The sequence below is a fragment of the Hemitrygon akajei genome, chromosome 1 (genome assembly GCF_048418815.1).
Source record: "Hemitrygon akajei chromosome 1, sHemAka1.3, whole genome shotgun sequence".
Taxonomy (NCBI): Eukaryota; Metazoa; Chordata; class Chondrichthyes; order Myliobatiformes; family Dasyatidae; genus Hemitrygon; species Hemitrygon akajei.
In genome coordinates, this window is record NC_133124.1 from 212112523 (window position 1) to 212182929 (window position 70407).

Sequence of the window (70407 nt, forward strand, 5' to 3'; positions counted from 1 at the left end):
TTCTGGTGCATCTGGGGGCCGTCTTTACAACCCCTCTTTTATCTGAACTCACGGGGTCTCAGATGTCAATCAGGTTGGGATAATGCAATCTCTCTCCGTCTCTCCACCCACGTTGCCCTGAGGGTATACACGTAGTACAGTTCCCAATTCACAAAGGTGTCTCCACGAGACAATGACCACAGTCGCCAGCTTTGCCTCGCCGTGAAACGAGAGACACCGCACGTATCTCTCTCTTCTCTTGGGTCACTGACCCCGCCCTTCACTAGGGCTCTTGCGATTCTCACAAAGGAGGGGGCTGGGATCATAACACAAATCAGTGATTTTAAAAAAACCTGATTCTGATTTGTATCATAACTTCCTTGCCTGTGTAACCACCTATTTGTGTTAATGCTTTCAAGGATCATTGGACACATACACCAAGGTTGTTCTATCCTGCAGTACTTCCTAAGGTCCTCCCATTCAAATGCCAATATGCATTGCAGTTTATGAATATGGTGCAGATTAGACATTTGGGACTTAACGGCCTTTTCTTTGACACCCCTGCCCCACCCAATAAACACAAGTGATTCTGCTGATGCTGGAAATCTTGAGCAACTTCCCATTCTCATTCTGAGAAGTCTGGCCATGGGCTCCTCTGCAGAAATGACGAGGCCAAACTCAGGCTGAAGGAACACCACCTTGTATTCTGTCTGAGTAGCCTCCAACCTGATGCCATGATCATCGATTTCTCCCCCCTTGTCTCATTTTCCTTCTCCCATTCTGGTTACACCTTTTATTCTCCTCACCTGCCCATCACCTCTCTCTCAATCTACTCCCACACTGTCGTTTTGCTTTTGTTCATCCTGCTGGTGTTGTAGGCTGTAACAATACATTTTCGGTGTTTCTTTCTCCACTAAGCTTGCTTCAGTAATTGCCACGAGCATCAGAAATTGTTTGGTTGCAGCACGCACTACAAGAGATTTGAGACAAGGAAGAAAACAGCACAGCAGAAGCGCACAGCTCAACAATATAATACTGACAGTTATTGCTATTTTAGTCAGCTATGCTCCCCACCCTCCGAGTCTACTTTCCAACCAATCAAAGAACTGATGTTCAAATCCTGCATTCTGTTTGACCTCTGTCCGCAGATTCTTTAACTTATTCATTGCTCTGGTGAAAGACCCTTCTGGGCTAGTATTGTTCGGTATGAAAGTGCAGCATTGTTCTCCAAACATTACACACACACCCCCTTTCTTTGCCAAAAGCCAATCTAGTACCTGTCTGTTTTGCCACGCCACCCTGCTAGTTGCATCTAGCTGTTGCCCAAAGGCCTCCAGTGCATCATCGGTGTAGTTGATGAACCTCTGCTGATTATAGTATATATATTTTATCCATTCAACATTTTTGCTTACCCCTATCACAGGTATGATAGCTTTCCAGCCTGCATCTCATGCGGTGTCAGGCATGTCACTCGATTAGTTTGCATGCGGTAACTCATCAATGCTAACGGTAAAGCATCGACCCAATTAAGTTTAGTGTCTGCACAAATTTTGTTTAGTTTGGCTTTCAGGGTTCCATTAATGCCCTGCGACTGAGGGTGGTATACACATCCAAACCTTTGCTTTATCCTCAGCACTTGTAGTACCAGTTTGACCACTTTCTGGATAAAAGTTGAACCATTGTCTGAACTAACTTCTGTAAGGTATTCCAAACCTTGGGATCACTTCATTTGTCAGAAATTTTACCACTGTCTTTGTCATGTCTACGTAATCAATCACTAAATGTTTAAATGGTCCTTCAGGTACAGGAATGTGACCTATTGGGGTTGTAATTCCCTTCCGAACATTATTTTGTGTGCATACCTCGCACTGTGACAAAACAAAGTCCACTGAAGCCTGTAAATAAAGGTAACCAAAAATCATCCTTCTTTATTTTCCATATCACTTCCCCCCTTGCACAATGGTCCATCCCATGCGCTTCTGAAATCAGAAACGTCAGTAGAGGGGTGGGCGCTACCAACAAACCGTCTTCCATGCTCCACAAGCCTTCCGGGTTCTGCTTGGCCCCCCTTTTTCTCCACATTGTCTGTTCTGCCAAAGTTGCCTTACCTTGTATTTCAATTAGGTCCTCCACGTCAGGTTCTGGAGTTAGGCTTACCTGGGGGGCAATGACAGCTGATGTACATCCAGACGCTTTTCCAGCTTCCTCGTCTGCAGCTTGATTTCCCTTTGTTATTACATCGTTTCCCCTTTTATGTGCCTGGCATTTTACTATAGCCAATGCTTTAGGTTTCATTATGGCTTTTATTAAGTCTAGAATTTGCTGACAATGTTGTATGGGATCTCCGCTACTTTTTTTTAAAAAAACCTCTCTGCGTCCACACTGCCCCGAACAAATGGCATACTCCGTGAGCATATGCTGAATCAGTATAAATGTTTACTTTCTCACCTTCCATCATTTCACACGCAGCTGTCAGGGCTTTGAGTTCTGGCTAGTTGGGCGGAACACGGTTGGGGACAGGACTCCATCCTAATAATCTTATAGCTCGACTGATCCTGCTGCACCACTGAGAATCCTGTGTGATTTCCATCATAATCCCTATAACAAGAGCCATCTACGAACAGAACCTTTTTATCTATATCCTCTAGTGGTTCTGACCGTAAATCTGCTCTCAATTTGGCAAATGCCATCGTCTTCCCTACACAATCATGGGGTTCTCCTTCATAGTCTAAAGGGACAAAATCGGCTATATTACTGGTAGTGCATCTCTGTATAAAGCTATCTCCGCCTCTCCATTCCACTGTAAGCCGTTCTTCAAATTTGTATGTCCTGCTTCTTTCATTATCTTTCTTAAAGGTGCCACAATCTCAGCATATTCTCCTATCCAATCTGAGCTGTACCCTGCCATTCCCAAAAATGTCACCATCTGCCCTACAGTCTGGGGTTTTGGGGCCTTAGCTATTGCCTCAATCTGATCTGGTGCTATCGCCTTCACTCCCTTGGATATTACCCTGCCTAAGTACTCCACTTGCTGCATGCAGAATTGCAGTTTCTTTTTGGATACTTTATGTCCTCCGTGCGCTAGCTTCTCTAACAGAGTTATAGTGTCCTGCTTACACTGTTCTTCGCTGTGGGAGCAAATCAACAGGTCATCCACATATTGTAACAATGTACTTTCCAATGGCATGCCCTCTAGGTCTGCCTTCAATACCTGATTAAAAATGTGTGGTGAATCTTTAAATCCTTGCGGCATTCTGGTATAGGTATACTGAGCACCTCTGTAAGTAAATGCAAACAAATACTGACACTGCTCGGCCAGAGGAATGCTGAAGAAAGCCGAACACAAATCGATCACTGAAAAGTAACTTGCTTCTGGTGGAACATTAGTCAAAAGTGTGTGTGGGTTGGGGACTACCGCTGGCCAGTCCTCTACCACATCGTTTACCGCTCGCAAATCATGCACCGACCTCCACTTAGATTTATCTGCTTTTAAGACCGGCAACAACGGGGTATTTATTGCATGGACTGTTTGTTCTTTCAAGCACTCCTATTTCAAGCAACCCCTGCACTGTCGATGCTATTCCCTCTTCCGCCCCCGGTCCCAGAGGGCACCGTGATCTCCTGGGTGCAACCGCTCCCCTTTTTAGCCTTATTTCCACCGGACTCGCTGTTTTTATTTTCCCTACGTCCGTGTCATGCTGTGACCACAGAATAGACGGCAACTCATCTAACCTTTTATCTTTCTGCTGGCCTCTTTCCTTTCCCAGCAAGGGCAGGTGTGGGTGGGGAGTTATTTTGACCTCTCTCACTGCCCCTACCATATCTGCACTTAACATTATTTTAACACAATTGTTGTCTTCTGATATCCACACCTCTGGCGTGATTTTCCTCCACACTGTTACGGTTTCAGCACTCTTAACTAAAGGTCCTAAGTCTTTAGACTGATATCCCTTATTTACCAACAACATTACGTGGGGCGCCGCCTCCGGTATCCTGTACCATTTTTCTAAAAAGGCGTTCCACTTGTAAAGCTGCCCCTTGCTTTCCAATTATCACAGCCTCCCCCTTCCAGGTGCTGTTGGGTACATGCCTCCAGGTGCCATTTCTAACTCTAACTCCCTGTTCTGAGTCTTTTCAAAAATCACTGTACAATGTAGCTCAGATTTGGGCATTACAGCCCTGGGTAATATAGCCTGCACGCCCTTTTTCCATTTTTCCCCAGGTTTCCTGAATCTGATCTGCGATGTCTCCTATCCAAAAGACATTAGCTTTCTTGTCTTCTTGCACTATCAATTGAGCCCCTGCTCTTTTCACACTCAGCCCATTTCTGGTGCATTCTAATTTTAATTCCAGTTTCAATAAGGCATCTCTGCCTAACAAATTAATCGGAGTTCCTTTAAATACTAGCACCGGCAAAACAATTCCTTTATTTCCCATTCTCAACTGCACTGGAGCCGTGCACTGTGTCAACTGTGTTTTCCCCGAGAACCCTACCGCCTTAATAAACTTTCCTGACATGGGAAGGTGAAGGGCATACTGTGGCTGTACGCAAGTGTACGTGGCTCCAGTATCTATCATCATTGGTGTCAGTTGCCCTTCTAACATGACCTGAACAATGGGTTCCTCATCTGCCTCCCCTTTGCCCATAGCTCCTCTGTCCCCCTCCTTGGGACTTCCAGTCCTGTCTGGGCTGTTTGAATTTAGTCTGTTCCTGATAGGGCATTTGTGGGAATGCTCCCTCAAAGACAATTATTGGCATGGGGTTTTCCAGCCCTTGTCTTACAGCATGATCGGTCCCTCCATATAGCAGTGCTTTGTCCAGCTCGATGGCTGTACTCGAACCGGTGGTTGTTGGCAGCATCTTTTTGTTTTTCTCTTTTTCCTTCTTTTTGAGTTCTTCGAGCTGCATTTGTATTAACTTTCTTTGCACCTCTTCCTGCTGCTCAGCCAACCTTTGTTTGTCTTTCCGGTATTTCTCAACCGCATGGACTACGTGGTCTCTAAATTCTTGTGGGGTCTTTGACGTTAGCCCAACCACCTCCTCCAGTTTGGATTTTACTTGTGGTGGCATTGCATCCAAAATGCTATGTCAGAACAGTGAGGTCATAAATAAACTATTCTCCACCTCTTGCTCAGTCTCCAGTCTCCACCTTTTCAACTGGTTTTCTACGTAGGCTGCTGGGTTTTCTGTGTCTCCCAGTGGATCCCCTTTTAAGGCTTTGGGGTCCACTTTGGGTGGATAAAGCTTTCTGAGGGCCTGCCATACTCTCTGCCTCACTCTGTCAAACCCATCTCCATCAGTTCTTGGGTCGTTCGAGTTTACTATGCCAGCCATTTCCATTAGTTTGTTAAATTTGGAGGTTCCCATCAACCTTATCAACAGTGCCTTCAAATCTCCCATAGCCAATAATCGTCCCGCTGTTTCTTCTTCAAAGGCTCTAATCCATTTCCCTGCTCCTTCATGTAAATTGGGCAGAGTGTTTTTCAGCCCTTCTAGGTCCTGGGATCCCCAAGGGATATACTGCACTTGTCCTGATCCTTTTACTAACAACGGCATCATTCTTCTTCCTCCTTCCCACCTGCCCTGGCTTTCCTCCTCACCTGACTCCCCATCTGTCTCAGGGTATGTCTTTACTGCCTCCCACACAAATGTCTCCGGGGTTCTGCTCTTCCCTCGGTCTCCCTCTGGAGTCCTTCCTTTCTGTCTTGATTCAATACTTGGTTGGCCCCTAGAATATTTTTCGCATCTCTCCTGGCAATCCCCTTTTAGTAACTTATCTGGCTCTCTCTCTACTTCCGCAAGTCGCTCCCCTACTGCCTCCTTCTTTCCTTCTAGGCTTCTGCCTCCTACCTCTTCCCCACAAATTCTCACATCCTCTCTCTCTCCCCACTTAACTCTTGCTCCTCCAATGAGTCACCTTTTCTAGTCTGTTTATTTCTATGGTATAATCGATACTCCTCATATTCCTTTTCCTCTCTCAAGTATTTCATCCGTTCAATCCCTTCTTGCATTTCTCTCTGTACCTGTTCTATCTTTATCCTTTCTGCCTGTATCTCCTGCCATATCACCGCTTTTTCCTTCTCGTATTGTTTTTTTTTCCTCCTCATTATCCCAAACCTGTACTTCTCCCTGCATGTTTACTGTTCCCGTCAGCAGGTGGCAATGCTTAGGGGTTCCTTCCTCATTATAGGGAGGGGGTTTTTCTGTTTCTTTCGCATCCGGGTACGGAGCTGAAGCCAGCTTCTCATCATACCCTTCTTTCTCTTTAACAGGCTGTTTCTCCAGCACCTTAGTATCTTCCTTGCTTGTAATCAATATTCTACCTGTCCTCCTCAGCCTTTCTCCCTCCGTTCTGAAGAGTTTTAGCACTTCCATTTCTCGTTCTTTTTTTTTGCTCTCTTTTCTTAGATTTATCTTTTGATTTGTAATTTTTAATTAGTCCCTCCATTTCTTCGCACAAACTTACATCAAATGTTCCTTCTTTTGGCCACTTTGTGACCAGGTTTTTGGTTCTTTTTTCCCATTTTTCTGAAGTTTTTGTGATCTCATTTTGAACTAATGGGAATTTTTTGCTCAGAATCTCTACTGCTGTTCCTTTACCTGTCATGTTATTCTCTCTTTTTAAGGTATTTCAGAGATTCAGTTTGTTTACTGGATAATATTATTTACTCTAATTCTACACCTAGTCCTAGTCTAACACCACGTGGACTTTTTCTTCCTATAACTTACTCTAATTCTACACCTAGTCTAACACCTCGCCCGTGCAGACCCTTATCTCTTAAGGCGGTATCCAAGAGGACTTTCTACTCTAATTCTATTCTACTTTCCCTGCCCGTTCAGCCCTTCGTTTCATATGAAGCGGTACTCACAGGGATTTACCAACACCACGTGGACATTTTCTTAACGTATTAACTTATTTGTACTTACCCTCACTGCAGTGTCCTTGAGCAATCCTCTGAGCCTCCTCTGTTAACCCCCAATTCTGCCAGATTCTTTGGACCGGAGAGACCCTTTGACAGCGGTTCTGTAAGATTCAAAATTAAGATGTGCGTTTCTGAAAGAGGTCTGATTTAAAGTCAAAGGACAAATGTGGGTTAAAGTCAAAGAACAAATGTGATTTAATTATGTCTAGGGACAAATGTGATTTAATTATGTCTGATGTTACGTACCCGTGACACGTGACAGTGGTACCCTTGTCACGTGACTGGGGTTGAAGTTATACTGGACATGAGGTAATGGTTTTGTGATGGTGGAGTGATGTCATTTTCCCGCCAGTAGAGGTCATGTGACAGGTTTTTTCTACAGGGTATAAAAGGGAGACCCACCCTGTCAGGTGGGGCAGTTCGTGGCTAGATTTGCCAAGATGACTTCATGTTACTGTGTGATTTAATGTGATGACGCAGTTTAGTTAAAAATGAAGTTTTATATAATGCCTAAAGTTTAAAAGGTCAGAGCCAACGGTTTCTTTGCTAAGGGAGAGTGAAGTTTGGAAAATGGAGATCGAGAAAAATCGATTTTCGATGGATTGACTTCGATCTTGTGTGATCCTCATTCGGAAGGATTTCGTTTACTATTCCCATGATAGTCTCCGCTGGAAAAAGCGGGAGATTGAGAATATTGTGGAAGGAAGGTCAGTCACTTTAAGTTGTTATATTTAATAAAATTCGACGTGGGAGTTCGACGCTGGGAATCGAAGGACATCGACGTGGAAGAGAATTTACATCGCTTTAAAAAGTCTCTCCTTTTAAAAGTACCGTGAGCTTTTGAACTGTCGGCATATCGTTTTAAAGTACTGTTTTCTTTCGGCATATCTCGTTAAAGAACTGAGTTCTTTTCAATACCGCTTTGAAGACTGTTTGGGACTGCAACGCTATTAAGGACTGTTTGAGCAGCTGAGCTCGGATCATTGTTTGGGTTTGTTTACATTTGAAGGGGGTTTGTTATCAGTGTTTAATAAACGTGTTATTTGTTATAAAACCCTTCGTCTAACTCATCTATAATTATTGTTGCCTGAATACGTAACACTGATAAGCAGGAATGCAGAAGCCCTGCCGAGATTACTTGCTTGTGGAATCATTGAAGTCCTGAGATATGGACTATTGTTTTACAGAAATGTGTAAAAAAAAACTCCAAATATGGAATGGGATAAGACTATGTACCTCCTGAGTCAGGGAGGAGGGGTGGTAAGGAAGAAGGATAAAACCTGCTGCCCTGTAAGGTTCAGGGTTCCCTTCTCTGTGGGGGCCCAGCTCTGCAGACCTGTTAATAAACTTTGTTTCCTTGAATTTGTCTTGAAGCCATTATTCGGGAACGTGGCTCGTTTCTGACAACTTGGGGTGCTCGTCCGGGATCCACACTCCAGCCGTGAGGGGGGCAAGGAAGGACATCGAAGAAGGTGCACCCTGCCGAGTTCGGCAGTCCCTGATTCCTTGCTTGTCGCCCCGCGCGGCTTGAGCGAGTGATATCCGGCGGACTCAAGGAAACAAAGAGGGGTTGTCGAGGCAGTTGAGACAGTGAGCGATCGAGTAATTTCTGTGCACAGGACCCAGGTAAGGAATTGAATTCCTGTAGAGACGTAGTACACAAGAATCGTGGAACTGTGGGGTTCCTGCAGGTGATTTCTCCTGTAGAGACGTAGTACACGAGAATTGTGGAACTGCGGGGTTCCTGCAGGTGATTTCTCCTGTAGAGACGTAGTACACGAGAATTGTGGAACTGCGGGGTTCCTGCAGGTGATTCTTCCTGTAGAGACGTAGTACACGAGAATTGTGGAACTGCGGGGTGCCTGCAGGTGAATTCCTGGGCGATCGCGGGAATACAGGTTCCGGAATTGGACAGGAGTGACCGAGCTAGGTGGGCCACATTCAAATTAAATTCCTGCAGAGACGTAGTGCACGAGAATTGTGGAATTACGGGGTGCCTGCGGGTGGATTGGAACCGAGCAAGTCCTCGAGATGGGGAATAAGGGGTCTAAGAGAGAAAAGGGTAAAGGAAATCCAGGCGCCAATGATGAAAAATACCCCGGGGTACCCCCTGATAGTCCGTTGGGACGGATGTTAGAAAATTGGGATTATGGGAGGCGAAAAGGGAAGTCAAAGAAAAAATGATACAGTACTGTGAATTCTGGTCCCGCCAGCCGATCCAAGGGTCGACTGTGTGATGGCCTAAGTTCGGGTCTAGCGAGGGTTGGGTACAACAAGCCCTTAATCTGTACGTGAATTCAAAACCTAACGTTAAACCCGAAGAAAGTGATTATGCCCTATGCTGGTTACCAACGACAAATAGTTATAAATTGAAAACGATAAATGAAGGGGGACAGAAAAAGAATACATGGGAGGTGCTCAACCACCTGCCGCCCCATATGTGCCCCCTACCGCTCCGCAAATCGAAGACCCTGAGACGGAGGTTGGCCAACAGCTGATTCGTGTTGAATTTGTATCGAAAGCATGGCCAGATATAAGAAAAAACTGGAAAAACTAGAAGATTGGAATACTAAACCCTTAAGTGAACTACTTAGGGAGGCACAGAAAGTGTTTGTAAGAAGGGATGAAGAGAAACAAAAGAAGACGGCAAGGATAATGGTCCAGACAGTGCGACAAGTAACCGCAGATAGTAGAGAGAGAGACAGGGACCATGGTTGGATCGAGGTAGTAGCCAGGAGCAAGGAGGAGGGCTAAAGAAGGCTTTAAGATGTTTTCACTGCAACGAAGAGGGACACTTCAGGTGCGAGTGCCCCAGATACCGACGGGAAGTGCGCTCGTACGCTATGATGGAAGATGAAGACTAGGGAGGTCGGGGGTTCCACCCCTTGGGGATGAATTATCGGCAGGAACCCCTGGTAAATTTAAAAGTAGGTCCCCAAGGGTCAGATACAACTTTTATGGTAGATTCAGGTGCCGAAAGATCTAGCGTAATCCAGATACCCCCTGGCGCCCGGACAGGAACAAAAGTAATGGGGGTATCCGGTATCGGAGGAAAGACAATACAAGTGCCCATTGTGGACAACGTGGAAGTCGGATATGAAGATAGGGCAACAAGGCAAGACCTTCTCCTGCTACCCTCGGCGGGGTTTAACCTATTAGGAAGGGATCTGCAAGTTCAATTGGGTATTGGAACCGTGCCAAGCAATGGAGAAATAATAGTAAAATTATTCGCATTAAAAGAAGAGGACGATCAGAAAATAGAGCCCGAGGTATGGTATAGAGAGGGAAACAGGGGAGGATTGAACATCAGCCCTTTACAGATCACCTTGCTACCGGATGGTCGCCCAGTGAGGAGGAAGCAGTATCCCATCGCGATGGAGGGAAGAAAAGGGCTGCAGCCGGTGTTTGAAGGACTGATCGCTGACGGACTACTGGAGGAATGTATGTCACCGTATAATACCCCAATACTCCCGGTGCGCAAGCCAGATGGGACTTATCGGATGGTACAAGACCTGCGGGGTCTAAATGCAGTTGTCCAGACCCGATACCCGGTAGTGCCCAACCCTTACACACTGATGAGTAAGATCTCCCCTGACCATGAATGGTTCAGTGTAATAGATCTAAAAGATGCCTTCTGGAGTTGCACGCTAGAAGAGAGCAGTCGTGACATGTTTGCGTTCGAATGGGAAAATCCTACGACGGGGCGGAAAAGACAACTCCGGTGGACGGTCCTGCCACAGGGGTTCACCGAATCACCTAACCTATTTGGGCAGGTCTTGGAGCAAGTACTAGCAGAATTCCAATGTGCTCCAGAGAGCCAACTGCTACAGTATGTGGACGATCTATTACTATCCGGGCCAACACAGGAAGGGGTGCAGGAAGACACCATCAGACTACTGAACTTCCTGGGGAAGCAGGGGCTGCGGGTCTCAAAGAAAAAGTTGCAATTTGTAGAAAAGGAAGTAAGGTATCTGGGACACCGGGTCAGTAAAGGACAGCGATGCATTACCCCAGAAAGGATAGCTGGAATAACGGGAATGTCACTACCACGTACCAAGAAGGAGATACAACAGTTCCTAGGGTTAGTGGGGTATTGTCGAATCTGGATTGAGAATTATACTCCCCTGGTGAAATTTCTGTACGATAAGCTGGGACAGGATGAGCAAGCGGTAAAATGGACTAAGGAGGAAGAACAAAAGTTCAACCACATTAAGGGGCAATTGATCCGTGCTCCGGTGTTAGCCTTACCAGCCCTGGAAAAACCATTCCAACTGTATGTCAACAATGCCGAAGGAATGGCCCTAGGGGTACTCACCCAACTAAAAGGAGGAAAGCGGCAACCCGTGGCCTTCCTGTCAAAAATGTTAGACCCGGTATCGTGTGGATGGCCCACCTGTATCCAAGCAGTGGCAGCGACAGCGGTATTGGTAGAGGAAGCCCGGAAACTAACCTTTGGAGGGAAGATCACAGTGCATTCTCCACACTCGGTCAGCACCTTACTGGCCCAGAAGGCACACCGGTGGCTGACTGACTCTCGCATTTTAAAGTACGAGACTATCCTGATGACCGGAGAAGACCTGAACTTCGCAAAAGATTCCAGTTGCAACCCAGCCCAGTTCCTATATGGAGGACTGGAGGAAGAGGAGTCAGAGCATGACTGCATTGAACTTCTGGACTTGCAAACGAAAAGTCGGGAAGACTTACAGGAAGCTCCTCTGGGAGAAGGGCAAGAGCTATATATAGATGGATCGTCTCGATGTATTGATGGGATACGGCATAGCGGATATGCCATCATCGACGGAGAAACGGAAAGAATAGTGGAGTCCGGGAGATTACCGGGAAATTGGTCGGCCCAGTCGTGCGAACTATACGCACTCCAGAGGGCTCTGAGGATATTGGAGAAGAGAATCGGAACCATATACACTGACTCTAAGTACGCCTATGGGATAGTACATACCCTTGGGAAGATATGGAAAGAAAGAGGACTGATAACGGCCAGGGGAAAGGGACTGGCACATGAACAAATGATAAGTACGACACTGGAAGCCCTGGCCTTACCAACTGAGATTGCAGTAGTACATGTACCCAGACACCAAAAAGGGTCAACACCTGAAGTGGTGGGGAACCGTCTAGCAGACGGGGAGGCCAAACGAGCAGCAGTTGAAGAACCGATACAGCTCCTGACCTTGATACCAGTGAGGGAAGGACTTACTAAACAACCTGTGTTTACTCGAATGGAGATTGATAGCATGAACCAACTAGGAGCCCGAAAAGACACTGATGGTAAATGGACGGTCCCTGATGGGAGACAGGTACTAAATAAGGAAGTAACCCGCAACATCCTCCAACAGTTGCACCATCAAACCCACTGGGGAGTACAGGCCATGTGTGATACAATTCTGAGGGACTATGTATGCAAAGGAATATACACACTGGCCCAGCAAGAGGTAACTGGATGTCCGACATGCCAGCGGTTAAACAAGAAAGTGATGCGATCTACTCCAAAAGGTGGCCAGCCACTGGCCATGAGACCGTTCCATAGAGTCCAAATCGACTTTACCGAACTACCCCCAGTGCAGAGATGGAAGTACCTGTTAGTAATAGTGGATCACTTTACCCACTGGGTGGAAGCATATCCGACTACCAAAGCTGATGCGCCTACGGTAGCCCGAATACTACTTGAGAACATAATCCCCAGATATGGGATCATGGGGTCCATAGACTCGGACAGAGGGACACACTTTGCCTCCAAGAGGCACCAGTTAATTTGTGATGCACTGAGTATCCAATGGAAATACCATACCCTGTGGCATCCCCAGAGTTCGGGACGAGTAGAAAGAATGAACAGCACCCTAAAGGCACAACTGACCAAGTTGATGTTAGAAACCAAACTACCATGGACTAAGTGTCTCCCTATTGCCCTTTTAAGAATACGAACAGCGCCCCGCAAGGACATAGGAATATCCCCATATGAGATGTTGTTCGGACTCCCGTATTGGAATAAGGTGGAAGGGTACCCCACGCTACAAGGGGGTGATATCTTTGTAAGGGACTATTTACTGGCACTATCTCGTTCCTTTGCAGAACTACGGAAAAAGGGTCTCTTGGCCCAGACTCCGCTGCTCGATTTTGCTTTACATCAGATCGTGCCTGGAGATTGGGTTCTGGTAAGGACCTGGAAGCCGGAGAAGTTACAGCCACAGTGGGAAGGCCCTTTCCAGGTCCTGCTAACAACAGAGGCGGCTGTACGGACAAAAGAAAAAGGGTGGACACACGCATCCAGGGTAAAAGGACCGGTGAAGCCCGAAAGCCGCACTGAGTGGACTTGTGTTCCCGGTGAAGAACCGTTGGTGGTGAGGCTAAAAAGGCAGCAAAAATGAACTCTATGTGGACTGTAACATTATTGACTGTAATATATTTGATTCTATATGTCGGGGAAATTGAAGGGAAATGTGACAAGTGCAGAACCGTGGTACGAGTGGGGCAGAGGGTGTTCCCAGGATCATTTGTATCCCACTCGCATGTGAATGATCGATGCTATGATCTAAGCAAGAGAGAAACATGTTGGGAGAATAGTAAACCTTATTACCAAGTCTATAATAAAGGATACATGGGACAGCGGTCCTGCCGCGGTCGCCAATTATGTCGTGGTTTTTTGTGCCTTACAAATGACCAGGAGACGCACAAGATTCTTCAAGAAGGGTTAAACTTTAATTTGCAAATCAAAGCTGAGACAGTCATTGAGCTAGTCGCTGATTGCCCACCGATCCTCGGACACAGCAGCTTTTGAAGCAATCTCTAGTTGCATTTTACACGTGCTGCACGTACATTGTGCATAGCAAATAATAAACTCAGAACTGAGCAATGTTCTAATTTACATTTCTTTAGCTCTTTAGCTACCTCTCATTAACACACCATTGTCATCTTAAGACTGCAGTCTCCTACCAAATTGGGTACATGCATAGCAAATAGGAAACTCGGAACTGAGCAATGTTCTAATCTACATTCCTTTAGCTCTTTAGCTACCTCTACGTTCCTAAGATTTCATTCTACTAAATTGAGTACATGCATAAGCTCAGAACTGACTTAATAGTTTTGGTAAATTGATACTTTTATACTCCAATATGCTCTGCTATCATATTCCTTCTACTCCAAGCTTTTACCTCTTCCATGGCTCCCACTACCCATTCATCTACCCACCAACCCTCTTCACCCCTACCCAGCTGGTTTCACCTATGACCTGCCCGCTTGTAATCCTCTTCTTCCACCACCCCACTCCTGTTATTTGTTGCCTCCTTCCCCTCCCTTTCCGGTTCTGATGCAACACCACGGCCCAAAACCTGGGTGCCACTAAGCTGACTCAGCGAGCAGCTCCGATGGAAATCATCATTCCTTTTCTAGACGCCCAGCAACCAGGACATGCCCTCTTTTCGTTGCTACCACCAGGAAGGAGGTACAGAAGCCCAAAGGCGCACACTCTACGATTCAGGAACAGCTTCTCACCCTCTGCCATCCAATTTCTGATTAGGATTAGGATTAGGATTAGGTTGGGAGACTGTAGGTCTGACACGGTGGTCAGCAGCACAGGGGCACCGCAGGGAACCGTACTCTCTCCGGTCCTGTTCACCCTGTACACATCAGACTTCCAATATAACTCGGTCGCTGATGACAAGGCCATAGTGGGGTGTGTCAGGAATGGACAGGAGGAGGAGTATAGGAAACTGATACAGGACTTTGTGATATGGTGCAACTCAAACTACCTGCGTCTCAATATCACCAAGACCAAGGAGATGGTGGTGGACTTTAGGAGATCTAGGCCTCATATGGAGCCAGTGATCATTAATGGAGAATGTGTGGAGCAGGTTAAGACCTACAAGTATCTGGGAGTACAGTTAGACGAGAAGCTAGACTGGACTGCCAACACAGATGCCTTGTGCAGGAAGGCACAGAGTCGACTGTACTTCCTAAGAAGGTTGGCGTCATTCAATGTCTGTAGTGAGATGCTGAAGATGTTCTATAGGTCAGTTGTGGAGAGCGCCCTCTTCTTTGTGGTGGCGTGTTGGGGAGGAAGAATTAAGAAGAGGGACGCCTCACGTCTTAATAAGCTGGTAAGGAAGGCGGGCTCTGTCGTGGGCAAAGTACTGGAGGGTTTAACATCGGTAGCTGAGCGAAGGGCGCTGAGTAGGCTACGGTCAATTATGGATAACTCTGAACATCCTCTACATAGCACCATCCAGAGACAGAGAAGCAGTTTCAGCGACAGGTTACTATCGATGCAATGCTCCTCAGACAGGATGAAGAGGTCAATACTCCCCAATGCCATTAGGCTTTACAATTCTACCGCCAGGACTTAAGAACTTTTTAAAAGCTATTATTAATGCTTTTTGAGATAGTGATTTAGATGCATATCATATTTTTTACTGAGTTAAGTATTGTATGTAATTAGTTTTGCTTCAACAAGTGTATGGGACATTGGAAAAAAGTTGAATTTCCCCATGGGGATGAATAAAGTATCTATCTATCTATCTATCTAGACCCTGAATCCATGAACACATTACTTTTTTGCACTACTTTATGCTACTTGTTTCCAATGTTGGGGAAGTCCAGAACGAGGGGTCACAGTTTAAGGATAAAGGGGTAGCCTTTTAGGACCGGGATGAGGAAAAACTTCTTCACACAGAGAGTGGTGAATCGGTGGAATTCTCTGCCACAGGAAACAGTTGAGGCCGGTTCATTGGCTATATTTAAGAGGAAGTTAGATATGGCCCTTGTGGCTAAAGGGATCAGAGGGTATGGAGAGAAAGCAGGTACAGGGTTCTGAGTTGGATGATCAGCCATGATCATACTGAATGGCGGTGCAGGCTCGAAGGGCCGAATGGCCTACTCCTGCACCTATTTTCTATGTTTTTTTTTACTTATTTAACTATTATATATTTCTTACTGTAATTCAGTCTTTATGTACTGCTGTACAAATTTTACGACATGCCCGTGCTATAACTGATTCTGAAACGTCGATTCTTTGTTCCACCCCACCCCGCACAGATGCTACCCGACCCAGGGAGTTTCTCCAGCAGTCTGTGTGAGCTCATTTCGCCGTGACGTCAACTCGTAGCGCGGCAACCGCTGATTGACAGCCATTTGGCCAATCGCCAGTTAAAGAGGTCTGTTACTGGATCCCCGGGCAGCCAATGGAAGAAGAAAGAGGGTGCCCGGCCCCCGGCTGACTGTAAAAGGCAGGTACAGACGGCCGCGCGGCCTCGCTTTCCGCAGGGTTCATCGGCGTCGGCGGCATGGTTCCCGGTTTTGGTAACTCGCTCCGCATCGTCAGCGCCGGTCTAGTCAGTGTCTGTCGCCTGCACACCAGCGCCCCGAGGTAGGACAACCGGGGGAAGGGGGGAGAGCCTGGAGTGAGCGATGGGGGTCTTCAGCCCATCTCCCCTTTAGTCAGACTCGGTTTATTTCCCAGATAGTCCCACTTGTCTCCTCATTCACCCTTATTCTCTCTTTCCCTTTATTCCTCTTCACCTCCCTTCCCTTCTTCAAGCCCCATTTCCCCTTCCACGTTTTCCCTCATTTATTTCCCATTCCCCACCCCAATTTCCCCTTCCTCTTTGTATTTCTCCTTCCCTATTCCCATTTCCCCTTCCCTATTCCCATTTCCCCTTCCTCCTTTCCCTCTTAACTGCCCTGCACCTCCTCCCCTTCTTCAATCTACCTCATCTTCCTTTCTTTCCTCCCCCCTACCTAATTTCTCTATTCTCTCATTTCTCCCTTTCTCTCCTCTCTGCCGGGTCGTGTGCGACGCGGACCCGTAGCCCCGGCTGGGAGTCTGATGAAATATCTGGCGCCGCTTACGTGACAGGGAAACCTGCTCATTGTCTGTTGTTGCTAAGCAGGGTCCTCTGTAGTGCAAACAGCGACGAAATGAAAAGCTTCCGATGACACTAATGTGGTTAACCGAGAGCTGAAATTTCAGTTAACTGCGATTAAATTGCCCGACTGAAATTTCCATCTCGCTTCATTTCTCATTCCAGTTATCAGCTGCGTTTTAAAATGCATTTAACTCAGTGAGTGGAGTGGTATCTTTCCTGATTCTGTTTCTCTCTGGTTTCGCGCCAGACTTGCAGCCAGTTTTCATATAATCGTGTGTTCCATCTGCTCTGAAGTAACTTGCCGCAGGAGTTTGTAATTAAAGTTGTAGTGTTGTGTCCGTTCGCGCCTTTATCTCGATTGTTCGCTAAGCAGCCCTACTGGTTTTGGCTGCGAGACTTGGGTGTCTTCAAGGATTGAGCTCGGTTTCCATTCCAAGTTGGCTAGCTGAGGCCTTACTCTAGCAGAATGATGCAACAATCCGCCCCGCTAGCCCAGCGGGTGAAATGTTGGACAGTAGACTTTAAGGAGTTATTTTAATGACTGTAAAGGTTAGTCAGTTGTATTCGATTGCCTCGAATCAAAACATGCTGTAAAAGATGTAAGATTGAAAGAATGCAGAGAAAATTTAAAAGGATTTTGCTAGGACTTGAGAACCTGAGTTATAGGGAAAGGTTGAAAAGGTTAGGACTTTATTCTCTAGAATGTGAGGGGTATAGATAAGGTAAGTGCAGGCTTTTTCCACTGAGGTTGGGTGATATTACAATCAGAGGTCATGGGTTAAGGGTGAACGGTGAAATGTTTAAGGAGACGATGAGGGGGACCTTCTTCACTCAGAGAGTGGTGAGAGTGTGGAACAAGCTATCAGTGCAAGTGGTGGATGCAGGTTTGATTTCAGCCTCGAAGAGAAACTTGGATAAGTACATAGGTGGAAAGAGTATGGAGGGCTGTGGTCCAGATGCAGGTCGATGGGAGTAGGCAGATCGATGGTTCCACACAGACTAGATAGACCGAAGGGCTTGTTGCTGTGCTATAGTGTTATATGATGGAGGTTGGAAACCAGAGGATGGTCATGACAGTGGGGGAGAAGAGAAGGGAGTGCCAGAGGGCCAGCAGAATAGGGCAAACAAGAAACGGGGGGGGGGGGGGGGGAGAGATAGTTGGAAGTGGTAACCAGAAATTAGAGACATCAGTGTTCACGCCCACTTATTTTACCTTGATGCAATGTTTTAAAGAATTGGTCTCTATGATAGATGTGCAGGAACAGATTTTCACTCTTATCTCAGTAACTATGACAACATTAATCCCCCTAATGAAGTTCATTTGAAGAGGAAGTTCATTTGAAGAGGATGTGCAAGCCACATACAAACAGCACCAGACGTCAACCCAGGTCACTTCAGTCATCCCATTCAGGCATTCTAACCACACTGGAAATAATGTCATTGAAACAGATATCTATAAACATCAAAAACAAGGGAAAATATGCAGATGTTGGAAATCCTCTCTCACTGTTCCCCCTCTGATCTCTGCTGCCCTTCAACTCTTCCTCCCCTCCCCCCACCTTCTTACTCCGACTCATCTATTTTTCTTCAGTCCCGATGCGGGGTCTCAGCCTAAAACATTGAATGTTTTCTCTTTGCCCTGCTGAGTTCCTCCAGCATTTTGTGCAGGTTGTTATCCATAAACATTCTAGTTATATGCACACAACAGCCAACACACCCATCCGTCACTATCACTTCCTTCCATCTTAGGCTGTAAACCATTAAATTTCTAAGTAAATTTATTATCAAGGTATATGTCAGCACGTACAACCCTGGGATTCATTTTCTTGTAGGCATTCGTGAGCAGCCCGCAAAATGTTGCCATGTGTCGGCAGCGCCAACTTGTTTCCCTTTATCGCTTTTCATTTTATTCAGCACTTTTTCCTCTGACAATTTTTCTTACATATTTATTGAGAGACTGCACGGAACAGGGCCTTTGAACTGTGTCGCCCAGCAATCCTCTGATTTAATCCTAGCCTAACCATGGGCCAATTTACAATGACCAATTAACCACATGACGGTGAGGACAATGAGTGAGGTTGATGTTCTGGAGTATGATGATATTAAGGGAGAGGAGGCGTTGGGAGTTGTTAAAATACATTAGGATGAATAAGTCCCCAGGGCCTAATGGAATATTCCCCGGGCTGCTCCACGAGGCGAGGGAAGAGATTGCTGCTGAGCCTCTGGCTAGAGTTTTTATGTCCTTGTTGTCTACGAGAATGGTACCAGAGGATTGGAGGGAGGCGAATGTTGTCCCCCTTGTTCAAAAAGGTAGTAGGGATAGTCTGGGTAACTGTAGACCAGTGAGCCTTACGGCTGTGGTAGGAAAACTGTTGGAAAAGATTCTTAGGGCATTCTTATCTATGGGCATTTAGAAAATCATGGTCTGATCAGGGATCAACTCTAACAAGCCTGCTAGAGTTCTTCGAGGAGGATACTAGGATATAGATGAGGATGTGATCTACATGGATTTTTAGTAAGGCATTTGATAATATTCAGGAAGTCAGAAGGCATGGGATCCAGGGAAGTTTGGCCAGGTGGATTCAGAATTGGCTTGCCTGCAGAAAGCAGAGGGTCATGGTGGAGGGAGTACATATGGAGTGGAGGGTTGTGACTAGTGGTGTCCCACAAGGATCATTTCTGGGACCTCTACTTTTCATGATTTTTATTAACGATCTGGATGTGGGGGTAGAAGGGTGGGTTGGCAAGTTTGCAGACGATGCAAAGGTTGTGGACAGTGTAGAGGATTGTCAAAGATTGCAGAGAGACATTGATAGGATGCAGAAGTGGGCTGAGAAGTGGCAGATGGAGTTCAACCTGGAGAAGTGTGAGGTGGTACACGTTGGAAAGATAAACTCCAAGGCAGAGTATAAAATAAATGGCAGGATACTTGATAGTGTGGAGGAGCAGAGGGATCTGGGGGTACATGTCCACAGATCCCTGAAAGTTGCCTCACAGGTAGATAGGGTAGTTAAGAAAGCTTATGGGGTGTTAGCTTTCATAACTCGAGGGATAGAGTTTAAGAGTTGCGGGGTGATGATGCAGCTCTACAAAACTCTGGTTAGGCTACACTTGGAGTACTGTGTCCAGTTCTGGTCGCCTTACTATAGGAAGGATTGGAAAGGGTACAGAGGGGATTTACCAGGATGCTGCCTGGTTTAGAGAGTATGGATTATGATCAGAGATTAAGGGAGCTAGGGCTTTACTCTTAGGAGAGAAGGAGGATGAAAGGAGATATGATAGAGGTATACAAGATATTAAGAGGAATAGATAGAGTGGACAGCAGTGCCTCTTCCCCAGGGCACCACTGTTCAATACAAAAGGACATAGTTTTAATGTATGGGGTGGGAAGTTCAAGGGGGATATTAGAAGAAGGTTTTTTACCCAAGGAGGTGGTTGGTGCATGGATCCACTTCCTGAGTCAGTGGTGGAGGCAGATACACTAGTGAAATTTAGAAACTACTGGACAGGTATATGGAGGAATTTAAGGTGGGGGTTTATATGGGAGGCGGGGTTTAAGGGTCGGCACAACTATGTTCTATGTATGTCCTTTGGACTGTGGGAGGAAGCTGGAGCACCCGGAGGAAATGGCATTTGGTCACAGGGAGAACGTACAAATTCCTCACAGGCAGCAGGTGGGGATTGAACCAGGTTGCTGGTACTGTAAAGTGTGTTGTGCTAACTGCCACGCTACTGTGCCGCCTCATTAAGATTGTCCTTCAAGTCTCTTTATACTAAGATGTTTTTTATTGTCTTCCGTTATGAAGACTGAGTTTAGAAAATCATTTGGAGTCTCTTACCATTTCTCTGTCCCATTACCAATTCCCCAGTCTAGTCCCTAAAGAGAGCAATCTTAGTTTTGATATTGTTTACTGCTTGTTTTTATGTTGTTATGCTTATTCAATCTTGTACTCTGTTTTCTCCTTCTTTACATGTAGTCACCCGTGACTGCTTCCTTTCTTTAAAAAAAAACAAACTCAGTCCTCGGACCTGCCTATGTCTTTCTAAACCTTCTGTCTTCTCTCTAACTCTGAAATAGACACACAACACTGGAAATATTCTGAGATTCAGAAGACTAATGCTGGTTTTAAGTTCACGACTTTTCAGCAGACTTGGAAAAATTGGATTTCACACCTTTGTTAGTGGGGAGGGGGGTGTGGGTGGAGACCAAACCCAGCTTGAATACCACACTTGGCTGTGGTGCTGACGCAGAGGTGGCGGAGTCTGGTTAATCACAGCGGATCTGAGAGGAGCAAAGCAGGGGAAGCAAAGGTTGGAAATACTCAGCAGGTCAGGTAGCATCCTTGGATCCCTAAAACACCTGTGTATCAATTTCCTGTAGTCCTTGATGAAGGGTTTCAGGTCAAAACATCGATTGTTTATCCCCCTCCATAGATTGCTGGCTGGCTCACTGGGATCACTCATCCGTCACTGAAATGTTCCTGCAGCATATTGGTCTCACTTTCTAGGACTCTCCAGAGTCAGAATCAAGTTTAATATCAGCATATGTCGTGAAATTTATTGCCTTTGCAGTACCAGTACAATGCAATACATAATGATAGAAAAAACTGTATGAATTACAGTAGGTAAATGTATTAAGTAATAAATAAGTAGTGCAAAATCAGAAATACAAAAGTAGTGAGGTAATGTTCGTGGGTTCAGTGTCTATTCAGAAATCAGATGGCAGAGGGAAGAAGCCTTTCCTGAATTGCTGTGAGTGTGCCTTTAGGCTTCCTGTACCTCCTTCCTGATGATAGCAATGATAAGAGGCATGTGATGGGGGTCCTTAATGACAGACGACTGCCTTTTTGAGACACCGCTCCTTGAAGATGCCCAGATACTACAGAGGCTAGTGCCCATGATGGAGCTAAGTTTACAACTCCCTCACGTTCTCAATGTTTATTGCTTAGAAACATAGAAAAAAAGGTGCGGGAGTAGGCCATTTGGCCCTTCGAGCCTGCACCGCCATTCAGTATGATCATGGCTGATCATCCAACTCAGAACCCTGTACCTGCTTTCTCTCCATACCCCCTGATCCCTTTAGCCCAAGGGCCATATCGAACTTCCTCTTAAATATAGCCAATGAACCCGGCCTCCAACTGTCTCCTGTGGCAGAGAATTCCACAGATTTACCACTCTCTGTGTGAAGAAGTTTTTTCCTCATCTCGGTCCTAAAAGGCTTCCCCATTATCCTTAAACTGTGACCCCTCATTCTGGACTTCCCCAACATTGGAAAACTTTTAATTTTTTTTCTTTTATATTTGCACAGTTTTGTTGTCTTTCCCACATTGGTTATTTATTTGTACAGTTGGGTGTGCTCTTTATTTGATTCTATTGTGCTTCTTGATTTACTGTTGTATGCCTGCAAGTAAACCAATTTCAAGATTGTACATGGTGACATATATGTACTTTGATAATAAATTTAATTTGAATATTGATGTTATCAGTTCTGAGTGGAAGTGAGCAAAGCTGAAGGCTAATTCAGTGAAAGAAGATGGTAATTCTCCTTTAACAGTGAACAAATACCACACATTTAAAACCGTTCTGATTGGTAATTTGCTTTGATCTATTGCAGTCCAGTGTGTCTTCGCTGGACATTTCCTCTTCTAGCTCCTCCTTTTGCACTTCCGAAAGGCTTCAGTTCATGGTAAAATACACAGAAACCTAGATGCAATGTTTTTTGGGGCTGTTCAACCCATAGCGTCTGTTCCGCCATTCAGCATGGCTGATCTATTATTCCTTTCAACCCCTTTCTCCAGCTTCTCCCTGTAACCTTTGACACTCTGAGTAATAAAGAACCTATCATCTCTGTTTTGAATATACCCAATGACTTGGCCTCCACAGATATCGGGGCAATGAATTCCAAGATTTAACCCTCTGGTTAAAAAAAAATTCTCCTCACCTCTTTAAAAGGACATCCTTGTATTCTGAGGCTGTGCCCTCTGATCCTAGACTCCCCCAATTTGGGAAACATACTCTCCATATCCACTCTATCTAGCCCTTTTCAATATTCGATGGGTTGCAATGAGATCCTTCTTCATTCTTCTAAACTCCAGGAGCCATCAAATGGTCCCCAGATATTCGCCCTTTCATTTCTTGGATCATTCTTGTGAATCTCCTCCGGTCCCTTTCCAACGCCAGCACATCCTTTCTTATATAAGAAACCCAAAACCGCTCACTATATTCCAAGTGTGGTCTGAAGAATGCCTTATAAAGCCTCAGTTTCACCTTAAAAAATGCATTGCCCATATTATATTTTGTTGAATGAGTTTCCTTTCCATTAAATTGTTTGGCCACAGATTAACCTTTAACTTTCTACTTCTTCCTCATAGTACATTAAACTTGGAATCTCAAGTGCCAGCCTAGTTGTGTTAACCTCCCTTCACGTGTACTCCATGTGTCATTCTCCTAAATCACAGGTTTGTACAGATTTACAACAGCACAGAGGATCATACAGCTCAACAAAGAATGGGGTTGTTTGATTGCACTTCCCAGCTCTTGGTGTGTCAGTCATTCACTGGCAGGATGTCAATGTCACTGTCAATGGTGATAATTGCTCTCTATCTCTGACTGTCCTGAAGCTGATTTAAGACCATTTAGTGTGGGAGCAGAATTGGGATTTGTTGGACCCAGCAAATCTACTCTGCCATTTCATCATGACTGATCAATTTCACTCGCAGCCCTAATCTCTTGCCTTCTCTAGGTATCCCTTCATCAAGACTTTATCAATCTCTGACTTAAATATACCCATTTACTTGGCCTCTGCAGCTGCCTGCAATGAATTCCACAGATTCACCACCTTCTAGCTAAAGAAATTCCTCCTCATCTCTGTTCTAAAAGGATGCCCTTTATTCTGAGCCTGTGTCCTCTGGTCTTGGACTCCCCCCACCATAAAAAATATCCTCTCCACGTCCTTTCTGCTGAGGATTTGGTTAAGAAGCATTCACATCCGGGTTGGAATTGAATGATTGAAGATGAGATTTCCCTCCCTAGAGCTTCGTATAATACCAAGTGGTTCATTAAAATTAAATAATTTTGTGGCTGCCATTACTGACTTGTAGTATATTTTAATTATTGAAACTTTCCCTGGTGCCTTTGCAGATTTGAACTTGTACTTCCGATTACTAATCCAAAGCTCTAGCTACTAGTTCATTAATACAACTACACACCACCTCTAAATAGATGCATGTTCAGCTGCTTTGTAAGCTGCAGTAAATGTTTCTCCTTCCACTGCGTTTTCTGGGCAGCGCAGTTGGCTTACATCACCAGCAATCACCAGTCAGAGTCCAATTCTTGCCACCATCTACAAACAGTTTGTGCGTTCTCCCCAGAACTGTGCAAGTTTCCTCCGGGTGCTCTGGTTTTCTCCCATGTTTCAAAGATGTACGGTTAGGGTTAGAGGGCACGCTATGTTATTGTGGAAAGTACGTCAACACTTGTGGGCTGTCCCCAGCACAATCTTCAGACTGTTAGTCGTTGACGCAAGACAAAGCATTTCACTGTATATTTTGATGTACATATGACAAATAAGGCTAATCTTTAGATTTCTTACTCTCCACACTCTTATGGAAAAATCTTGCTGTCAAATCCATTTATTAGTATACCTGAAGTCTAATTATAGACCATTTTGCTAAGGAGATAGATTGTATATCTATCAATTAATTTCTCCTTTATCTCCTTTAGTTCATGTTGGCCGAACCTGTCTAACATTTTACAATGTCCTTTGACACTTGTACATCCTTAATCTAATAACCTATTACACTGCACTGTGGCTGTGTGGCTGATCTGTGAAAAAATCTGTTCCAGTATTTTATCTTTACCCCTTTCTGCCGATGTGTGCTTTTTGAGCTATGGTGACTATTGTCCATCTATTCCCTAACACTGAATGATTGTTTCTTCAATTGAACATATTTACATATCGATCGTGAAGGTTCTTGATCGGATATAAGATATTTAAGATATTTTTAGCACAATTTCTCTTAACATTAAAGTTTAAATCACAACTGTCGTTTCCATGTTGTTTTGCTCTGAGCAGATTTGCCTCTCTGTTGGTGTGTGTGTCTTCTCCCCCTCTCTCCCCCTCCCTGTCTCTGTGCCTGTCCCTCACTCCTTCTCTCTGCCTGTCCCTCACTCCTTCTCTCTGCCGGTCCCTCACTCCCTCTCTCTGTGCCTGTCCTTCTCTCTCTCCCCCCCTCTCTCTCCCCCCCTCTCTCTCCCCCCCTCTCTCTCCCCCCCTCTCTCTCCCCCCCCTCTCTCTCCCCCTCTCTCCCCCCTCTCTCCCCCCCTCTCCCCCCCTCTCCCCCCCTCTCCCCCCCCTCTCCCCCCCCTCTCCCCCCCCTCTCCCCCCCCTCTCCCCCCCTCTCCCCCCCTCTCCCACCTCCCCCCCCTCTCTCCCCCCACCTCCCCCCCTCTCCTCCCCCCCCTCTCTGTGCCCGTCCCTCACTCCCTCTCTCTGCGCCCGTCCCTCACTCCCTCTCTCTGTGCCTGTCCCTCACTCCCTCTCTCTGAAAGTAAGCATGCAGGTAAGGCTAATGGCATGTTGGCCTTCATAACAAGGGGAGTTGAGTATAGGAGCAAAGAGGTCCTTCTGCAGTTGTACAGGGCCCTGGTGAGACCACACCCGGAGTTCAGTTTTGGTCTCCAAATTTGAGGAAGGACATTCTTGCTATTGAGGGAGTGCAGCGTAGGTTCACAAGGTTAATTCCCAAGATGGCAAGGCTGTCATATGTTGAAAGATTGGAGTGACTGGGCTTGTATACACTGGAATTTAGAAGGATGAGGGGGGATCTGATTGAAATATATAAGATTATTAAGGGATTGGACATGCTAGAGGCAGGAAACATGTTCCCGATGTTGGGAGAGTCTAGAACCAGAGGCCACAGTTTAAGAATAAGGGGTAGGCCATTTAGAATGGAGTTCAGGAAAAACTTTTTCACCCAGAGAGCTGTGGATCTATGGAATGCTCTGCCTCAGAAGGCAGTGGAGGCCAATTCTCTGGATGCTTTCAAGAAAGAGTTAGAGAGAGCTCTTAAAGATAACGGAGTCCGGAACGGGGTACTGATTGTGGATGATCAGCCATGATCACATTGAATGGCGGTGCTGGCTCAAAGGGCCGAATGGCCTACTCCTGCACCTATTGTCTATTGTCTCTCTGTGCCTGCCTATCTCACTCCCCCTCTCTGTGCCTGCCTATCTCTCTCACTCCCCCTCTCTGTGCCTGCCTATCTCTCTCACTCCCCCTCTCTGTCTCGAGTCAGGTGCGTGGAGAATGATTTCACCTTGCATCTCTGGTGTAGCTTTGCCCACCCTGATAGTGTAACCCGAGTCTCCAGTGCAAAGACAGGCATTCCAGTTAATTCTGGTGTTCTGTTGCCCATGACATTTAATCTTCATTTGTGAATATGATTTCATCAGACCAAGCTTTACAAATGTTAATAAATGCTAGTTTGCCTTGCTTGGGGTTAGGAGTAAAGTGGATAATCTCCTGTTTGCCTGAGGTTTATTTTGCCTAGCAGCCTAATGACAGTTCTCGTACTGCCCAAGTTCTTTTGGCACGGCTTTTCAGCTCATCTTGGTTGTTAATAAACAGCGACTGAGGTTCCAGCACCAATTTTTGCAGTACTTTGAGTCACTTCTTACCTGGGATCCATAAGCTCTCAACCTTCCCCATCCTGTCTCCTGCCCATCTGACAAAGTCAATAACTTTCCTTCATTTTCAGAAGATTACATTTGGCAAAATCATTGCTGAAGGAAATAGCCAAAGGCCTTCTGAAACTTTATAAATAACATCCATGAGTGTTAAGTACAAGATATTCTACAAGTGCTAGAAATCCAGAGTAACTCAAAATGCTGGTGTAACTCAGGCAGGTCAGGTAGCACCTATGGAGAGGAATAAACAGTTGCCAAGTCCTTTCATCAGTACTGTTATCATTGATGTGATTATCCATGAATTTTATTGTCCAAGGATATTAATTAGATTTAGATATTGAGTAGCAATTCAAATCTTGGCTTTTCACTAACATTTGAGGTTGTGATAATTATTTTAAGGTTTCAAGAAAAGTTTCATGTCCCTCCCTTTGCATCTTTTAATTTCAGAAATGAGGCTGTTGTCATCTCAGGAAGGAGGCTTGCGAGGCAAATCCGAGGAGAGGCAAAGCTCGACGTAGAGCGCTGGGTTGCTGACGGCAACAGGAGGCCACATCTCAGTGTTGTCCTGGTTGGGGACAACCCAGCCAGTCACTCCTACGTGAAGAACAAAACCAAAGCTGCCGCTGATGTGGGTATGGATTTTGTCATTTATTTTCTGATGGATGTGGCTTTCACAGGTCTTTCCCAGACCTTGTTCCCTCTCAGAACTTTACTTGAAATAGATATTGCTTTGTGGGAAGCTTGGAGTTTACATTTCCCTTCTGGTCAGCAATCCTCTACTAAGAATGGTTTTGGGGGGAGGAATGCACAGTAAATATTTCATTTTTCCAGCAAAACTCAAACTTCTCCAGATGTACCATGGAGAGCATTCTGACTGCCTGCGTCACCGTCTGGTATAGTTGTGGGGGGTGGCAACTGCACAAGATTGAAGTAAGTTTCAGAAAGTTGTAAAATTAGTCAGCTTCACCATGGGTGAAACCTTGGATACTAGCCTCTGTAGTATCCAAGACATCATCAAGGAGTGGTGCCTCAGTAAGACTGTCCATCATTAAGGACCCCCACCACCCAGGACATGCCCCCTTCTCATTGTTACTGTCATGAAGGAAGTACAGAAGGCACATACTCAGCGATTCAGGAACAGCTTCTTCCCCTCTGTCATCCGATTTCTAAATGGACATTGAACCCATGAACACTACCTCAGCACTATTTTATTTCTATTTTTTTGCACCACGGCCTGAAACACTGACAGTTTATTCTTTTCCATTGATGCAGCCTGGCCTGCTGAGTTCCTCCAGCATAGTGAAGAGTTGTCGGGAGGGGGGGGAAGCAATGTTCTGGGGCGGCTGGGCACAGGAAGGGTCTGTGCCTTCTTTCTGAATGTGGCTCCATTGGCCAAGTGTCAGATTTTGTCAAAGTGCATTTCATGGAAATCCTGCTGAATATTTTCTTGAATGAAACTGAGTAAATGCGAACTGTTGTAATTGTGTTCCAGTAACTCTGGCTGCTTCTTTCAGCAGAGCAGGAACTTCCTTGAATGAATAACTCAAATAAAGATGGATTGGAGTTTATTGAATCTGTGCACAAAAAGAAGTGTATAAATAGAAGCAAAAGTGCAAGAGGGCAAAAAGGAGTTTCTATGTGTCCTTTTGTGAGCGCAGCACTGAATTCTCAGAAAAGCTGCTTTGTTTGATAGTGTACTGCTGCTGTTGCTAGATACACCCTCGTGACTTGGCAGATAAATGGCCTTATCAGTAACAGCTCGCTGGGAGCAAGCAAGCTTCCCATTAGTAGAAAGGCTTCAGCGGTAGGAACCATTGTGGTACTGTGCAACTATCTGTCCTCAATGAGCAGCACTAAAGGGCATTTGGTGCCATAATTACTAACTCTCAAGTTGTCTGAATTGTTTTAAAAATTGAAGTGAGCTAATTCTGTATGAAGCGGCTCTGTGGGCTTCCTGCTTGTTAATGGAACAGCTGAGTGAGACTCAATTGAACCATTGCCTGAATTATGCTGACTTTTAAAAGATGAACTTTATTTGTCATGTGTACATCGAAGCATACAGTGAATTGTGCTGTTTGCATCAAACCCAACCAGCGAAGGCTGTGCTGGGCAGCCTGCAAGTGTCAGGTGCCAACATAGCATTCCCACAACTTACTGATCTGAGCCCTAACTGCATGTCTTTGGAGTGTTGGATGAAACCGGAGCACCTACGTGGTCACGGGGAGAGAACTGTACCCGGGTCTGTAATCACAGTCACTGTAAAGTGATGTGCTGACCACTACACTACAGTATCTCCCTTTTGGTCACTTCTGTTATGCAAGGACTTTTTTTAAAATAAATCCTCATCTTTGTTTTTTTAAATTATTCTCCTGGCGATTTGTCTTTCTGCATTCCAGTTCTGGCTCTGATAAAATAGGATTTTGCTTCTGGATTTTTTCCCCCAGCATTTGTGCAATAACTCTTTGACATAAAACTAAGCTTTACTTTGAAATGATATAATAAGAACAACAGTCAAACTAATCTGTGAGGGCCAGGCCCCTGGAGAGTTGGGGAGGAGGATTGGTACCTCGGCTGCTGAGGAGGATGAATACTGAGAGTCAGAATTTTTTCACCAGGCTACAGGAACAGAAATAAACCCAGTTAGGGATTTGGTCTGTTAGAAGTTTGTATTCTCTCCTCATGTGGCTTTCCTTTGGCTGCTCTGGTTTCCTCCCACATTCCAAAGATATATGGATTAGTAGGTTAATTGGCCATATGGGGCGGCATGACGGGTCTGTAGGATCTGTCGCTGGGCTGTGTCTCTTAAATTTAAAAAAAAATCTGATTTCATGCAGCAAGAATGAATGAACCAGCACTCACAGAAGTTATAAGCTGGCCACCAGCAAACGGTAACCGATGTTAAAATGGCTTACAATGAGAATGATGCTGTTGCTCTCAACAGTGAAGTATTTGCACCTGGTAAGATTACTTTATAATGGTTCTAATTTGGACTTGTTGATCTAGGTATCACGAGTGAGACCATTCTGAAGCCATCCAGCATCACTGAGGAAGAGCTGCTGGAGTTAATTAACAAGCTCAACAATGATAATAAAGTTGATGGGTTGCTTGTCCAGCTTCCTTTACCCGGTAAGAATCTCATTCGGTAACTGGGGTCTATTATCTAAAGTTGTCCTTTGTGGACTATTGTGTTTTGAGCTTGATGCTCCTTTAGCAGATGTTGAGACAATTAAATGAAAAATGATTTGTTTCTCTAACACTTGTTATTTTATCTGTTAATTGCTGGGACAGTCCATGCAAAATGGCACTAAGCTCCTTGCTTCATTGCACCTATTCTGGAGGTGGGATCTGTGAAAGAATTCGATAACCAAAGTAAATTTTATTATTATCATATATGTCACCTATGTCATCCTGAGATTCATTTTCTTGTAGGCATAATCAGCAAATCTACAAAAGGTGACTATAACAGGGTCAATGAATTGATCAACCAGAGTGCAGGAGACAACAAGCTGCAAAAGTAAATATAAATAAATAGCAATAAATAACAAGAACATGAAATAATGAGGCAAAGAGTCCTTAAACTGAGATCATTGGTTGTAGGAACATTTCAATGGAAGTGCAAGTGAATGTAGTTATCAGCTTTTAATCACGAGCCTGATGGTTGAAGGGTAGTAATTGTTCTTGAACCTGCTGATGGGAGTCCTGAGGCTCTACTGCATTCTACCTGATAGCAACAGCGAGAACAGAGCTGGGTGGTGGGGATCTCTGATGATGGATGATGCTTTCCTACAGCAGCATTTCATGTAGATGAGCTCAGTGGTTGGGAGGACTTTACCCGTGATGTACTGAGCCAAATCCGCTAGCTTTTGTAGGCTTTTCCATTCAATGGCATTGTTTCCATACGAGGCTGTGATGCAGCCAGTCAATATACATCCTCCACAACACATTTATAGGAGTTTGTCAAAGTTTTTGATGTCATGACGGATCTCCACAGATACCATTCACCCAGAATTTCAAACTCCCTCTAAGATCATTATCACAATCAGAAGTGACATTTTACATGTGTCAGATTGTATCATGGTTTGAGCTGAAGTTCCAGGGCCAGATGGTGCCCAATCAGCCGATACCTTGTTCTCTAGGATCCTGGGCATTCACCAGCTCTTTATAGCCCTTTTATCCCAAATGACCTGGAACAATAACGGCTGTGAGCCCGGCAGACACTAGGTCCCTCGAGGTAGACCCTAATCCTTGACTGTCCCATGTCACCCCTGACAGTTAATGCTGTCAAAATTAATTTTTTAAAAATTGTTTCGCTATGGCTCTAATAATTGAGATATCTAGAAGTAGCTGGAAGAATAAAATCCAATGTTTTGGGGTACTTTAACCTGTTCATTAATTTGGGTGGCAGGTGGAAATACTTCATTGTCAAAGGAGATTGAAAGAGCTCTGTCCCTCCGCTAGTCTGCAGGTCCCCCTTGGGCAAGGTGTAGCACCTGCTTAGCCCCCTGATCAGAGTCACATGAAGCCTTGGGAGCAGGCAGTGCACATCTCAACTCCTGGTTATGTGACCACTACCGCCAGGCAGACAAACTCTGAAGAGTATTGATAATGGCTGGGGTCACCCCTCTTGTAAAGGAACTGTCCAGAAGAAGGCAGTGGCAAACCATCACTAGAAAGATTTGCCAAGAACAATCATGGTCATGGAAAGACCATGACCACAATTGCCCATATCATACAATATGGTAAATAACAAGGTAATTTAAAAATATTTAAAATAGATCAAATAATCAAATCACATGCACTGGTTAAACTTTTCCACCCTAGTCAGTAATCCCAATGAAATAAAATCAGTCACAGTTGTACGTTGTCCCTGTGACCAAGTGGGTTTCCTATGGGTGCTCTGGTTTCCAAAGACCAGACTAATTAGGGTTAATTAGTTCTGGGCATGCTATATTAGTGCCAGAAGCGTGGCGACACTTGTTGACTTCCCCCAGCACGTCCTCGGGCTGTGGTCATTGATGCAAATGACGCATTTCACCATATTTTGATGCACACGTGACAAAGCTAACCTTTAGCTGATGAAAATACAAAATGAAAATTGAATGCTGTTTCAGATTAGTGGGGAATATAAAGTCTTTTTGGTTTGTAATATTTGTTAATGTTAAAGGATATTTTGAACCTCTGTAGAGACCTTTGAGACTGGTAAAATCTGACTGGGAGGGGCAGGAGTACGCATGAGATACCAGAATGGTTAGCATAGCTGAAAGTCAGCACGTTGCCTGGTCTAGACGGAATGCAGAATGAAGCAAAATTAGACATGAGGCATCACTTACAACCTTTCAATCCCCTTTGGATTGGACTTTTGAATATGCGCTACTGCTGCATGTAGGAGGCCTGTAAACGTTACTACACACCAAGAAGAGGAGTGAATCCTATTACAAAACAGGACCATTCACTGCTGGAAACTGCTGATGTGGGAGTGTCTAACTAGGGGAAAACTATAGTCTGGTTTGTGCTGCAATTTGTGGGCAGTCTGGACAATCTCCTGTCCTACTCATCCCTGTTTCTATAGCTTATGCCCAAACTGGTTCAGGCTGACAATAAGGCGACAGAAGCTCAAATAACCATGCATTACAGTGGTGTGCAGAAGAGCTTCTCTGAATGCACAACAGTTTGAACGTTGAAGTGTATGGATTACAGTAGCATAAGACCGCATTGGGTCATACCACGAACGTACGCTTGGGAGATACCTAATAAAATGGCCACTAAGTGTATATTCTTGTGTGTCCTCGTACATCTTATTAGTCACCTTGCCAGTCTTCTGCAGTCATGCAGAACCACTGCCTCGTTGCACCAGTGACTTGGGTTCAGTCCTGACGTTGGGTGCTGTGCGAAGTTTGAACATTCACCCTGTGACTATGCAGCTTTCCCTGGGTGCTCTGTACCTTCCCACATCCCAAGGATGTGTGGGCTGCCCAGTGGACACTCAGTTGTCCTTTGTGTATGGCTAAGAGATAGAATTTGGGGAAAGTAGGGCAAATAAAATGGGTAATTGATTTACTATGATCATGTTGTTTGCGATACACTGAAAAGCCTCGTTTGAGAGCCATCCAGACAGATCATTCCATACATAAGTAACACAGAAGGATCTCAGAAGGAAAAGCAATAAGAGAATGCAAAATATAACACTCTAGTTACAGAGAAAGTGCAGTGCAGGTAGACACAAATGTCATGAGAGCCTGTTTCCATGTTCTGATGCCCCTTTGTGGCATCAGCAAGTTTGATGCCAACACGGCATCATATGGCATGCAGGGCGCAAAGCTTGCCCACTCAGACAGCAGTGAGCTGCCTATCTGTGGTGGAAAACCTGTGAAACACTTTCGAGGATAAGATGGCATGTGAGAAGCCTGGCCACAGTGTGACTTGTCACACGACCTATGCTCAGTTTACAGAGCTAAGTAAACTGAGATTCATGTAACCAAATTAGGACCGAGAACTCTCGGAGAATTACAGCTTGGAATATTCTGTGGTGGGCATAGTGGTGGAGTAAGCCAATGTGTAGAAATGGATGCTTTGGTAGAAGGAATAAATGCATAGGGTATTTTCTTACTGCCCAATATGCTGCTGGTGTTTCGGCCCGCAAGGAAATCTCATTGCTGCTTCTGTAACAGTTGTTTTTCTTTGACCAGTCAGGGTTGTTAGCCCTGAGTCTGTTTACAAGGCCCTTTGGCCCAACATCCATACTAGTCAAAGAGCATCCATTTGCACCATCACAAAACCAGCCTCTCCTCCATCGACTGCCCGCACTATCTACCAGTGGACCACTCTTAGTCAGGTCTCTGCCCTTTAACCTGGGTGATCCGACCAATAGCCAAACCACAAGGCCACATAGCTCTCCGGATCATTGAAGCACACAAGCCTCCAAACCTTACGACAGAGTTGTGATCCCCTTGGAGGACTATTTTCTGAACTTAAAATTCAGAAATACGAGATGCAAAAGACTTGGGATTCCCTAAAGATTAACTTGCAGGTTGAGACAGCGGTAAGGGAGGCAAATGAAATGTTCGCATTTATTTCGAGAGGACTAGAATATAAAAGCAAAGACATGATGCTAAGGCTTTATAAGGCATTGGTCAAATGGTTAAGAGTGTTGTGAGCAGGTTTGGGCCCCTAATCTAAGAAAAGATGTGTTGGCATTGGAGAGGGTCCTTAGTGATCCTTGGAATGAAAGGTTTAACGTATGAGGAGTGTTTGGCTCTGGACCTGTACTTGCTGGAGTTGAGAAGAATGAGAGGGAGAATCTCATTGAAGCCTATCGAATAGTGGAAGGCCTAGGTAGAGTGGAGTCTAGGACCAGAGGGCACAGCCTCAGAATAGAAGGGTGTCTCTTTAGAACAGAGATGAGGAGGAATTTCTTTAGCTGGACTACTGCGGAGGCCAAGTCATTGGGTATACTTAAAGTGGAGGTTGATTAATTAGGACGTCAAAGGTTATAGGAGAAGGCAGAATGGTGTTGAGAGGGATAATAAATCAGCCATGATGGAATGGTAAAGCAGACTCGATGGACTGAATGGTCTAATTCTGCACCCATGTCTTATGAACGATGTCCTTCCGAACGGCCTTGTCCGGGAGATGTGCATTCAGTCCCAGAGCACGGAAGGCAAAGCAGAAATGGTGCAGTACAGACATTCTCAGTGGTAACTTCAGGATGAAATAGTCAACTTGACACCACTTATTGGGAGGACATTTAGGGGCAGCAGGACATCACTGACATTTCAGAGAGTGTGTGTGTTTGTGTAGAGAGGTCTAAAATTAACTTTCAACCACTGTAAGTGATTGCAAACAGGTGGTTTACCATTTCTTAGGAAGAGGGAAAGGAATACTGCTGGTGTTCCTACTTGGGAGATCAAGTTTCTCGTTCCAGAGGGAGATAGTTCTTTTACCTTGGCCAAGATATTTGCAGTGCACTGGAGGCTGCAGCTCCTAATTGTTTTGAGATCTGGGTTTTTATCAGCAAGGCCAATGTCTGTTATGTAGCCTTAATTGTCCTTGAAAGGTGCTGGTGTGATACATTTAATGGAGCTTCTATCTCACAACTCCAGAGTAACACATTTCAGGCTGAGACTCTTCATCAGGACATCATCAGTCATGCACAAGTTGCTGTTTGCCTGAAACATCGACTCTTTATTCCTTATCATAGGTGCTGCCTACCCTTCTGAGTTCCTCCAGCAGATTGTGTGTGTTATTCTGGATTTCCAGCATCTGCAGGATCTCTTGTGTTTATCACAGCTCCAGTGACCTGGATTCAATCCTGATGTCCACTGCTGTCTGTGTGGATCTTGAACGTTCTTCCTTCAAGTGTTTCTGCCCCCACCCAGTGCAGGATTCAGTCCTGACACCCACTGCTGTCTGTGTGGATGTCGAATGTTTTCCCTTCAGTTGTGTGGGTCCCCCCACCAAGTGCTCTGGTTTGCTTCCACATCCCAGAAATGGGTTGGTAGGGTATTTGGCCACTGTAAATTGGCCCTGGCATGTGGGAACAATCCAAGGTAGTTGAAAGGGATATTGGGTAAATAGACTAATGTAGAGTAGGATTAGTGTCAGAGTGCACGCTTTACAATAAGTGTGAACCAAATTGCTTTCTGTGGTCTTTCTCTGGCTCTGACTCCTGCCTTAATCTGTTGCAGTCTTTTTGGTGAAGGTGTTCCCCTAATGTGTTTAGGGTGGGTAGAGGGTTGGGGATAAAAGATCCGCAGTTTCAGGATTTATATCCTGTGATGTTAGAAGGACTGGTGATTATATTCCCACATCTGGAATGGTGTGCAACTTGGTTGGGAATTGGTGGGTGGTGGGATCCCCCTTGATGGTGAATTGGGGAGGTGATGTCAGAGTGTGGACAGGTTACCGCAGAGCACTTTTGTGGCTGGTGCTCACTGTGACTATAGGGAATGAATGTTTAGTGCTTGATGAGGTTCCAGCCAAGTCACTGCCATCTCACTGCACAGTGAACTGAACTGAACTGCACTGAACAGTGTCAATGTGCAAGGTACAAGTCAGCAGTGTGACCGAACAACTTTCCCACCACCACTCCACCACTTGCCTGGATGAGTGTAGCTCCAATAACTTGTGCCGTCCTTGAAAGATGCTGGTGTGGTTCGTTTAGTGGAGCTGTTATCTCACAGCTCCAAAGCAACACACACAAAGTGCTGGAGGAACTCCACGTGTCGGGCAGCGTCTATAGTTTTGGTTGAGACCCTTCATTAAGAGTACATGCACAGGACTTCATGAGGCCTGATGGAGGGTCTCAGCTCCTTTCCATAGATGCCTGGCCCGCTGTGACGATGGGGATCTTGGGAGGTAGCTGTCATGGTTCATCTTGGCACTCCTCTAGCTTTTACTTTGAACTTTGAATGTGGTTGCGAATGGCACTGTCTTCAGCACTTGCTGGTCCCAAGGTGGGTGGATATTCTTGGAAACTCCTCCCTAATGATAGACGTGGCTGGTTGGGTTATGGTTCTGAAACCTGCCAGCATACATACCCCACTCCTGCCAGGTTGTCACTGATTACTGGCTTTGTGAAATCTTTCTCTCTCCACACTTGGTATCAGAGCAAGCAAACGGCTTTCACCACTGTGAATGGCATGCAGTGATTCCACGAGTGTGTTCTGGTGAGACCACTGTCACTGGAGTACTGCATTGTGTTTGATTATTCCCAGAGTTTTGATCCAAATGAGTATGGCAGCATAAGTTAAATCACATGCATGAAAGAATTCAGGTGTTCAGGAATGAGTGAGAAAATTTGATTCCTTGATTTTTTCACGATAATTTATTTTAAAGTTTAAACGAGGATTTAGAGCATTTGAAACTGAGGAGCTGAGAAACAAATCAGAGATTAAAGCGATTCAATGAAAAGAAGACAAAGATGGTGCCTTTGAAAAATCTACCACCTTTATACTCGAGATAACAGAAATTCTTCAGATAGAAATAATGCAGTAAATAGGCTAATATTTACCCAATCAAAAATGAAAATCTCTCATCTTCTGCCAGTAAAGGTGGGGATGAACCACCACATACTGTGAAAAATAACATGATTTTGTTGCAGATACAAATTGTTAAAAATACAAATTATGTCAGTAAAAACTATTACAACTACAATTTTAATCTTGCCTTAATTCAACTAACATCTTTTTGAAATTATATTAAAAACTATTCCAATATGGAAAAATAGTAAGATGCAAGGCCATGCTGAGACTGAGATAGAATTCATATTGAACAAGAGGTCTGTTCAAAGGACCCTTGGCCTGACAAGTGATCTTGTTGCGACCTTGTGATCTTGCATCTTGTCTCAGTTGCATCTTGTTGTCTACCTTGCAACTACCTGCACTGTACTTCCTCTTTAAGTGTCACACTTCATTCTGCTCGGTTACTACTTTTCCCTTTTAAGACCTCAGTGCATTTGAATTGATGAAATGCAAAAGCTTTTCACTGTACATGTGACAGTAATAAACCAATTTACCAAAATTAGTCTGAGTTACAGGCAGGAGTCTCTCACTTAATCTCATCAATCTGCACTCTGTTCTGCTTTGACAGACTTAGCACAGGGTCAGTGTGCCTCCAATTCTGCACGTTATTTATAATGTTCTTGGTAGCAGACCCTGGTTTGAATCAGGTTTAGATAATATGCATCAACTTCAAAATTGCTCAGTCTAATGGTTTGGTTCAATCCTGAATTGTTTCCTCAGAACACCTCAACGAGCGCAAGATCTGTAATGCGGTGTCTCCCACAAAAGACGTGGATGGGTTTCACGTACTCAACGTCGGCCGCATGTGCCTTGACCAGAGCTCTATGTTACCGGCAACACCCTGGGGCGTGTGGGAAATCATCCAACGAACAGGCAAGTTGGCTACAAACCTTGGCCTAAATCTCACTCGCGATTATAATAGAATGCAGGAATTGGGCTGCCTGAACCCTGGTGCACCTTGGTCCTGGGCTCATTGTGGAGTTGATAGTTTGCCACTCTTAGAAGATGGTGTGGTATGGAGTAGGTGAGTGATATGGGTTGTCAAAGCCTCTTTTGTTGTCTTTCCAATATCTGCAGTCTTTTGTGTCTTCTTGGGAATTGGTGCAGGGTGTAATGTTTCTAAAACTCCCAGACGTTTCTAAAACATCTGCTGTCTTTGGTGGTTAAACTTTGGCCAATCTGGTCCTGAGTAGCAGCTTAACAAGGCTGATATGGGCCCTCTTAATTGCCACCAGGGAGGTGAGGACAGCTCGAGGTGGGAAATAGTTGGATGGCTGTGAGGATGTTTCAGCTGAGAATATTGGACCATGCCTTGCTGTGAATGCACCCTAGAGTTAGTACTGGGACTGAAGAACCTCTTTCCCAAAGCAAGTGAACATCCACCAAATTTGTATCCTGGTCTTATAGTCATACAACACAGCAATAACAAGTCCATGCCAGCTTCTTGGACCTTCCCCACTTTTGCCTCCACTAGGATTGTATCCTGTAATGCCTTGCCTCCTTCCATTGGCTTTCTCCCTGTTCTCCCAGGGACCTGAGCAGGAATTTTGAGCCTCCACCAGCAGCTTCCAGCCCAGCTAGCATCGTACTCCCTTACTCATGCAGCTGATGTCTAATGGCGTTTCACTCTTTGCTGACATAATCCTTCACCCCCACGGCATGCCCATGTGATGGTGGAGCGTCAGTGTGTTTTGGTGCATGAGGAGTAGAGAGGCATTGGTTTAGTGGTTCGATCACTCAATTCAAGTATGATGTTCTCCAAAGGTTGGTGGTTCTCCTCTGGCCTTAGTCCAATCTGAGATCCACATTACTGGAATGTTCGGATAGATTCCCTTAATAGCGAACACCTGTGTGTGGCTTTGTTTAATGCTGATGCACGGGCGGCCACCACACAGTTCTTGACCTTACCCCCATGGTGGCAAGGTCAAGGAGGAGATTCTAGACAAAGAGCGATCCAACTAAGACTTCTTCAGTGAAGTCGGTAGAAGCTGATGTCGCATTACAACGGCAGTGGAGGAAGGCTGCAGCAGGGAAGGGTCCCCAGTCATCTCGTATTCCATGCCATTGACCCTGACCTCGACCTGTCAAGCAATATGTGCTGGCTACCTGTGCATCAGCCTCCCTAAGTTAAACGAAGTCACACACGGGCATTTCCTGCTATGGGCATAACCCCTTAGGGGAACATCCTACTCTACTGAAGTGATCACACTACTTCAGTATTTTTTGGGTTGAAGGGCCTCTTTCTATATTGTAGTGCTAAATCATTCTGCAATCAGTTCTGCCTTAAATATTCAGTTTTATACAGCATGGAAAAGACCCTTCAGCCCATCTTGTCTGCTGACCAAGTTGCCTTCCCGTGCCTGTCCCATTTTGCCTGTTTGATTCTTGATGAGAATGATGGGTTGCGGTTGAGGTTAGGATCATGGAATGGGAAGCTCAAAGGGCCGAATGGCATGTTCTTGCTCTTAGCCAGTATGTTTGTATATTCAGATGAATTCTATGTAAAACTGCATGGGTTATTTTTTGACTGTTGTGGAAATAATGCTCAGGACAGTGAAGGCTTTTACTGTCCTCAAAAGGCAGTTTATCTTAGACCAATGCATGCATTTAAAGGGGTAATTGAGGGTGGAATGTTCTGTAAAGGTGAGTAGTTGCTGTCATTGGTTCCATCACAAAGTTTGGTTGTAGCCGGGGATAAGTTAACACTGAACCTTTGTATCCTTCAGGAATTCCCACTCTAGGGAAGAATGTGGTTGTTGCTGGGCGGTCAAAGAACGTTGGAATGCCCATCGCTATGCTCCTGCACACAGACGGCAGACACGAGAGGCCTGGTGGTGAGTGCCAATGCCCAGATGCAAACACAGCAGCTCACAAAGCTTGGCCTTGAAGTTCAATCTGTGTTTATTCAACTATCCGTCAAAAGGAAAAAAGGAGTCCTGAGGAAGGGTTCTCCACTCAAAACTTCGACCATTTATTCCTCTCCATGGGTATTGCTGGGTTCCTCCAGCATTTATGTGTGTTACTTTAAGAGGAAAATCATCTTAGTAAAGTTAAACACCATCAGAATTTGAAGTGGATACTTATTCAGTGTTGTGAATCATGCGGCTTGTGTTAACTTATCTATGGAAGTTTGTTCTAAGTGGAGTGTGAAGAGTCCCTTGATACCTACAGTTTGGGTGCCACAGAAGTGTGGCTATTAGTGTAATGCTATTACATCACTAGCTGTAAGTTTGGGGTTCAATTACCCTTTCTGTCTGTAAGGAGTTTGTACATTCTCCCCCGTGACCACGTGGGTTTCCTCCCACAGTCCAAAGATGTCCAGTTATGATTAATAAATGTTGGACATGTTACATTGCTACAGCATGGCATAGTTGCAGGCTACTCAGCTCAATCCTTGATTTGGCACAAGTGACGAGATCTTAATTTTTTAAAACATACGTGTGATTTTTAAAATCTTGTTTACTGTGTTATTTTTTCTACATCATTAGATTATGATTTAAGTGACATTGCACAGTAAAAAGCTTATTTTCTGTACAGCGAGCTGAGGCTAATGGTAGTTTATAAGATTAAGAGAAATGGATAGAATAGAGAGCAAGTATCTTTATCCCAGGAGAGAAATGTCTAATGCTAGACAGCATGAACTTAAGGTGAGAGGGAGGTGAGTTCAAAGGAGATGTAAAGGGGCAGGTTTATTTTTTAGTGGTGAGTGCCCAGAATGTGCTGCCAAGGTAGTGCTGTGGACTTGAGGCAACTGTGTGGTGGTTTCTTTCGAACTTATAGTCTTTTAACATCTTTGGACTATTTTTACTGTACCCATGGTCTTTTTTATCAATTATGCTATTGTTTGCACTGTTGTAACTATGTGGTTTTGTGCAGGTCTTGTAGCTTTAGTTTTTGGTCTTGTTTGGTGGAATTGGAGCTCCTTTCCGTGAAACGCGCTAAAATGGTAGCGCGATATTAATACGCAGCAGCCTCTCCAGACTCCGGATGGGGGATTGCCAAACGTTATGTGGATTTTCTGGTGTAGTCTGTTTTGTCGTGTGTTTTTGTGACATCATTCTGGAGGAACATTGTCTCATTTTTTAACTGCATTGCATTTGTGGTTTCTAAATGACAATAAACTGAATCTGAATATGATAGTTTAACAGTCTCTTGGACCAGCACGTGATTATTCAGAGAATGGAGGAGTATGGACATTGTGCAGGAATTAGTTTAATTGGGTGCTTAATTACTTGTTTTGTTAGTTCAGCACAACTTCTTGAGGCAAAAGTTAAATCGACAGTTTAGTCAAGGTGGCACCAGTCGGGATTTTTTTTTGCGTGCAGTTCTATCGGGAATTGTATTCCGTTTAAGATTGCCACAGCTGAAATCCATGGTTGCAGCCATGGGTACTTCAGTATGGGTACACTACAATTTGCCTATCATCACAATAACAGATGCAATCTCACTGGCTCTCTACCCAGCCTTGGATCACCTAAACAATACCTATGTCAGGCTGCTGTATTTTGATTAGCGTTCACCACAATCATGCCTTCAGTTCTAATCAGCAATCCTGGGCCTCTGTGCCTTCCTCTGCAGTTGGATCCTTGACTTCCTCACTGTGCAGATAAGAAATAACATCTCCTCGCTGACAATCAACACTGCACCCTCAAGGATGAGTGATTAGTCCACTGCTCTGCTGTCTCTACAACTCAAAGGCCATCTATAAAATTGCCAGTGATACAACTATTGTTAGCAGAATTTCAGATGGTGATGAGGCGACGTCCAGGAGCGAGATGGGTCAACTGGTTGAGTTGGTGTCACAACAACAACCCTGTACTCAACATCAGTAAAACCAAAGAATTGATTGTGGACTTCAGGAAGGGGAAGTCGACACACCATCCTCACCAGTTCCTGTGTTTCAACATATGGGACATTGGAAAAAAGTTGAATTTCCCCATGGGGATGAATAAAGTATCTATCTATCTATCTATCTATCTATCTATCTAAAAATCTATCCTGGGCCCAACATATTGATGCAAATACAAAGAAGGCTTTATTTCTAAGATGTACCACAGAGAGCATTCTAACCAGTTGTGTCACTATCTGGTACGGAGGGGCCACTGCATAGGATCAGAAAAAGCTGCAGAAAGTTGTAATCTCTGCCGTATGCATCATGGGCACTAGCCTCCCAAGCATCGAGGACACGTTCAAAAGGCAATGCCTCAAAAAGGTGGCATCTATCATTAAGGATCCCCCTCCATCACCCAGGATGTGATCTGTTCTCACTACTACCTTTGAGGGGAAAGTACAGGAGCCTGAAGACACCCACTCAACATTCCAGGAGCAGCTTCTTCACCTCCACCATCAGATTTCTGAATAGCTATGGAACCCATGAACACTACCTCACTGCCTTTTTTCCTCTCTGTTTGCTCTACTGCTTTAATTTTATATTCATAAATTTATGTATATGGGTGTGTATATTGTAATTTATTCTTTATTATTATGTATTACAATGTACTGCTGCACATTTGCAGTAATATTAAACCTGATTCTGAAGGCCTGTCTCTGTTCTGTACTATCCTATATTTTATAAAGTCTATTAATCTATATGTTCAGGTTTTCATGCTGGACTACTACAGTAGATGTCGGATTATAAGCCGCTACTTTTTTCCCACATTTTGAACAGCTTTGAACACTGCGGCCTTTACTACGGTGCGGCTAATGCATGATTTTTTTTCATGCCGCCAAAAACATTTTGCCTCGTAACAATAGACCAATAAAATTGATGAGTAGTTCACAGAGGTCCAATGAAATTGTACGATAAATCAAGCGCACTTTCGCAATTAAATTATTGTAAATCAGACATTTGTACTCACCCTTATCAACATGGAAAACACTCGAAGAAAAGCATTGTGCTGCCTTTATGGCAGTTATTTAGTTTATAATATTTTCGCTTAGTAATGCATTTGTTAGTATTTTCTAGTTAAAGTTAGAAGTGTTTTAAGTACCCGGTATATTTGTTTTCTGTACTACATCCCGGGATGCTATGACGTCACATCCGGTTTCGCCGCGTCTTGTGGGAAATACCGGTTTGCGATAAACGGGAAGGTGGGGGGCGAGCGGCATTAGACCCGAGCGAAACGCAGCTTTTAAGTTAAAGGCGATCAATAACTTTTCCTGGTAGGCTGCAGTATATATATTTTTTACCAGTCGTTAGGAGATATTGGAATGTTGTTCGTGCACTGTTCAGTAAAAAAGTATACGCAACGTAATTTGTGTGTTACCGATACGTATGTATATTTAAAAGTAGCCGCGTTACAGGCACGGTTCGAAAAAAAGCATTTGCAATATGTATTTGTTTATGTTACCATATGGATTTAATTAAAAGTTAAAAAATCCTCACGTGTAATATCTTTCTGTATAAATATCTCATATTACAACGTGGGACACCTGCGGCCTAAAATCCGGTGCGTCTTGTACAAGTACAAAATTGATTTTCTTTCTAAAATTAGAGCCAGCGGCTTTTAATCAGGTGCGGTAGATCTACGGTAGATTTTCCAGGAAGTTATTTAATATCAGTATTACAAGGCACTCTTAATTTATTTGTATTCCACTGATTAGTCAGATAATGTACTGGCAGCACTTTCTTAGGGAGGACTTTCTTCAGCCAGAGAGTAGTGAATGTGTGGAATTCATTGCCAAATCACTGGGTATATTTAAGGGAGAAGTCGATAGATTCTTGAAGAGTCAGAGTATGAAGGGATACACGGAGAAAGCAGGAAATTGGAACTGAGGGGGAAGTGGATCAGCCATGATGAATCGGTGGGGCAGACTCGATGGGCCAAATGGCTTAATTCTGCTCCTATATCTTATTGTTTGGTGGTCATACAGATCACCGCAGTTGCATGAAGTCTGCAATAAATGTTGGAGATGGAACAGAGGATGAAAGCTAATGTACGCATTGTATTGCAGGAGATGCCACGGTGACCATGACTCATCGATACACCCCCAAAGACCAGCTGAGGGAACACACCAAGCTCGCTGACATTATTGTGGCTGCTGCCGGTGAGTGGAATGGTGATGGTTTTGGGCTATCCATAGATTGAACCAAATGCTGCTGGTTGGATTTTGGGCAAAATGAAGTTTATCCTATTTTATCAACATAAATTGTGTAAAGCAAGTGGCCAGTAGTGAGTGAGGAGGAACTCTTGCTCTCCTCTCCAAATGGGCCCACAAGCCTGCCAGTCGCCTTGCAGGAAGATTTCCACTAGTGAGCTGCTGCCAGCTGGTTGAGGTCCAGTATAACCCTTCCACCCAAAAATGATTGCTTTTGTTGGCCATGAAGGAATTGAAATTGGAATAAGACATCTAAATTGAATGAGTGGAAGTAGACAAGCCACATGTCTTTGTTCTTACTATGTGGTGGAAGGAATGGAGGCTGCCATTTTGTAAGGTTGTTCTGAACCTCCATTTTGTGAACAGGCTTTGCTTCAGAATGACTTTTAAAAAAGACATTTAAATTGAGCACAATGAAACCCCTATTGATAATCTGATGAACAAGAGATAATTTCCAAATAAGAAGTTGTGAGATGTCCTTCGGTAGATTTGGCCGATTTATGAAGAGGGCAGTCTGCCTCTGTGATCTTGAGGGTAACCGGAGCCTAGCAAGTGGCTGATCTGGTTGAACAGATGTGATTCAGGGAGAACAAGAAAAACAGTTTTAAATACAGGCTGTACTTGTGAGGCGAGCATTAAAACGATACTGCCTTGGACCAGAGCCAATGGAAAGTTAGCATTAAAACATCATTAGCCAGATCGGCTAGAGCCAATAATTTTGAAACAGTGTTTTGAATTGATAAGGAAAGAATTTAAGAATGGGGGTGTCAGACATAAAGGTAAAGCAGCCAGAAATCCAGCGTCTGGGAGAAGAAAGATCGATTGTTTAGTCAATGGGAGGTTCCCTATTTCAGTGATAGAAGTTGGAGAGTTGGTCTGAGTGAGTATTGGTACAGAGAGAACAATATTATTCATGACTTAAATTAAGAGTTTAATAAACAATAATAATAATAATAATTGACAATAAACTGGACTGGTCAAAGAACACTGAGGCTGCCTACGAGAAGGGTCAGAGCCGTCTCTATTTCCTGAGGAGACTGAGGTCCTTTAACATCTGCCGGACAATGCTGTGGATGTTCTACGAGGCTGTGGTGGCCAGTGCTATCATGATTGCTGTTGTGTGCTGGGGCAACAGGCTGAGGGTAGCAGACACCAACAGAATCAACAAACTCATTCGTAAGGCCAGTGATGATGTGGGGGTGGAACTGGACTCTCTGACGGTGGTGTCTGTAAAGAGGATGCTGTCCAAGTTGCATGCCATCTTGGACAATGTCTTCCATCCACTCCATAATGTACTGGTTAGGCACAGGAGTACATTCAGCCAGAGACTCATTCCACCGAGATGCAACACTGAGCGTCATAGGAACTCATTCCTGCCTGTGGCCATCAAACTTTACGACTTCTCCCTCGGAGTGTCAGACACCCTGAGCCAATAGGCTGGTCCTGGACTTATGTCCACTTGGCATAATTTACTTATTATTATTTAATTATTTATGGTTTTATATTGCTATATTTTTACACTATTCTTGGTTGGTGCGACTGTAACGAAACCCAGTTTCCCTCGGGATCAATAAAGTATGTCTGTCTGAGTTGTGTCATGAATTGCCTAACTTGGGTCATTTTGTGCTGGGTCATCACTTTGACAACTAACTGAGTTCCTGCTCTTGAGCTCATTGGATATTAAAATTGTTGTTGGAATCTTAAGTGGGAACCCAGTCTGTCATGGGTAAAGACCTCCCCACCACTGAGCACGGTTACATGAAGCATTGTAGCAGGAAACCCAACATTTGTCATCAGGGACCTCCACCACCCAGGTCATGCTTTCTTCTCTTGAAGAAGGTACAGGAGCCTCTGGATTCATACTACCAGGTTCAGGAGCAGTTATTATGCTACCCCTCAACCATCAGTCTCTTCAACCCAAGGGGATAACTTCACTCAATTTCACTTGCCCTGTCACTGAAGTGTTCCCAAACCCAGACCTATGGACTAGCTTTCAAGGACTCTTATTCTCATGTTCTTGATATTTATTGCTTATTTATTTGTTGTTGTTATTTATTTTTGTATTTGCAGTTTGTTGTCTTTTCCAAATTGTTTGAACACCCAAAATGGTTCAGTCTTTCATTGATCCTATTATGGTTATTATTCTGTTATGGATTTATTGAGAATGCCCACAAGCAGATGAACCTCTGGGTAGTATATGGTGACATTGTTAATAAAATTTTATTGTGAATTAACAGATGGAGGCCCCAGGACCTCCAACTTTCTAACTGTTATGTGGGTGAACGTCAGTAATTCTGAGCAGAAAGGCACCGGTGGACTGGGAGGACTCCACCATATGTAGGTGACTCTACACTATGCACTGCATTGTGATCATTGGCTTGTTCCTGATGTGCCTGCCTAGCTCATCGCCCACTCACTGTATCATTTGCATTCTAGTAATGCTGGTTCCTTTGTTGATCAAACTAAGAACATAGAATAGTACAGCACATTACAGGCCCTTCGGCCCACAATGTTGTGCCAACCCTCAAACCCTGCCTCCCATATAACCCCCCCCCCCACTTTAAATTCCTCCATATACCTGTATAGTAGTCTCTTAAACTTCACTAGTGTATCTGCCTCCACCATTGACTCAGGCAGTGCATTCCACGCACCAACCACTCTCTGAGTGGAAAAACCTTCCTCTAATATCCCCCTTGAACTTCCCTCCCCTTACCTTAAAGCCATGTCCTCTTGTACTGAGCAGTGGTGCCCTGGGGAAGAGGCCCTGGCTGTCCACTCTGTCTATTCCTCTTAATATCTTGTACACCTCTATCATGTCTCCTCTCATCCTCCTTCTCTCCAAAGAGTAAAGCCCTAGCACCCTTAATCTCTGATCATAATCCATACTCTCTAAACCAGGCAGCATCCTGGTAAATCTCCTCTGTACCCATTCCAATGCTTCCACATCCTTCCTATAGTGAGGTGACCAGAACTGGACACAGTACTCCAAGTGTGGCCTAACCAGATTTAGAACAAGTTAACAAGTTTACCACATTTCTTTTTCAACATTTTTAGTACCACATTTCAAAGTAAACTTCTTATTAAAGTAGATGTATATCATCATATACAACCCTGAGAAACATTATCTTGTGGGCATAAAATAAACAATAGAACCAGTGAAAGACACCCCCCTCCAACCCCCCGTAACAGGACCAATGTGCAAAAGACAACAAAGTAAGCAAATATAAAAAGCAGTAATAATAAGAAGAAATAAATATCAGGACCATGAGCTGAAAAGTCCTTGAATGTGGGTCCATAGGTTGTGGGAACAGTTCAGCAATGGGGCTTGTGATGTTAGTTACACAAAATAACTTTGCTCTGCAGGGACCAGGCACAATTTGTTGTAGTTGTTATTCATTTCATAACAGTATGCAAATATAATTAAAACTATAAACAGAGTCGAGTACTGTACCTCATCATTTCTGGAGTTGCCCAACCCAGAGTAATTAACGTCATTACTGGATTGCATCATTATCTATGCATCAAACCTGTTTCTCAATATCCTTCCTTGCTTTGGGGGTTTGATGAAGTGGAGGACGGATTAAATCATGTTCACTGAAATACTGAGGGGGAAGAATGAGTTGTCTTTTCCAGTAACCACGAAGAGATGAGGTGATGAAATATAATTCTGTGACTCTAGCTTTTCCAGTAACTAGGCTCATGTTCGAGCTGTAACTGTTTAAATCTGAATAGGCACTGTGCCTGTACTTTTCCTTGAAGTAGAACAGAGTGATGTGGAAATACAGTTCTGTAATTCCTTGAAATGCCATCACAGATATTTAGGGTTGTGAAGAAATCTTTTGGCACATTGGTCATCATTATTCCGAGTATTGAGCACAGGAGTTGGGATGCTATGTTCAAGTTGTACAAGACTGGTGAGTCCCATTTTGGAGTATTGTGTGCAGTTCTGGTGCCCTACCTACAGGAAAGATAGCAATAAGATTGAAAGAATGCAGAGAAAATTTACAAGAATATTGCTGGGACTTGAGGGCTTGAATTATAGGAACAGTTGAATAGGTTGGGACTTTAATCCCTAGAGTGTAGGAGAATGAGGGGAGATTTGATAGAGGTATACAAAATTGAGGGGTATAGTTAGGGTAAAGGTGAGCAGGCTTTCCCCACTGGGGTTGGGGTGAGACTAGAATGAGAAGTCATGGATTAAGGGTGAAACTTCATGAGGGGCAAATTCACTTAGGGTGGTGAGAGTGGAATAAGAGTGGAAGTGTTGGCTGTAGGTTCAGTGTCAGTTTCAACGATGGACTATGGTCTGGTGCAGGTCGATGGGACTAGGCCGAATATATATTTTTACTTATTTGTTGAGATACAGCGCAGAGTAGGCCCTTCCAGCCCTTCAAGCTGCACTGCCCAGCAATCTCCTCCTCTCACTCTACAGTCCCTTCACTGAGCTTCTAATTCAACATTGGCTTTTATGTCTTCACGGGATGTACAGATCGTTAATTATTGTCCAACTCCAATTACTTTTGATCTGAGTGGCTTGCTGGAGAATTTGTGTTGCCAGCTAAGGTTTAGTAGTCTGGAGTCACTCCCTGTCCCGGTCAATTAAGGATGTCAAGATTCCTTTCCTGAAGAACATCAGATAGTGTGTGCAAACATTCCAGTAGTTTTGTGGTCACAGTTAATGATTCCAGATTGATTTTAATCATCTGACTTTAATTTCCTCTGCTGCCGAGTGGGATTTGAACTCCAGGGGCCTAATCTATTACTTGTTTATCGAGTACGTACAAGACAGCATCCACGTTTGGGAGTGAAGGTTCAAACATCCCTTCAGAATAGAGGCGAGGACAAATTTCTTTAGCCAGAGCACCTGGAATCTGCAGAACCCATCACAAGTAGCTGTGGAGGCAAGGTCATTGGATATATTTAAAACAAAGGTTGATAGGTTCTCGATTAGTAAGGGTGCCAAAGGTTACAGGGAGAAGGCAGGAGAATGGGATTGAGAGGAATAATAAATCAGCCAGGATGGAATTTCAGAGCAGACTATTTCCGAATGACTTGATTCTCTTCCTATGTCTTATGCTCTGCAGATCTTGAGAGACCACTCTTCACCTTGGTGCCTAGTAATTGGTCTTTTACACTTAAGACCCCAGCCTATCAGCCAGAGGACTGGTCCCTGAACATTTATTTCCCCTTGGCAACACACACAAAATGTTGGAGGAACTCAGCGGGTCGGGCAACGTCCAGGGAAATGAAAGTACAGTAGATGTTTCAGGTGGAGACCCTTCTTCAGGACTTCAATTTGCTTTGGATTTCCAGCATCTGCAGAATTTATTGTGTTTCTGATTTGCTGCTGTAACGACTTGATTCATTTCCATGGATGTTGCCTGATCTGCTGATTTCCTCCAGCCACGCCACCCAGCAACCCCTGATTTAATCCTAGCTTAATCATGGGACAGTTTACAATGGCCAATTGAATTGTGTGTGTCTGTTGCTTTGGATTTCCAGTATTTGTTGGATTTCCGGTTCTACTCTTTGCTTCAATGATGTTTAAAGAGGCCAAGCTGACGGGTGAGACCAGGTGAAGAGGAAGGTGGGTGATGGGAGATGGGGAAGGCAGTACGAAGCTGGGAAGTGATAGGAGGAAGAAGCAAAGAGATGAAAAAGGAACCTGGTAGGGGAGGACAGTGGAAGCACTGGTCCATTTTTATGGGAATTTCTTGCATAAAAATAAACTATTTATTATATAATTACAATTATTAGAAGTCTACAGTAATTGTTTTAGCAGTGTTCTATAGATGTGTAGTAGAAAGTGTATTGACTGGCCTGGTATGGGAGCATCAATGCCTTTGAATGGAAAATCCTACAAAAGTTAGTGGATTCCGCCCAGTACATCAATGGTAAAGCCCTCCCAACCATTGAAGACATGTACATGATACACTGTCATAGGAAAGCAGTATCCAAAATCAGAGAGCCCCATCACCCAGGCCATACTCTCTTCTCGCTGCTACCATCAGGAAGAAGGTACAAGAGCCTCAGGATTCACACCACCAGGTTCAAGAGCAGTTACTATCCCACAGCCATCAGGCTCTTGAACAAAAGGGGACAACTACACTCACTTGCCCTTCCATTGAACTGTTCCCACAACTAATGATCTCATTTTGAGGACTCTTTATCTCATGTTCTTGCTAGTTATTGCTATTTATCTATATTTGCATCTTCAAGATTTATTGTCTTCTGCATTCTAGTTGATCTTTCATTGATCTAGTAATACAGACATACTTTATTGATCCCGAGGGAAATTGGGTTTTGTTACAGTCGGACCAACCAAGAATAGGTAGAAATATAGCTATATAAAACCATAAATAATTAAATAATAATAAGTTAATCATGTCAAGTGAAAATAAGTCCAGGACCAGCCTATTGGCTCAGGGTGTCTGACACTCCGAGGGAGGAGTTGTAAAGTTTGATGGCCACAGGTAGGAATGACTTCCTATGATGCTCAGTGTACCTCTTGGTGGAATGAGTCTCTGGCTGAATGTACTCCTGTGCCTAACCAGTACATTATGGAGTGGATGGGAGTCATTGTCCAAGATGGCATGCAACTTGGACAGCATCCTCTTTTCAGACACCACCGTCAGAGAGTCCAGTTCCACCCCCACAACATCACTGGCCTTACGAATGAGTTTGTTGATTCTGTTGGTGTCTGCTACCCTCAGCCTGTTGCCCCAGCACACAACAGCAATCATGATAGCACTGGCCACCACAGACTTGTAGAACATCCACAGCATCGTCCGGCAGATGTTAAAGGACCTCAGTCTCCTCAGGAAATAGTTACCATTCTATAGACTTGTTGAGTATGGCCACAGGAAAATGAATCTCAGGGTTGTATATGATGACATATATGTACTCCGATAATAAATTTACTTTAAACTTTGAATATTATATGTAACCAAATGAATTTGATATTCCACATATTACTTTCTTCACCTTTACTTCAGCAATATTATCCTTTTCCCCACACCAATTAATTACTCACCCCATCAGGGGTTACTAGTTACTTGGACCTTCTTTGCTTTTCACTAAGATCAGAATATAATTGGTTTAATATCATTGGCATAAGTCATGAAATTTGTTAACTTAGGGGCAGCAGTACATTGCCATACGTGATAAATATAGAAAAAATATGAATTGCAGCAAGTATGTGTGTCTGTGTATGTATATAAATGTGTATGTGCGTACACACACACACACACACACACACACACACACACACACACACACACACACACACACACACACACACACACACACACACACACACACACACACACACACACACACACACACACACACACACACACACACACACACACACCAATTACGAATAGTGCCAAAGCAGAAATGATAATAAAAGGTAGTGAGGTGATGTTCATGGGTTCAATGTCAATTTAGAAATCTGCCAGTGGAGGGGAAGAAGCTATTCCTGAATGGCTGAGTGTGTGCCTTCAGACTCCTGTACCTCCTCCCTGATGGTAATAATGAGGAGGGCACGTCCTAGGTGTTGGGGTTCTTAATGATGGACACCAGCTTTCTGAGGTACCACTGCTAATGTGTCTTGGAAACTACAGAAGCTAGTGCCCATGATGGAGCTGACTAATTTTACCACATTCTATAGCTTCTTTCAATCCTGTGAAGTAGTTCCCCCATACCAAACAACGACTCAGACTGTCAGAATGCTCTCTAGGACATCTGTAGAAATGTTTGAGTGTCTTAGGTGACAAACCAACTAAGCTAAAAATGTTTTAGGTGACCTTCCTTTCCTGTCTTGATGAAGGGTCTTGGCAAGAAACATTGACTGATTATTTGCCTCCATAGTTGCTACTTGATCTGCTGAGTTCCTTCAGCATTTGGTGTATGTTGCTTGATCTCTTGCCTGGACTGTCCTCTACTAGTAGAATTGCTGCAGTGCCGAGGTTTATGACTTTCTTGTTCTTTGCAGGTATTCCCAATCTCATCACAGCTGACATGATTAAAGAAGGAGCTGCTGTCATTGATGTTGGCATCAACCGTGTCCAGGACCCGGTCACCGGGAAGCCCAGGCTTGTGGGTGATGTTGACTTTGAAGGTAATGTTTACAGTTAACCATCTGAATAAAGTTCCATCCTTGTTATTTTTGCAAAAGAAGTAGCCCACCAGCCTGAAATGGGCATTTGGATTTCTTTAATTTTGAATGACCTTGAATGAAGTGCAAGGCTGTCTGTTAGAGCTTGCCAGTTGATAGGGCTTCAGTGTATCAGTTGGACAGTAAGCTGGAGAAGGTTGCTTTATGTAGCCATTCTCACACAACAAGCTACAGTCTCATCGAGGTTTTGTTAAATTGCATTAGATTTCCTTGTAACTGCTGTCGTCTTTAAGCTGAAATATTAGAAAGTTGAACTTAGTGCCCTTGCATTAACAGCACCTAGGTGCTATTGCGCTTACTGCCTGATCATCTGAATTATCAACTTCCCTGTACTGTTGCTTGAAGAATCCTGCAGGTGTCATAAAGTCCAGCTAGATCGTAGGAGAATTTCAGATTAAATTTCAATACGCTCTGCTCAATCACCATGCAGCTACAATATCCTGCCTCGTGCCCAGTTTGGGCTGGAGAAATCACAGCTTTCACACTGTGGTTGGAGTGCTTGCTAATTTCGAGCCTATTCATTACTTCAGAATCTGGTTTATTGGCACTAATGCATGTCACGAAATTTGTTGTTTTGCGGCAGCAGTACAGTTCAATACATTAAAAATACTGCAAGTTGCGTCAAGAGCTATTAAATATAAATAGTTGAGGTACTGTTCAGAAATCCAGTGGTGGAAGAAGCTGTTCCTAAAGTATTAGGTGTGTGCCTTCAGGCTCTTGTACCTCCTCCCTGACGGTGGTGATCTTGGGTGGTGTTCGTTAATGATGGATGCCTTTTTGAGTCATCACCTTTCAAAGCTGTCCTGGTTGGTTAGGAGGGTTGTGCCCGTAGCGGAGCTGGCAGAACTCTCTATAATGTGCTCAAAGGTATGGAGGGCTTTGTCTGCATGTTAGAAAAGCAAAGCTTACTGCGAGGAGATGGCTGTCTTTCAAAGAGCATACGATTCAGATCTAGTCGTGTACCATTCTCTAACCTGCAGTGTTTTTGTTTCTTCAGGGGTAAAGAAGAAGGCCAGTTTTATAACGCCGGTGCCAGGCGGCGTTGGCCCAATGACTGTCGCCATGCTGATGAAGAACACCATCATTGCAGCCAAGAAGCTTCTGAAGCAGCTGGAGAACTGAATAATTTGCCATCCTGCGCTGGAGCGGGAGAAATGAGCTGGAGAGCCCTGCCAAACATTCCAGTGTACTGTTTACACTTCCCAATACCAAAGGCTGATTGAAAGCTGAGTCGTTATTTATTGCCCTGTCCTGGAAGTAATTGGGTTCTCCTGTTTGCTTTGAATATAATTTATTTGGGAGGACCTTAGTTAAAAGACTAAGGCATGTGCAATTTCATAAATTTGTTCCAAAGAGGCTTCCTACACCCGTACTATTCTGTCAAGTTATTTAGCACATGTAAATAATACAACAAAAAGCTTGTTTTATTGCCAAGTTCTTTGAAGTTGCAGTGAGGAGACCGAAGTGGAGAGAGGGTTCCAGTGTGAAAAGTTTGCACTTCGAAGGCTTCAGTGAAGGAAACCTCACAAAAGTTTTGCTGTATAACCTCACAGGAGAGTATTTTAAAGTACTGAATAGCCCAGAACGGTTAACATGGGGAGTAGAATTATCTTTGCCAGCTGGTGCAGGAGCTGAATTTGTTTAGACAGTTTTAATCTTGAGCTCAGAGCAGCCTGTGCTGTCCTGAAAGTGAGGTCAGTGATTAAGTGTGTGAACCTGTTGGGAGCTTCTGACGTTGACTTTGCGTGCCAGCAGACGCCCTGGCATTTCCTCCCTGTCTCGAGTATCTGCTGATGGTGACTGAAAGCTGTTTTCTCGTGTGAGGCAAGGGAAGTGTCTTGGAATGAGGATTAAAACGATGAACTCTATTCCAGAAGTACTTCATGATGAACGTCGTTGAGAAAATAGGGTGTGGTCTTGTTTCATGCGGTACAAGACGTTGCAGCGTGTTTGACATCACACCCTGAGTAGACGAGATCTATCTGAACAAAATTCACTTGGCTGAATGATGTCACAATAGTAACTATTGATCAATATGTGCAAGGAAGCTAAATCTTCAAGGCCAACTTAGCTAGTTTGATGGTCAATTTATATAAATTCTCCATATTATTGTACTGATCGGCAATTTGTCCATGAGACGCTGTACACTCCAGAAAAAAGCTTGAATTGAATTGCTTGCCCTTGTATCCAACTATTGGCAAAAGCAAAATGTACGACATGCCCTGTCACTTGCAGAAACAAAGTGAGCTGTGCAATAAAGCTGTTACACATTCAAAAGTGAATCTGTCCTTGTTGTGAAACTGCCCAGGGATCAGAGACTGGCAAGATGGAGAGATGCTGCTATTCTATACAGGTTATTGCTGCCCGTTCACCACTCTGTGCTGGGAAGGGGCTGTCACTTACAGTGGGCTTATGGTAACACTGGACAACAAAGTTTTTCGAAAGTGTTGCTTCCTCAGAACTCTTTTTTTGTTCATGATAAACTGCTTGATGCTGAACACATACTGTATAATTCCAGACTACTTGTATCACGTAGGAATTTGGAGAAACAAATTAACTTTTTTTTGAATATGATGCGTTTAAGTGAATAAGCGCGGTCGCTTTGCAATAGTTCAACTAAGCTAAAATGGCTTGTTCATAATTTTTGTTTGTACTCGGTGTCTGACGCTTCTCTCTTAAGTGTCCAACGAAAATCTGCCAGATTTGCAGGGAAGAAGTCTAAGTGGGAATGCAGAAAATGAATCTTTAGTAACATATTGCACTTAATGGTTTTGTCTGGTTGAAACATGTCAACCAGCTGCATGTAGTTTGGTGCTCTGTAGTTGCCAACAAAATTTTCAACAACATCCTTGAATGTCTTACATGCAATTTTCTCCGGTCCCATTGGAAGTTGTTCTAATTGCCTGTCATTGACCTGTTTGATTTGTGGGCCAAAAAAATGCCTGCCTTAAATCTTGGTATCAATTATTCTAACCTGAATTATGAATTAAATAACAGGTATAGGTGATTTTTTAAAAATTGGAGTGTGATGGGGAAATTTCACGGTGATTTTCATGATAGGCTGCCCAAAATACATAAGATACACCCAGAAGTATTCTGGAAGCAATATCTTTGTTGTCCAGTATAATCAATATCATCTAACTGTGTGCTTCTAGAGATGCGACCATGGGTTCTCTTTTCTTGGGGGAAGTAAACAATTTTAAAATAAATTGCAATAAACAGTCTTGACAAATTGAATTCCACAGAGACATTTACTATGAAGTGTTTGACCTAAAAATTCTTCAGGGCTGAGGGTGTTGCATGAAATTTGCATTTAATGAGGAATGGAAAGAGACGGTGCTGATGCTGGGATCTGACAACACAGTGGGTTAGGTAGCATCTGTGGTATGAAATTGTTGGTTCATCTGGATTAGTGAAGGGTCTTGATCTCAAATATTGAGTCTCCATTTCCCTCCATTGATGCTGTCTGACGTACAGAATTCCTTCAGCATTTTGCATCTACCTTTGGCCCACTGTCTGGATTATCATCTACCAATTGGTTCAATTTAATATCAGAATGTATACAATATACAACCTGAAATTCTAGTTCATTACAGACTTCCACAAAACAAGAAACCCCAAGAAATGAATGACAGAAACATCAGAACTCCAAAGCCCCACCTCCCCCTCCCACACAGAAGCATCAACCATCCCACCCCCCCTTGCACCAACAGTAGCACTGAACTCCACACCCCACCATGCGAGTAGCAGCAAAAGCCCCTAGAGACACTGATCGAGAGTCCATCAAAAACTACAGTCCATAAACCAACTCCTCAGCACATCAGACAGGCTCTCTCGGCAGCGAGGGAGAGAGACTGCTCCTGCAGCAACAGGAGCGGGAGACCAGCAGCTCGCTGTACCGATGTTACAATCTTGTGCCTCGCTTCTCCAAGCACCCTGACTCAGCATCTAATAGAGGGAGAGGATTGCTTGAGTACAAGGGCCTTCTGATAGCAGTGCGCACTGCCTGCTGAGCCAGTGTTTCGGTCGGTGATGGGGGCAAGGAACCGGGTTGTCTACAGGGCCGCACTCTGAAGTTGCACGTCTAGTAGACCATTTATGTTCCCACATTAATACTTGTTTTAATTCCCACTCACCCACCTGCACTAACGTACCAATTAGCATGTCCTCAGCACATGGAGGAAACCATACTGCTGAGAGAATGAGCAAACTATGCAAGAGACATAATCTCAGGATTGGACTGGCACCTCAAGTTTGTGGCTCTAACAGCTATCCCATTGGCCCAAAGAACGCTCCTCTTTAAAGCCTTGCTTGTTACAAGGCCTTACTAAAAACATTCTCTGGGCCACTGACCCATCCTGATGAAAGGTCTTGGCATGAAACATCAACTGTTTATTCCCCTCTATAGATGCTGCCTGACTTGAGCTCCTCCAGCATTTTGTGTGTTTCACAGTGAAATCCTCCCAGTGTGCTTGTCTGGACCCTTTCCCTAAATGGATTAGAATATAGAAATTTATAGCACATTACAGGCCCACAATCTTGTGCAAACCATGTAACCTACTCTAGAAACTGCCTAGAATTACTCTACCACATAGTCCTTTATTTTTCTAAGCTCCATGTGCCTATCTAAGAGTCTCTTAAAAGACCCTATTGTATCCACCTCTACCACTGTTGCTGGCAGTGCATTCATGCACCCACCACTCTGTGTTTTGAAAACTTAACTCTGGCATCCCCTCTGTACCTGCTTCCAAGCACCTTAAAACTATGCCCCTTGTGTTTACATCTACAGCTAGCACTGAATGTGACTTGGTCCACTTGAGTCACTACCAAACACTTTCCCGATGTTTTCTTTACAAGTGGGAGTATTTTGTGGCCTAAACCAATAGTCTGGCATGAAGATGAGCATCCTTTTCAGTACGAGCAAAGAGGAAGTTAATCCCTTATTGTGCATTTTATTAATCCTCTGGACCCTCCCCAATGTCAACACATCCTTTCTTAGATAAGAGGCCCAGAACTACTCACAATACTCTGGCTTCATCAGTGCCTTATACATCCTCAGCAGCCCATCCCTTTTTTTATAGTGTCCTCAAAATTAACAGGAGTATTGTATATGCCTTCTTCATCACTGACTCAACCTGCAAGTTGACCTTTATGAAATCCTGCACTAGCACATCCAAGTCGTCCACAAACTTGGCCACAAAACCATCAATCCAGTCAAGCAAATCATTGATATATAACATAAAAAAGTGGTCCCAACACTGACCCTGGTGGAACACCACCAGTCACTGGCAGACAACCAGAAAGGGTTCCCTTTATTCCCACTCGGTCTCCTGACAATCAGCTAATGTTCTATCCATGCTAGTATCTTTCCTGTAATACCATGAGCTCTTATGTTGCTAAGTAGCCTCATATGTGGCACCTTGTCAAAGGCCTTTTGAAAATCTAAATACATAATAGCTATCACTTCTCCTTTGTCTATTGTGCTCAATATTTCCTCAAAAAATTTCAACGAATTTGTCAGGCAAGATTTCCCCTTACGGAAACCATGCTAACTTTGGGCTATTTCATCATGTGCCTCCAAATACCCTGAAAATTCATTCTTAGCAATTGACTCCCAACCATTGAAGTCAGCCAGGCTAATTAGCCTCTAACTTCCCTTCTTCTGCCTCCCTCCCTTCTTGAAGAGTGGTGTGACATTAGGAATTTTACATTCCCTCAGAACTATTCCAGAATCTAGTGTTTCTTGAAAGAACATTACTAATGACTCCTCAATACCTTCAGCCACCTCTTTCAGAACCCTGGGGTATAGTCCACCTGGTCCAGGTGGCTTGTCTACCTTAAGACCTTTCAGCTTCCCAAGCACCTTCTCGCCTAGTAACGGCAGCTTCGCTCACCTTTACTCCCTGACACTCTCAAACTTACAGCATACCTCTAGTGTCTTACACAGTGAAGGCTGATACAAAATGCTTATTCAGTTTGTCTGCCATTTTCTTTATCCCCCATTACTACCTCTCCAGCATAATTTTTCAGCTGTCTGATACTGACTCTGGGCTCTCTTTTAGTCTATATATATATATATATATATATATATATATATATATATTAAAAAAATCTTTTGGTATTCTCTTATTATTGGCTAGCTATAGTCAATATTTCATATATATTTCATCTTTTCATTCCTTATGGCTTTTTAATTGCCTTCTGTTGGTTTTTAAAAACTTTCCAATCCTCTGACGTCCTACTGACTTTGCTCTATTATATGCCCTGTATTCTGCTTTTATGATGACTTTGAATTCCCTTGTCAGCCATGGTTGCATCATCCTGCCTTTAGAATACTTAGGCAACATGAGTGAATCTGCAGATGCTGGAAATAAATTAAAAAAAACACGAAATGCTGGCAGAACTCAGCAGGCCAGACAGCATCTATGGGAGGAGGTAATAACGACGACCCTCGGCCCGAAACGTCGTTATTACCTCCTCCCATAGATGCTGTCTGGCCTGCTGAGTTCTGCCAGCATTTCGTGTTTTTTTAAAATTTAGAATACTTACTCTTCTTTGAGATGCATCTATCCTGTGCCTTCTGAATTGCTCTCAGAAACTCCTGTCCTTGCTGCTGTGCTATCATCCTTGCTAATGTCCCCTTTCAATCTACTTTGACCAATGCCTCTGTCCTTTACTCCACTGTAATATTGATATTTTTCACTTTAGCTTCTCTTTCTCAAATTGCAGGGTGAATTCAATCATATGATGATCACTGTCCCCAAGGGTTTCTTTACCTTAAGCTCCGCAATCAGATCCAGTTCATTACACAACAGCCAATCCAGAATTGCTGATACCCTGGTGGCCTCAATCACAAGTTGCTCTAAAAAACCATCTCAGGCATTCCCCAAATTCACTCTCTTGGGATCCAGAATCAGTAACACCCTGATTTTCCCAGTCCACCTGCACATCAAAATTTTGTAGCCCACATTGTAACATTGTCCTTTTTACATGCCTTTTCTGTCTCCTGTTGTAATTTGTAGCCCGTATCCTGGCTACTGTTCAGAGGCCTGTACATAACTCTATTAGGGCCTTTTTAACCTTGCATTTCCCTAACTCTGTCCAAAATGATTCTATATCTGCTGATATTATGTCACCTCTTTCTAAAGATTTGATACTTTTTTTTTACCAGTAGGGCCACCGCGCTCCCTCTGCCTGTCCTTACAATACTTATGAAGCTCCCAACTATAATCTTCTTTCAGCCTCGACTCAGTGATGTCATCCCTGTCAATCTCTAATTGCATTAAAAGATCATCTGCCTTATTCTGTATACTGTGGAATCTAACACTTTCAGTCCTGTACTCATCTCCCTTTTCAATTTTATCCCCTTGTTGCACTGACTGCAATGTCCCCCTATCATCTGCCTGTTCTTCCTGACAGTCTCACTATACACTGCATCTGTTTGTAAACCAGTTTCCCCATCCTCAGCCCTATCACTCAGTTTCCCATCCCCCTGCCAAATTAGTTTAAACCCTCCCCAACAGCTCTAGCAAACCTGCCTGCAAGAATATTGCTCCAGGCCATACCTCCCCCAGAAGCAATCCCAATGATTCCGAACTCTGGAAACCCTGCCCCCACAACATTTTCTCAGCCACACATTTATCTGCCAAATCATCCTGTTGTTACTCTTACTGGTGCGTGGCACAGGCAGCAATCCAGAGATTACTATCCTGGTGGTGCTGCTTTTCAGAAAGTTTAAATGAGCATCTGCAATTAATAGCTGGCTTGCAACATAAATTTAAGTATTCAACATGTAGAATTTCTTAAACTGTGATCTCAGGAGTAGATTATTGAACGCAGGGATTCCATTAAAAGCAGGATGGTAATGTTTGCCTGGCAACCAGTGAACTGTATCGTGCCCCTCAGTATCAGGATGTCTCAGGGTGTGTCAGGCCAATGGCAGATTTTTATTACAGAGTGTGATGGTTGCGTGGAATACACTGGGGTGGTGGTAGAGGCAGATACATTAGGGACATTTAAGAGACTTTTAGATTGGAACGTGGATGAAAGGAAAATGGAGTATTATGTGGGAAGGAGAGTTAGATTGATCCTGGAGTCCAAAACAAAGAGGGTGCTGTTGTAGTGTGGTGGACTGACCTCTACCTTGCTCTCAGACACCTCTTCATACCTGCCCCTCGAACAGGACTCCACTCCAGACCATCAAAAAACTATCTCCGACACCTTCACTGGCCTCACCAACTCTGGAGAACTCCCATCAACTGCCCCCAAACTCATAGTCCCCTTACCCCCTCACTGCTCACTTCTACCTCCTCCCCAAGATCCGCAGACCTGACTGTCTGGGTGGAGCCTTAGTCTCTCCCTGTCCCTGCCCCACTGATCTTGTCTCCTCATACTTCGACCCTTGCTTCAGTCGCTTTCCACCTACATCTGAGACGCTTCTTGTGCTTTTTATCACCTCAGCACCTTACAATTCCCTGGCCCTGACTGCCTTATTTTTAACATGGATGTTCAGGCCCTATACACCTCTGTCCCCAACCCCCCATTAAGAAGGGCTTAAAGCTCTTGATTTCTTTCTCAATAAAAGAACAAGTCAATTCCCCTCCACCACCACTCTCGTCTGTCTGGCAGAACTGGTCCTCACTGACAATTTTTCCTTCGGTTCCTCGCACTTTCTTCAGACTCAAGGGGTAGCCAAAGGCACCCACGTGGGCCCCAGCTAGGCCTGCCATGTAGAACAGTCCGTGTTCCAAGCCATCCCCAGTAACGCTCCCCAACTCTTTCTCTGCAATGTTGACGACTGCATTGGTGATGTTTCATACACCTATTTGAATTGAATTGATTTTATTACTTGCATCCTTCAAATACATGAGGAGTAAAAATCTTTATGTTACATCTCCATCTAAATGTGCAATTATAGTAATTTGTAATAAATATTATATACAACAGGACGGTCAATATAACGTAGAAATACAGTTGTGTCAGCATGAATTAAGCAGTCTGCTGGCCTGGTGGAAGAAGCTGTCCTGGAGCCTGCTGATCCTGGCTTTTATGCTGTGGTACCATTTCCCGGATGGTGGCAGCTGGAAGAGTTTGTGGTTGGGGTGACTCGGGTCCCCAATGATGCTTTGGGCCCTTTTTACACACCTGTCTTTGTAAATGTGCTGAATAGTGGGAAGTTCACATCTACAGATGTGCTGGGCTGTCTGCACCACTCTCTTCAGAGTCCTGCGATTGAGGGAGGTACAGTTCCCTTACTAGACGGTGATGCAGCTAATCAGGATGTTCTGAATTGTGCCCCTGTAGAAAGTTCTTAGAATTTGGGAGGCCATACCAAACTTCCTCAACCATCTGAGGTGAAAGAAGTGCTGTTGTGCCTTTTTCACCACACAGCCGGTACAGACCGTTTGAGATCCTCGGTAATATTTATGCCAAAGAATTTAAAGCGGTTCACCCTCTGAACCCCAGATCATTTGATGTCTATAGGGGTTAGCCAGTCTCCATTCTCCTGTAGTTCACAACCAGCTCCTTTGTTTTTGCGACATTGAGGGAGAGGTTGTTTTCTTGACACCACTGTGTTAGGGTGATGACTTCTTCTCTACAGGCCACCTCATTGTTATTTGAGATTAGGCCAGTCGGCGTAGTGTCATCAGCAAATTTAATTAGCAGATTGGAGCTGTGGGTCGTGACCCAGCCATGGGTATACAGAGAGTAAAACCTGTGTTGAGGGTCAGAGGGTTGGGGTGAGGGAGCCCACTCTTACCACCTGCCGGTGATCTGACAGGAAGTCCAGGATCCAGCTACACAAGGCCGGGTGAAGGCTGAGGTCTCTGAGCTTCCTGTTGAGCCTGGATGGAATTATGTTGTTGAATGCTGAACTGTAGTCCAAGAGCAGCATTCTCACATAAGCATCCTTCTTCTCCAGATGTGTATGGACAGTGTGTAGAGCTGTGGCTATTGCATCCTCTTTGATCGGTTGTGTCAGTAGGCAAATTGTAGGGGTCCAGTTTGGGTGGTAGCAAGCTGCAGATGTAGTCCCTGACCAGCCTCTCAAAGAATTTGCTTATTATTGAGGTGAGTGTGACAGGAGCCAGTCATTCAGACAGATTACCTTGGTCTTTTTAGGTACAGGGACAATGAGGCAGGAGGGCACTCTACACTGGGCGAGGGAGAGATTAAAAATGTCTGTAAACTCACCTGCCAGCTGCGTCGCGCTCATTCTGCGTTCTAGCCCTGGGATGCCGACCAGTCCTGCCGCCTTGCAATTATCCACACGTTGGAAACACTTGCATACTTCGGCCTCAGAGATGACCAAACTACCCAGCAACCCCCAATTTAACCCCACCTAATCACTGGACAATTCACAATGATTAATTCATTAACCTACCAACCGGTATGTCTTTGGTCTGTGGGAGGAAACTGGAGCACCTGGAGGAAACCCATGCGGTCACACATTTATCGCACGCATGAACAAGCAAGGGCAGATATGGGCTGCCAGACAAATGGGGTAATGCCAATTGGCATCATGCTTGGCCCAGTCACTGTGGACCGAAGGGGCTTCCCCAGTGCTGTACCACACTTTATATTCTAACCATAAAGCAATGGAAATGGAGTCACACAGGCAGTATTGTATTTGCATTAATGGCAAGACATTCGGTCCCAATTTCAGCTGGATTGGACTGTAGAATTGTTATTTTTCTTTTAACTTTCCTATGCTTGTTTGGATTTGTCAGTAATCATCTGTATACATGTAATTGTTCAGTGAAATTTCCAGTAATTATGGTACTGTTGCATCTGTATTTTTCCAGAAACTTTTTATTTTCAGTAGTGCATGTCATACTATATGAATCTGGCTATCTTATAGTTTATCATTGAAATGTTCCCATAATTAATAGACTCACTTTCAAGGACTCTTCATCTCATGTTCTTGATATTTATTGTTTATTTATTTATTATCATTATTATTCCTTTCTTTTTGTATTTACACACTTTGTTCTTTTCTGCACCCTGGTTGAACGCCCAGGTTGGGCAGTCTGTCATTGATTCTGTTATGGTTATTATTCTACAGATCTATTGACTATGCACACAAAAAAACTAATCTTAGGGTTGTAGATGGTGACATACGTGTACTTTGATAATAAATTTACTTTGAACTGTGGTCAATAGAATTTCTGTTACCTCTAGTCTTAGTATGAGAAGACCATGACTACTTTTCAGTCTCTCCCCTTCTTCCCCGCTCATGTAACACTTAATATATGATCATAACTAACAAGTTATGCTTCATTCTTGACTTCTGAAGAAGCTTGGGATCGCAAACGCGTCAGGATACAAAAATATTGCAGAACAATTTAAATAACCGAGTGTAATTTTTGCCATGGTCAGACGTGAACCCATTTTATTTGGATCATTCATCCAGACCTCTGGATTTCTAGGGCCGGTAGTACAACCATTAGTCTATACCAAGGGTGCCCAACATGGGGTCCAAAGAAGGGTCCATGACTTAAAAAAGTTTGGGAACCACTGGTTACACTTAAACACAGGCAAAATCATCTTAACGTTCAGAAGAAGACAACAAATCTACTGCAAATAATAATCTTTGCATTTATCCATTGCCTCATTGTAGAGGTTTTGTATACAATGTACTAATTTTAACTCTTGCCTAAGTCCAAAAGCATGATATTGTCAATCTTAAACATAGAAACATAGAAAACCTACAGCACAATACAGGCCCTTTGGCCCACAAAGTTGTGCCAAACAATACCCTACCTTAGAAATTACTAGGCTTACCCATAGCCCTCTATTTTTCTAAGCTCCATGTACCTATCCAAAAGTCTCTTAAAAGACCCTATCATATCCGCCTCCATCATCGTTGCTGGCAGCCCATTCCACGCACTCACCACTCTCTGAGTAAAAAACTTACCCCTGATATCTCCTCTGTACCTACTCCCCAGCACCTTAAACTTGTGTCCTCTTGTGGCAACCATTTCAGCCCTGGGGATAAAGCCTTTGACTATCCACACAATCAATGCCTCTCATCATCTTATACACCTCTATCAGGCCACCTCTCATCCTTCGACACTCCAAGGAGAAAAGGCCGAGTTCACTCAACCTGTTTCCACGTACACATCTTGTACACACACTGTATTAATGAGATGACTGGCCAGCTCCCGTGTCTTGTGACAGAACACACTGTAGTCGTCTTCCTGCTCTCTGGGTGACCTTGTGAGCTCCTCTAAAATTAACCTTCAAAGGAGGTTTACAAGTGAGCAACCGAGGTTTGGTTGAGACAACTGATGAGGTAGCGTTCAAAGGCTCATGGTCAATTCAGAACTCTGGAGACAGAAGGAAAGATGTTGAGGTTCAGAGTTTGTTTCAGCTTTTGAGGAATGTTCCGGAGGTCAACGTGGAGTATTGTGTGCTGCAGGAAAGATATCAATAAGATTGAAAGAGTACAGAGAAAATTTACAAGAATATTGCCAGGACTTGAGGAACTGGGTTACAGGGGAAGGTTGAATTTATTAGGACTTTATTCCCTAGAGCACAGAGAAAAAGGGGAGATTTGATAGAGGTATGCAAAATTATGAGGGGTATAAATGCAAACAGGCTTTTTCCGCTGAGGTTGAGTGAGACTAGAACTAGAGATCAGAGGTGAAGGGTGAAAGCTGAAATGTTTGAGGGGAGCTTGATGCACCATCAATAACTCACTCTGAGACGTAAAAGCGAGGTATCGGCTTTTATTGACTGGAAGAAGGAACAAGCAGTGAGTGACCACCATACTACATCCTGGAGACTGAGAGGCCGGGCTCGGATCTCCATCACCTTTATACAGGGGTCTGTGGGAGGAGCCACAGGAGCAGTCAGCAGGGAGCGTGACTAGACAGGTATATGTAGTTCACCACAGAACCTGAGGGGGAACTTCTTCACTCATAGGATGGTGAGAGCGTGGAACAAGCTGCCAGCTGAAGTGGTGGATGTGGGTTTGAATTCCACATTTAAGAGCAGTTTAGACAGGTACATTCATGGGAGGGGAATGGAGGGCTATGGTCCGGACAATGACAATATAATAGTTCAGAATGGACTAGACGGGCCGAATGATCTGTTTCTGTGCTGTAGTGCTCTGTGACTCTAATAACCCAACACTCGCATAGTATTAACACTCTGGTTACAAGTTTGTACAGTTATTACCCTCAGCAATCAGGCTCTTGAACCAGAGGGGATAACATCACTCGTCCCCCCTCACCAAAACACTCTCACAGTTTATCGACTAATTTTCAAGGACTCTTCAGCTCATGTTCTCGATATTTATTGCTTATGTATTTTTTTTATTATTTTTTCGTCTTTCTTTATTTGCATTTTGTTGACTTTTGCACACTCGTTGAACGCCCAGTGAGCCCACAAGAAAATGAATCTCAAGTTTGTACATGGTGACGCATATGTATTTTGATAATAAATTTATGTTGAACTTCGTTATGGATTCCAGCCCATCGATGTGTTCTAACTCAGGCACAAGAGAAAATCTGTAACACAACTAACTAAGATCCAATAAAACACTAGATGCTGGAAATCAGAAATAAACACAAGGACTCCGACCTGAAGTACTGTCTGTTTCTCTCTCCACAGAAGCTGTCTGACCTACTGAGCTTTGCCACAATTTCCTGATTTGATTTCAGATTTCCAAGAGTCTGCATGTTTTTTTACTTGATTTTCATTCGGTCAGTGGAGTCATCGGTATTGAGGAAACAGATGTGCTCACCTCAGTGTAATGATGCAAAGCAACAGATTGTAGGATATTTTGCATCCTACTGGTTAAATTTGCTCTGGGAAGTGTACGGTAGCTGACTCCACTTGCTCACCTACCCGACACAGCTCACTAGATTTAAGAAACATATATCTAACAGAAAATATCAGAGATCGGCACAGGGCAAGTTTACTGGAGGGGAAACTGTTCACATCCATAGCTGCCTCGGAGGACTTCGTACGTTTTCTGCGGTCAGCGTGGGATTCCTCCGAGTGCTCCGGTTTCCTTCCACGGTCCAAAGAAATACCGGTCAGTAGGTTAAATGGTCATTGTAAATTGTCCCATGATTAGGCTAGGATTAAATTGGAGGATTGCTGGGCAGCGTGGCTCAGAGGGCCAGAAGAGCCTATTCCGCACAGTATCTCAACAAATAAGTACGTAAATGAATAAATTTCCATCTACTGCAAGGAATTAAATATAGGATATAGAACACTGGAACACAGTACACACCTACTCTAAGATCAACTGAAACCCTTTTCTCTTCCATAACCCTCCATCTTTCTACCATCCACATACCTAAGAGACTGTTAAATGTCCCTAATCTCTCTGCTTCTACCACCACCTTTGGGAGGGTGTTCCACACACCTACCACTGTCTGTGTAAAAAACTTGCTTCTCACGCGACCCCACACTTTTTTCCAATCATCTTAAAATTGTGCCTTCTCATATTAGCCATTTCTGCCCTGGAGAAAAATACTCTGTGACCATCCACTCGATCTGTTTCTTATCATCTTCTATACCTCTGTCAAGTTACCTCTCCTCCTCCTTTGCGCCAAAGAAAAAAATCCCGAGTTCACTCAACACCTGCATAAAACATGCTCTTTAATCCAGGCAGCATCTGGGTAAGCCTGCTCCTTCTCTAAAGCTTCCACATCCTTAATATAATGAGACAACCAGAACTGAACACAGTACTCCAAGTGTGGAATTGAGATTGCTAATACCAGGCAAAATTGAACTGGTATGAATCTTGTGTTGTGAATGAATGACCCAAGACTTTCTTAGACTGGTTATGATTCTCCCACAACTGGTGGGTTTGAAGTCACATATAGGCCAATAGGTTAAGCAAGGCTTCCTTGAAGGACATTATTGAGCCAAGCGTGCATTTGTACCAGATTTGCATCTGAATTTAATCTCACAATGGAATCTAGATTTAAATCTTCAATCATTCATCCATTCCTCCAAATATTGATATAATACCCTGATTTGTTTATCCTTCAAATATTTTGTAATTTTTGAACAATAAGTAGCTACAATATCATACAGTTCTGTATGAAGACCCTAAGACATAGGAGCAGAATTAGGCCTTTCGGCTCTACCATTACATCATGGCTGATTTATTTTCCCCTTTGACCTCATTCTCCTGCCATTTCCCTGTAACATTTGATGCCCTGACTGATTAGGAACCCATGCTTTCAATATACCCAATGACTTGGTCTCCACAGCTGTCTGTAGCAATGAATTTCTCAGATTCACCACTTCTTGGTTATCTCTGTTCTAAAGGGACTTCCTACAATTTTGAGACTGTATCCTCTGCTCCTAGACTCCCCTACTATAGGAAACATCCTCTCCATTTTCACCCTATCTAAGCCTTTCAGTAGAGTTCTGATGAAGGGACTCAGTCTGAAACATCCACTGTTCACTCTCTTCCATAGATGCTGCCTGGTCTGCAGAGTTCATCCAGCATATTGTGAGTGTTGCTTTCAATATTCAATAGGTTTCAATGAGATTTCCCTCTTACTTCTAAACTCCAATGAGTACAGGCCCAGAGCCATCATGTGTTAACACTTTCATTCCTGGGATCATTCTCACGAACCTCCTCTAATACCAGCACATTCTTTCTTAGGTAAAGGGTCCAAAACTCCTCCCAATACTCTAAGAATGGAGTTATCAAAGTGTCTCGTGCTGTTGCTTATAACCAATCCTTACCTTGCCAGTTTTTGAAGAACAATTTAACCCAACTATTAACCACTCAAGCTACATATTTTCTGAATTATTTCCAATTCTTACCTCATTTATAGAGGTTTTGGAGCAGGGGTTCCCAACCTTTATTATGCCATGGACATGGACCAGTGGCATTAAGCAAGAACCCCAGGCTGGAATCCCTATTCAAAGGTTCAATGGTTTATTTTATTATCGAAGTATGTATCCAGAATACGACTCTGAGATTCGTCTTCTCCAGATAGGCATAAAATGCAGAGAAAGGATGGAAGTCATTGAGGTTCCCCTCCTGCATGAAAAAAGAAACAACACTCACAGACCTCTTCTTCGCACAAAAACTAACCAATTGCTCACCCAAAGACGGCAGCTGAAACATCAAATGCAGCACAGAAGCAGGCTCTTCAGCCCATTGAGTTCATGCTGACCATCAGTCATACATTTACACTAAATCTACAGTACGTTAATCCCATTTTCCTATTCTCCCCACATTCAGACAGCACCCAAGGTCGGGGTTGAACCTGGGTCTCTGACACTGTGAGGTTGTGGATTACCCAGCAGTGCCACTATTCCACTAAAGTTTAAGAAACCACAGCGGACAAAAGCATAATAAATTGTGGGTTCCAAAGGAAACAGTTCCACAGTTTTGGTAGACAGTGCAACATGGTAGAGTAGCGGTTAGCGTAGCAATACTACAGCGCTAGCCACTGCTGCCTGTAAGGAGTTTGTATGTTCTCTTTGTGCCCGCGAGGGTTTCCTCCATGTGCTCTGCTTTCCTCCCACAGTCCAAAAATGTACAGGTTAGTAGGCTAATTGGTCACATGGGCTTATGGGTCGGAAAGGCTTGTTACTGTGCTGTCTCTAGATTTTAAAAAAAGTGTTTCTTTTGGAAAAGTCAGCCTGAAACAAGATGAAAGACACTCTAGGCCTGTGTAACAGAAATCATTATTGACTTCTTATATTGCCAGTTTCAGCTAATTTGCAAAACCACATTCCCTACAGTTAAACTTGTTCAGCACCTACTGAAGAATTACTCTCAAAACCTACCACCAGTGTTAACAAAACTCTAGAAACATCTGATCTTCTATCTCCAATGGCACCAGTTGTGTGAAAACCATACCAAGCACTCAAGATGCAGGGACTGAAACTATTAACCCTTTTGCAATTGGGTAGACCATGGTGACAGCTTTGTTATATACAGTATGTTTAGTCAGTGGTCGATTTATTAGGTACACCTGTACACCTGCTTGTTAATGCAAATATCTAATCAGCCAATCAACTCAACACATAAAAGCATGCAAACATGATCAAGAGGTTCAGTTGTTCTTCAGACCCAAACATCAGAATGGGAAGAAAGTCAACAATCTCAAGACATATATCAGTGATATTAAACTGGATTCTAATTCTGATTCTGAAATGTGATCTAAGCGACTTTGACCATGGAATGATCGGTGGTGCCAGATGGGGTGGTTTGAGTATCCCAGAAACTGCTGATCTCCTGGGATTTTCACGCACAACAGTCTTTAGAGTTTACAGAGAATGATGCAAAAACAAAAACCAAAAAAAAAAAAACACCCCGTGAGCGGCAGTTCTGTGGGTGAAAGTGCCTTGTTTATGAGAGAAGTCAGAGGGGAATGGTCAAACTGGTTCAAGCTGTCAGGAAGGCGACAGTAACTCAAGTAAGCATGTGTCACAACAGTAGTGTGCAGAAGAGCTCTCTGAATATACAATGCATTGAACCTTGAAGTTGATTGGTTACAGCAGCAGAAGACCACACGCATACTCTCAGTGGCTATTTTATTTGGTACAGTTCACTGAGTGTAATTTCTTCCCATAAAATACTGGCTTTACGCTCTCCAGTCATGTTGCATCTACACTCGTTAGCAGACTTAAAAGCTTAGGTACAGGAGGTACCTAATAAACTGACCACTGAGTGTATGCGTAACAAACATGAGGAAAACCGCAGATGCTGGAAATCCAAATCAATGCATGCAAAATGCTGGACGAACTCAGCTGGTCAGGCAGCATCCATGGAAATGAGTAAACAGTTGATGTTTTGGGCCGAGACCCTTCTTCGGGATTGGAAAGGAAGGGGAGAAATTGGAGTAAGAAGGTGGGGGAGGGAGGAAGAAGTACAAGGTGGTAGGTTATAGGTGAAACAGAGAGAGGAGGAGCGAGTGAAGTAAAGAGCTGGGAAGTTGATTGGTGAAAGAGATAAAGGAGGGAGAACCTGAATGGAGAGGGGAGAAGACCATGGAAGAAAGGGAAGAGGAAGGAGGACCTGAGGGAAGTGTAGGGCAGGTAAGGAGATAAGGTGAGAGGAGAGAAGATCAGGCCTCCAACCTGATAACATGAACATTGATTTCTCAAACTTCTGGTAATCGCCCCCTTCACTATTCCCCATTCCTGTTTCTTTTGCTCACCTTATCTCCTTACCTGCTCATCACCTCCCACAGGTCCTCCTCCCTCTTCCCTTTCTTCCATGGTCTTCTACCATCTCCTATCAGATTCCACCTTCTCCAGTTCTTAATCTTTTCTCTTTCACCAATCAACTTCCCAGCTCTTTACTTCAGCCCCTCTACCTCTCCTGGTTTCACCTATCACTTGCCCCCTCCTTCTCACTCTAACTTCTCCCCTTCCTTTCTGGTTCTGGAGAAGGGTCTTGACCTGAAATGTTGACTGTTTACTCTTTTCCATAGATGCTGCCTGGCCTGCTGAGTTCCTCCAGCACTTTCTGTGTGTTGCTGAATATATAGGTAAGCTGGTTTCCTCTCTGAAAGTTGTTCACTAATTGAGCTTAAAATTTATTGAGTATCAAATATACTTTCAGTCTCAGTTGAAAGTATCCATATACTTGGAGATAAGACTTTGAATCAAATTAAAAACTAAGCAATCAGATCTATTGGTAAGAATATTTGAA

The 70407-nt window shown here is 43.9% G+C and overlaps 1 protein-coding gene across 1 annotated transcript; it reads left to right on the top strand.

Annotated features, from left to right (window-relative positions):
- The first annotated feature begins 16118 nt into the window (after positions 1-16118).
- mthfd2 (methylenetetrahydrofolate dehydrogenase (NADP+ dependent) 2, methenyltetrahydrofolate cyclohydrolase) lies at positions 16119-54035 on the top strand. Its single transcript, XM_073060046.1, has 8 exons — positions 16119-16276; positions 26910-27094; positions 29466-29588; positions 37202-37354; positions 39208-39315; positions 43436-43528; positions 51576-51701; positions 52756-54035. The coding sequence occupies exons 1-8, from the start codon at positions 16194-16196 to the stop codon at positions 52878-52880; spliced, it is 996 nt and encodes a 331-aa protein (XP_072916147.1). The 5' UTR covers positions 16119-16193; the 3' UTR covers positions 52881-54035.
- The last annotated feature ends 16372 nt before the right edge of the window (positions 54036-70407 follow it).

What these genes read in the sequence shown, in the direction of transcription:
- mthfd2 (XM_073060046.1), top strand. Translation starts at nt 16,194, where the DNA reads ATGGTTCCCGGTTTTGGTAACTCGCTCCGCATCGTCAGCGCCGGTCTA. An exon ending in CTGCACACCAGCGCCCCGAG is followed by an intron (nt 16,277 to 26,909) that starts GTAGGACAACCG and finishes TTTTAATTTCAG; the next exon opens with AAATGAGGCTGTTGTCATCT. An exon ending in CATTATTGTGGCTGCTGCCG is followed by an intron (nt 43,529 to 51,575) that starts GTGAGTGGAATG and finishes TGTTCTTTGCAG; the next exon opens with GTATTCCCAATCTCATCACA.